Raw genomic sequence first — 72,089 nt, 5'->3', positions numbered from 1 at the left:
TGCTCAAAGTAAAAGCAAACCAGAGATTTAGAGTGGTTCGGTCAGTCTTGACCTACTCCACTTTTGGCTTCCTCCTCCGACGAGGTCACCGACGTCAACTAGCTGCCTTACTTCAATGGGCGAAGGCTAACTGCCCTTTTACAGTTTCTCTCCTTTTGACAGGCTCAGGAGACAACCTTTACAGATCCTTTCTCTCCTCTCTTTACAACTCAAGACTTGAAGAACAGAAGGAGGAGAACTTTAGGACTTTACACAAATTTGAGCTCTTAGAATCACTGAAAAGATCAAGAATTCGGTGTGGATCTGTATCTTTTCAGTGCTGAATGGGTGGAGTATTTATAGGCCCCAACCCAGTTCAAATTTGGAGCTCAAAACGATCAAATCGATCAAATCCCAGAATTCTGGGATCAGGCGGTTGCACCTCTTGACTGGAGAGGTGGCACCGCCTGGCAGAGCTCGACGACTGAGCTCAGGCGATTGCACCTCTCTGCCAGAGCTCGAAGACTGAGCTTGATGGTTGCACCGCCTGGCAGAGCTCGAAGACTGAGCTTAGTGGTTGTACCGCCTGGCAGAGCTCGAAGTCTGAGCTCGGTGGTTGCATCACCTGGCAGAGCTCGAAACTGAGCTCAGGCTGATGCACCTCTCTGCCAGAGCTCGAAGACTGAGCTCGGTGGTTGCATCACCTGGCAGAGCTCGAAACTGAGCTCAGGCTGATGCACCTCTCTGCCAGAGCTCGAAGACTGAGCTCGGTGGTTGCACCGCCTGGCAGAGCTCGAAACTTGAGCTCTGGCGGTGCTACCTCTTGACAGAGGAGGTTGCACCGCCCAGTCTAGCTCGAAGACTGAGCTCTGGGCGGTTGCACCTCCTGGCTGGGGCGGTTGCACCGCCCAGTCTAGCTGGGAGACGCAGCCCTGGCGGTTGCACCTCCTGGCCTGGGCGGTTGCACCACCTGGTGCAATCAGGGTCCGAATGGTTCGCTCCATTCGGCCCAATTTGTATCTTTTCAGGGGCCCAATTGCCCCAAGATTAAGCTAATGGGATCACCTCCCATTTTCAAGCTTAATCATCGTGCTAACTACGATTAACTCTAAGACAACTTCTGCAGCTTTGCTCCGATGCGTCAATCGCTTCTTCCGGCGAGTTTCCGGTGAACTTCCGTCGATCATCCGATAAACCCTCGGTGATCCTTCTGCGGACATCCGGCATACTCCTAGACTTTGCGACGATCCACTTGGCGAGTTCCGACGAGCTTCGCTTGGCAAGCTTCTGGACTTCTCGGATCTGTTCTCGCTGAACCTCCGACGACCGTCCGAACTTCCGTCGAACTCTCGAACTCCCAACGTGATCATGATCTTGACTCCGGTGCAACACCTGCTGCTTGTCTTACTCTCATCGTAGTTAATCCTGCACACTTATCTCAACACATAGATTAGATAACAAATGACAATTGACTTCATCATCAAAATCCGAGATTCAACAATCTCCCCCTTTTTGATGATGACAATCAATTGATAATGGAGTTATCCTTAACTCCCCCTATCTATATGCCATAGTTGAGATAAGTCAACCTTGAATTCAAGACCTAAGAATTCAAGTGATGTATTGATAAGTTAGATCAGTTAAACTTATCAATGCTCCCATCATGATACCCATCATGATGTATCTCTTCAAGAATGATGTCAAGGCATGACATACATCATCAATTTTGTATGATAGTGTTTGTAACTATTCATCATGTAATCATATAAAGCTACGAAGGACTTTTACATGATGCACACATTTGAGATTTTCTAGCAAGTTTGCATTTACTTCACAAGATAGAATGATGCAAACTATAGCACATGTTCACATATCTCTTGGTGATGCAAGGATGGCATAACTATAACATTGTTTATAGCATCACTCAAGTATTTGCAACTATGATATAGACATGATTATGGCAGTTCAGCTATGACATAGTGTTTATCAATTCATATGTTTCTCCCCCTTTGTCATCAACAAAAAGCACGATAGCATTATCAAGCACATAAAGGAAGTCATGACACATATAATACTTTGAATATCTCTTTATTGTTTGTTGCTTGAAGGAGGAAAGTCATTTTTCAAAAAGTTTTCATAGCATTCAAACCGAAAAATGAACTTCTTACATGCATTTGGTTAAAAATATTTGTCACATAATTTGTAACATGTTATTTGATCAAGCGATGTCAAGGCATGTAATAGTAATACCATCCAAAAAATAATTTTAACTATTCATCATGTATTCGGACACATCAACATTCCTAATTCTCTTCTTATGTAATCAAATTGTTCTTCACATAGGGGTTTTGTAAAGATATCAGCTAGTTGATGTTTGGTATCAATAAACTCTATGGTTACATCATGATTAGTGACATGATCTCGTATAAAGTGATGTCTAATATCAATGTGTTTTGTTCTTGAGTGTTGTATAGGATTTTTAGTTAAGCATATTGCACTCGTGTTATCACATTTAATGGGAATATCTTTAAGATTCACTTTGTAATCTTCTAAAGTGTTTTTCATCCATACAACTTGTGCACAGCATGCACTTGCTGCAATGTATTCAGCTTCGGTTGTTGATAGAGCAACCGAGTTTTGTTTCTTAGATGACCAGGATACAAGGGCATGTCCTAAAAAATGACATGATCTTGATGTGCTTTTTCTATCTAGTCTACAGCCAGCGAAGTCCGCATCAGCATACGCTGTTAATTCAAAATTTTCTGATTTTGGGTACCATAATCCTAGATTGGTAGTTCCATTAAGATATCTGAGTATTCTTTTGACTGCTTTGAGATGAGATATCTTAGGGTCTGATTGAAATCTAGCACAAAGTCCTACACTGAACATGATGTCTGGTCTGGTGGCAGTGAGGTAAAGTAAACTTCCTATCATACCCCTATAGGATTTTTGATCGAAGCTTTCTCCATTCTCATCAATTTCTAACTTAGTGGAGGTGCTCATAGGAGTGTCAATGGCTTTTGAATTATTCATTTTGAACTTCTTTAGCAAACTCACAGCATATTTGGTTTGACTAATAAAGATGTCATTGCTTAGTTGTTTGATTTGTAGGCCTAAGAAGAATGTTAACTCTCCCATTAGACTCATTTCGAATTCACGACTCATAGTTTTCGCAAAGGATTCACAAAGAGATTCATTTGTAGAACCAAAGATAATATCATCAACATAAATTTGAACAATGAGAAAATTGTTTTCAAGGTTCTTGATGAATAATGTAGTATCAACCTTGCCTTTTATGAAATTATTTTCAATAAGAAAAGAACTAAGTCTCTCATACCAAGCCCTAGGAGCTTGTTTTAAACCATAGAGAGCTTTAGTTAATCTAAACACATGATTAGGGAGACTATTATTTTCAAATCCAAGAGGTTGTTCAACATAAACTTCTTCGGAAATAAAGCCATTAAGAAAGGCGCTTTTAACATCCATTTGAAACAACTTAAAATTTTTACTGCTAGCGTAGGCAAGGAGCATCCTTATGGCTTCCAATCGTGCCACAGGAGCGAAGGTTTCTTCGTAATCGATACCTTCTTCTTGGTTGAAACCTTTGGCCACTAATCTAGCCTTGTTTCTAACCACGATACCATTTTCATTTTGCTTGTTTCTGAAGACCCATTTAGTACCAATAACTAGATGGTCATTTGGCCTAGGAACAAGCTTCCACACTTCATTTCTCTCAAATTGATTTAATTCATCTTGCATTGCGATAATCCATGAATCATCTTTCATGGCTTCATCAACGCATTTGGGTTCAATTTGGGAGAGAAAGGCGGTATTTACACAAAAGGTTTTAAGAGAAGATCGTGTTTGAACTCCCTTTGATGTGTCTCCTAAGATTAGCTCCTTAGGATGAGCATCTACATACTTCCAATCCTTGGGTAAGGAAATCTGAGAAGTGGATGCATCCAAGTTGCTAGTTGGAGACGGGGTCTCGTTTAAATTTAAAGAATCAAAATTAACATCATCGTCAAGATCATTTTTCGTGATTTCAGAAGTCTCATTGAAAACAACATGAATGGATTCTTCAATAATTAGAGTTCTTTTATTAAAGATACGAAAGACTTTAGAAATTGTAGAATAACCAAGAAAGATTCCTTCATCGGATTTAGCATCAAACTTTCCTAAGTTGTCTTTTTCATTCAAGATAAAGCATTTACACCCGAAGACTTTGAAATATGAAACGTTGGGTTTTTTATTGTTCCATAACTCATAGGGAGTTTTGGTTAGTAGAGGTCTCACTAGAACTCTATTTAAGATATAGCATGCAGTATTTACGGCTTCGGCCCAAAAATATTTGGGTAGGTTATGTTCATTCAACATGGTTCTTGCCATTTCTTGTAAATTTCGATTTTTTCTTTCTACAACTCCATTTTGTTGAGGGTTTCTAGGAGTAGAGAAATTATGGTTGTATCCATTGAGTTCACAAAATTCTTGGAAATCATGGTTTTGAAATTCACCACCATGATCACTCCTAATTGACGAAATCATAGAACCTTTCTCATTCTGAACGAGTTTGCAAAACTTGGTAAAAGATCTAAGGCATTCACTTTTCTGTTTTAAAAAGTAAGTCCATGTGTATCTACTATAGTCATCTATGATGACGAAAGCGTATTTGCTACCTCCTAGGCTTGATGTGGAGATGGGTCCGAACAAGTCCATATGGATCAATTGTAAGGGCCTAGAGGTGCTTACTTGATTTTTAGATTTGAAGCTACTCTTAATTTGTTTACCTAATTGGCAGGCATCACATACATTATCTTTGATGAACTTGATATGAGGAATTCCTCTTACAAGTTCTTTGGATGATATTTGAGTGATTAGCTTCATGCTAGCATGACCTAATCTTCTGTGCCATATGGGAGCATCATATCTTTCTTAGATAATTCTAACATGTTTTGTTGGATCAGATAGCCAAGACAAATGTCATGTCCTTTCATGATTAGGTACATAATTCCTAATTCTAATTGACTCACTTCATCATGATGGTATTGTTTAGGAAGAATTATACTAGTCATGATATGATGAAGTATCTTAGTGTTAAAAGGCAGTAGATGTTCACAACTTTTAGGAACAAATTCTATGTTAGGATCGGCAAGGATTGTTCCTAAGGCTTCAACGTAGGATGTTTCAATGGTTTTTTCATCCCATAATCCTCTAAAGTAAAGTCCTATGCTTTTCGTGGGAATACCTATCATATCACAAATGAATCTATCAGTGATTGAGATGTGTTGTCCTAAGAGATAGGTTGACATCTTTTCTTCATCATCTATTTGCATGTTGTTGTAAAACAATCTAACTAGTCTAGGATAAATGGGTTCGTTGATCTGCAAAATTGGAAGTAGATTTAGGTTTGCAAACCATTGGATAGTCTCTACATCTCTTAGTTCATTCAGATCTACGTATTTTCCCTTATTGATGCTTCTTAGTTCGAAGGAGAGAAATTTTTCAGCATGGTTTTTGGAATCAAAAAGAGTGAGATCAAACTCTTCTACTAATCTCCTCTTTCCCTTATCCCTTGAGGATCTTCTAGAACCCATAGCTACTGCTGTTTAAAGAGATAAAGATGAACAAGAGTGAACAAAACAGAATTTTAGAGGTTCTTAGAGAATACCTTAGTGAAGTCTTCAAAATAGGGAGAGATTCTTGATGTTTTGCTCCTAAATGGGAGGTATTTGGGAGGCTAAATGGAGTGAAATGAGGATGGAGGAGGCTTGGAGGAGTGGAGAATGAAGGGGAAGTGAGTTGGGGTCGGTTTCACCGCCGGCCCTAGTGAGGGTTTAAAGGGGCAGAGTTGCGGGCGGTTGCACCTCTGGCTGGAGCGGTGCAACCGCTGGCAACTCGTGATGGCTGGAGGTGCCACCGCTGGCTGGAGAGGTGCCACCGCTTGTAGGTAGTGAAAATTGTAATTTGATCAGGTAGGTTTTGTTTTGAGGAGAGTTTTGATCCATAGCAATTAACGTTGCTTACATGATTACGTGTGTGTTTTGTTTCAAGGCACAATCGCTTGTACGATCAAGATAGAACTTTTTACGTGCATACTCCTAATGTCGTACATGTGTTTGTGATTTGAAAAGTCACATTAGGTTGTATCCAATTTGCTTTTGTGATTTCATAATTACCACTTGTTGTTGTATCCAAATTTCGTTTGGGTCGTGACTGTTGAGAATCAAGGAGCAGAACATTAATTCTTGCTCCAGCCTAAGGTTTTAACTTTTTTTATAGGAAGGGATGGTTTTTAGGTACCCATTTGCTTTTGGGTTCCTCACAAATAGATCTACATTTTTTATCATGTTGCATAGAATTTGTCATGGTTCCTTTAGGAACCCATATCAATTTGTTTGGACTTAATTTCCTGAATGGACAATAATGTGTCCTGTGTCCAAACTTGCAACAAAAGTTGCATTTGCTCCTAACATGTAAGATGGGGCCTTTTACAAAGGTAGTTGGATTTTGGTGAGGACTCTTCACAAATCCAATCCCACTTCTTTTGGGAGCATGACCCTTGTTTGTAAGGATCATGTTTAATGACTTGCTACCAACCTCGAATTTCTTCAAGGTGTCCTTGAGTAGCAAGTTTTCTTTTTGACAGATTTCTAGATCATGACATTTTATACATGAATTTAAACTATCATGATATTCGATTTTTAACTTATTAAAATCACAAGTAAGACTATCATGCACCTTTTTTAGCAATTTGTATTTTCTATTTATAACTTTGCATTCATCAAATAAATCATGGAAGGCATTTAATAATTCATCGAAAGATAAATCAGCATCTAATAAATCCGTTACCTCCTCTTCGATGGCCATTAAGGCGTAATGAGCAACTTGCTCGGTGTTGGACTCTTCTTCTTCAGATGCGCTCGCATCATCCCATGTTGCTTGAAGAGCCTTCTTCTTTGATGTTCTTCTTTTGACTTGGGGACAATCATTCTTGTAGTGTCCCGGCTTTTTACATTCGTAGCAGATCACTTGGTCCTTCTTGGGTTCAAGTTTATTTTTCACATCGTTTTTAAACTTGTTTCTTTTAAAGAATTTCTTAAACCTTTTTGTCAAAAGTGCTAAGTCATCATCACAATCCTCATCACTTGAGTTTTCTCTCAAGTGGCATTCAGAAGTTTTAAGTGCCATATCCTTCCTGTTCTTTGGAAGGATGTCTTCTTGCTCTTCATGAGCTTTGCAAGTCATTTCGTAGGTCATTAATGACCCGATTAGTTCTTCAAGAGAGAAGTTGCGCAGATCTTTTGCCTCTTGAATAGCAGTGACTTTAGGATCCCAACTTTTAGGAAGGGATCTTAGTATTTTATTTACGAGTTCAAAATCCGAAAAACTTTTTCCGAGTCCTTTTAGACCGTTGACGACATCCGTGAAACGGGTAAACATGTCGCCAATGGTTTCACTCGGTTTCATTCGGAAAAGTTCAAAAGAATGCAGCAGCAGATTGATTTTTGACTCTTTCACTCTACTTGTGCCCTCGTGGGTCACTTCAAGTGTGTGCCAAATATCAAATGCAGTTTCGCAAGTTGAAACACGATTAAACTCGTTTTTATCAAGTGCGCAAAATAAAGCATTCATAGCCTTTGCATTAAGAGCGAAAGCCTTCTTTTCCAACTCATTCCAATCGACCATTGGAAGAGAAGACTTTGAAAATCCGTTTTCAACAAGGTTCCACAGTTCAAAATCCATAGAAATAAGAAAGATCCTCATTCGGGTCTTCCAGTAGGTGTAGTCCGTTCCACTGAACATGGGTGGACGTGTAATAGAATGCCCCTCTTGGTTTCCGACGTATGCCACCTCTCTTGGGTTTTAATCCTTTAGAGAGTTAACCTTGCTCTGATACCAATTGTTAGGATCGAGAGCACTAAGAGGGGGGGGGTGAATTAGTGCAGCGGAAATCTTACAGCAATTTAAAAACGAAAGCTGCGTTCATCCGATAAAAAACGATTTCGATATAAAAGCAGAATCACAGTGCAGTTTGCGTCTAAGCGCAGTTTGCGTCTAAGCGCAGTTTGCGTCTAAACACAGTTTGCGTCTAAGCGCAGTTTGCGTCTAAGCGCAGTTTGCGTCTAAGCACAGTTTGCATCTAAGCGCAGTTTGCGTCTAAGCGCAGTTTTACGTTCAAACGCAGTTTTACGTCTAAACACAGTTTTACGTCTAAACGTAGTTTTGCGTCTAAACATAGTTTTACGTCTAAACGCAGTTTTACGTCTAAACGCAGGTTTGCGTCTAAACGTAGTTTTACGTCTAAACGCAGTTTTATGTCTAAACGTAGTTTTACGTCTAAACGCAGTTTTGCGTCTAAACGCAGTTTTACGTCTAAACGTAATTTTACGTCTAAATGTAGTTTTGCGTCTAAAAGCAGTTTTGAACCTTCAAAAGCATTTTACGTAGAAAGTAATTTGCAGTTATAAATGGAATCCGAATGTAAGCGTAAACTGCAGTGTGAAGATCGTACGAAAATACGATTTACGTTTGAATGCAGATTCTGAAAGATCAGAGCTTAGAAACTTGTTCGTAAAGGCGCAGAGGGCAGTAGCAATGTAGGAGGTTTGCAGTAATGATAAAGTGCTCAAAGTAAAAGCAAACCAGAGATTTAGAGTGGTTCGGTCAGTCTTGACCTACTCCACTTTTGGCTTCCTCCTCCGACGAGGTCACCGACGTCAACTAGCTGCCTTCCTTCAATGGGCGAAGGCTAACTGCCCTTTTACAATTTCTCTCCTTTTGACAGGCTCAGGAGACAACCTTTACAGATCCTTTCTCTCCTCTCTTTACAACTCAAGACTTGAAGAACAGAAGGAGGAGAACTTTAGGACTTTACACAAATTTGAGTTCTTAGAATCACTGAAAAGATCAAGAATTCAGTGTGGATCTGTATCTTTTCAGTGCTGAATGGGTGGAGTATTTATAGGCCCCAACCCAGTTCAAATTTGGAGCTCAAAACGATCAAATCGATCAAATCCCAGAATTCTGGGATCAGGCGGTTGCACCTCTTGACTGGAGAGGTGGCACCGCCTGGCAGAGCTCGACGACTGAGCTCAGGCGATTGCACCTCTCTACCAGAGCTCGAAGACTGAGCTTGATGGTTGCACCTCCTGGCAGAGCTCGAAGACTGAGCTCAGTGGTTGCACCGCCTGGCAGAGCTCGAAGTCTGAGCTCGGTGGTTGCATCACCTGGCAGAGCTCGAAACTGAGCTCAGGCTGATGCACCTCTCTGCCAGAGCTCGAAGACTGAGCTCGGTGGTTGCATCACCTGGCAGAGCTCGAAACTGAGCTCAGGCTGATGCACCTCTCTGCCAGAGCTCGAATACTGAGCTCGGTGGTTGCACCGCCTAGCAGAGCTCGAAACTTGAGCTCTGGCGGTGCTACCTCTTGACAGAGGAGGTTGCACCGCCCAGTCTAGCTCGAAGACTGAGCTCTGGGCGGTTGCACCTCCTGGCTGGGGCGGTTGCACCGCCCAGTCTAGCTGGGAGACGCAGCCCTGGCGGTTGCACCTCCTGGCCTGGGCGGTTGCACCGCCTGGTGCAATCAGGGTCCGAATGGTTCGCTCCATTCGGCCCAATTTGAATCTTTTCAGGGGCCCAATTGCCCCAAGATTAAGCTAATGGGATCACCTCCCATTTTCAAGCTTAATCATCGTGCTAACTACGATTAACTCTAAGACAACTTCTGCAGCTTTGCTCCGATGCGTCAATCGCTTCTTCCGGTGAGTTTCCGGCGAACTTCCGTCGATCATCCGATAAACCCTCGGTGATCCTTCTGCGGACATCCGGCATACTCCTGGACTTTGCGACGATCCACTTGGCGAGTTCCGACGAGCTTCGCTTGGCAAGCTTCTGAACTTCTCGGATCTGTTCTCGCTGAACCTCCGACGACCGTCCGAACTTCCGTCGAACTCTCGAACTCCCAACGTGATCATGATCTTGACTCCAGCGCAACACCTGCTGCTTGTCTTACTCTCATCGTAGTTAATCCTGCACACTTATCTCAACACATAGATTAGATAACAAATGACAATTGACTTCATCATCAAAATCCGAGATTCAACAACTAGTCCACATGAATTTGTCACCTTTGAAGCTGTGATTAGAGTAACAATAGAGCTAAAACCCTTGATGAATCTTTTGCAAAAGGAATAAGTCATGAAACTCCTCACATCATGCAATAAAGTAGGTGTTGGCCAATTAAGAATAACATCTACCTTACTTTGATCCATCATGATTCCATCTTTTAAAATAATATATCCCAAAAACACCACACTAGGAGTAAAGTAAATCACAATTAGCATAAAGCTTTTGTTGCCTCAAAATAAGAAATATTTCCTTAAGATGATTCATATGCTCCTCCTCACTCTTACTGTACACTAATATGTCATCAAAGTAAACCACTACAAAAGTCCAAATGCATTAAGTATGTGATTCATAAATCTCATGAAAGTGCTAGGAGCATTACATAGCCCAAATAGCATAACCAACTATTCATATAAGCCTTCTCTAATTTTAAATATTATTTTTCACTCATCTCTAGACCTCATTCTTATTTAGTGATATTCTCCAAGAACTATCCTTCTTAGGCACCAACAAAGCTAGAATCGTACAAGGACTCATACTCTCCCGAATCAACCCCTTTTCCACCAAACTCATCCACTTGCCTTCGAAGTTCTTTATGCTCCTTGGGACTCATTCTGTATGCTGCCCTATTAGGTAGGATAGCCTTCGGAATAAGATTAACATGATATTAAATGTCTTTAAAAGATGAAAAGTCATGTGGAATCTCTTACGATATAACATATTATATTGAAACTCCTCTAGAATTGGTTTCATGATTATTGGTGTCTCCTTTTGTTGTTCATTCTCCTCTACTACTACTAGAGCCAAAATATGACCACCCTTTTCTAATTCAACTTTGCATTCACTATAGGACATAAAAGCACTAACTTCCTTTTTTAGTATACTAATTTCAGAATATTGTAATGGAGCTAAAATAATTTTCTTTTCATTCATCTTAAAAAAATAAGCATGTTTGTAGCTATCATACAACACCCTCATATCATAATGTCAAGGTCTACCCAGTAATAAATGACAAGCATCCATATGAGCAACATCACACCATACCTTATCTTTATAATACTTGCCAATAGAAAACGGAACTAAACATCCTTTAGTTGCCTTGTTGTCATTTCCTTTTTGTATCCAGCATAATTGGTAAGGATGTGAATGAGGGATTGTGTCCAACTCTAGCTTCTACACTATCTCCAAAGATACCATATTCTCAAAGCTGCCACTATCAATAATCGTCAAGCATATCTTGCCATGAGAAGCACATTTGATGTGAAACACGTTCTTTCTCACCCAACTTTCATCCTTAGTCATATAGGACACTTGTAAGCTACATTGTAACATAATAGACAAACCATGATCAGCATAAGTAACATCTTCCTCATCATCATCATATTTTAGTTCGTCAATGGCTTCATCTTCTTCTCAATCACTATGATCTTCAACTAAAGTAACAATCCTCTTATTTTGACAATCTAAAGCAATATGCCCAAAACCATGATATTTGAAGTATTTTTGGCCACTTGGGGTAGAAAAATTATGTGTTTATTTGTTGCCAGCAAATCTTTCACCCTTGTCTTGCACCTTCGATACCACCTTGCTTTGGAAAGTAGGCTTGGAATTTTCTCCTTTCATATAGCCTTCTTTAGACCTATATCGAGAACTCTTTTCAAACTTATGTTGCTTCTCAACTTCTAAAGCCAACTTGCTTACATCATTCAAAGACCAATATAGTTAGAGTTGAACCACTTTAGCAATCTCATATTTCAAACCTCCTAAGAATCTTGCAATGATTTTCTCTAGTTCCACAAGCTCTCCTTTTAACATGAGATTATTGAACTCTACTGTATACTCCTCCATACTAAGATCTTTTTACTTGAAATCATGGATTTTAAGAAAGATCTCTTGCCTATAGTTGTTAGGTAAGTATTTCCACTTTAACTCCCTTTTCATTGTCTTCCAAGTCATGATCTTACTCTTCGCCTCATGTTCTCTTTGCTTCTTTAGGTTTTCCCACCAAAAAGATGCATTCTATCTGAGTTTAAGTGTTATAAACTTTACCTTCTTTTATTTTGGTGGTTCATGAAAATTAAATATTTTTTTCACTGTATTAAGCCAATTAATAAAGTCATTAATATTGATTTTACCTTTAAACTCCGGAAAATCTAATCTTGGGTTGTATTTGTTCTACCACTCGTCCTGGACTCTATGTCTTGCCTGAAATCTTTCCAACTCCCTTGAGTGAGGAGAAATATCATCATTAGAAATATACTTTTGGGCATCATCTTCATGTTGATTGTTTCTACTTTGAAGTTCTTCAATGATTTCATTTTTTTCTTATAGACTATGTAGCAATCTCCATAGCTAGTGGCCATCACCAACTATATCTTTATCATTCTGCTTTGTAATGATCTCTAAACGTTAGCTATCATACCAAACTGATATTGGGGTAATGCAGAATAGATTTTGAAAGAAAGCCAATAGTACAATTATAATTGCTGGAATAAGTTCTTCGAATTGAAAAGTGATATCGGGGTAATGCAAAATATATTTTGAAAGAAAGCCGATAGTACAGTTGTAATTGCTGGAGTTAGCTCTTTGGATTGAAAAGGAACGAACTCATGATAAAACTTTAATAAAATCGACAAATAGATCATCGCCAAGTTTAAAATCATAAAGGGATATAGAAAGTTCACCACCCCAAGAATAATAAACAAGGATACAGAACTGAAAATAAAAGAATCACTACTCAAGAAAGCATCCAAGAGATACAGAGTTTAAGAGAGAACTCCAAGAGAGGTTTTGCTAATATTATCAGTTTCTAAACTTCTTTCTAACCCTTAAATACCAAAATAAGTACTAGTGCATGAAATAACCCTTCATGCATAGAGAATTATGATATTAAGTGTTTTACAACTGATAACTAACCCCTTTAATGCATTCCTTGGTCATGAAGAAAAACATCTTAAAATAGCTTTAACTTTGTCTAAGGAATATGCTCATGCATTGTCATATTTGAGTGGGCTGGGTTAAAGGCTCTGAGATAATATTATAGGCCGTAGAGAATATCATAAGATTAGCAAAATCTACATGAGCTGATTGTAGCAAATTAGGCACTCCCATGTCACTCATTGAACCCACAACCATCACTCAAGCCCAAAAATCTCCGCACTAACATAAAGTCATATATGAATAATATGATGCCCTACTTCATATTTCTACATGGATCCTTATACCCTTTCATCACATACAAAATATCATTGTGTGTAAGTGGGTCTTTCGAATTATATGGAACTCAGATGGATACGTTGCTAGATATAAAGCACATCTAGTGGGCAAAGGGTTTCACTAATGATCTGATATTGACTTCACAAAGACATTCAATCATATTGTTAAGCTGATAATAATCCGACTTATCCTGAGTTTGGTCATCTCAAAAGACTAGTATTTATAACAACTGAAAGTTAATAATGCTTTTTTACAAATGACTTTAATTGAAGATGTCTTTATGTAGCAATCTCCTGGCTTCATCCATTCTCAGTATCCAAGACATATTTGTAAACTACAAAAAGCTATTTATGGACTTTGTCAAGCTCCAAGAGCCTAATACACTGAACTTGGCTCATTTTTTACATCAACTAGCTTCATTAACTCTAAGTCTAATACTACGTTATTTCTATGATAACAAAATGGAGGTATAATATATCTACTAGTGTATGTAAATGAATTATCATCACATGCAATAACCCTATGGAGATTAAGAAATTCCTCAAGAAATTAGCAAATCAATTCTCCATCAAAGATCTAGGAACATTGAGCTAATTTTTGGGAGTGGAAGCAATATTCACATTTTCAAGACCCTTTTTATCTTAAAGAAAGTACATTCAAGATCTATTATCAAAGATGAATATGCAGAATGTCAAAGAGGTTGTCATTCCACTCTCTACTATTGAATCACTCAAATTATATGATGGTAACTCTACTACGGATCCTATACAATGCCAATAAATACTTGGCTCCTTACAGTACTTATCTTTCACACATCCAAATGTCTCGTTTGCAATCAATGAATTATTACAATTCATACAATAGCCATCCACTATGTATTAGTCTATAGTAAAATGAGTCCTGTAATATCTCAAAGGAACCCTTAATCATGGACTCTTTCTCCGTAAACACTCACTACTTCATCTCCATGTCTTTGCTGATGCTGATTGGGTAGAGAATTTTGATGATAGAGCATCTATGTTGTTGGGGTATATTGTCTTCCTTAGAGCTAATATAATCAGTAGGTATTCAAAGAAGCAGAAGACAATTATAAGGTCTACAATTGAAGCTGAATACCTAGCCATCACCACCGCTGCTACAGAACTCAATTGGTCACGAATCTACTAAAGGAACTTGACATCAACTCCACCCTAACTCCTATAATATATTGTGATAATGTTGGAACCACCTACTTATGCGCCAATCGAGTGTTCCACTCACACATGAAATATATTGTCATCTATTTTCACTTTGTCTAAAATTAAGTTGTCAAACATCAACTGCGTGTTTCTCACATATATACGATTGATCAACTAGTAGACTCTCTCACAAAGCCTCTCGCTCGCAAAATATTTTCATTGTATTGATCCAAGATCGACATCCATAACAAGAGCTCAATCTTGTGGGGGCATAATAGAAGATAAGATTTTCACAATTGCTTGAGGAAATCTCTCATAATTAACTAATCTTGATAGAGGAAATCCTTCCCTCTAACCTCTATAAATAAAGTTTATGTTAATGAAACTTTTTCAGTTTTTCTCATCACATCTTAATCTATTACTCTATTCTCCCCCAACTGTCGTTCCCCGCCTTTACTAGTGTTCTAGCTACCGCCGTTAGTAGTTCTACTATTCGAGTTTTGGTTCTCCGTCTCTCTCACTACCCCTTGCTCGACAACGAGTGCATCCTCTTCTCAAAGGTGAAGTGTTGAGAGGAAGGGAGCATGGCACTAGGAGGCAGAGCATACGGGGTAGGTGAGGCTAGCGTGGCTCCTAACGTGGGCAGTAATACAAGGAAAGTGGAAGGCATGGGAGCACTCCACCATAAAGAGTGGCATCTTCTAGCTTGCCTTCACAGAGTTGATTAGGCAATCGATCCACGTTTTCAAATCTACATATTATCCTTTTTTAACTTAAATTATACATGTCATTATATTAATGGTTTATTATGAATCAACATGCAACCTAAGCAGACTCTAATATCTATTAACTCAGACTTGATATGAGGGGCTTATATACTACGTTTTTTTAAATGTATGGGTTATTTTACACATGAGTTAATCATAAGGACTTAAGAGGTTCATGGCCAAAACCAAATGAGCTAAAATAGACCTTAACCTTTTTTAAAAAACTTAAATTACATGTGTCATTATATTAATAATTTATTGTAAGTCGACATGCCACGTAAGCATACTCTAACATTTGTTAACTTAGACTTGATAAGAGGGACTTACATGCTACATTTTTAAAATATATGAATCATTTTATATACGAATAAAATATAAGGAGTTAAGAGATCCATAATCAAAATCATATGAATTAAAATAAACCTTAATTCTATTTTTTAATATGTTCTATGAATAAATGTAACCTACATATAATTCAAATATAATAACTTTTCTAGATAATTTAAGATTTTTTTTATATAAAATTAATATATTTTTAATTTATGATAAATTTAGAATAATTTTATATAAAAATTAATATATTTTTAATATATTCTATGAATGAATATGGTTCGAGTGCAATGATAATGAATATAGCTCGAGTGCAAATAAGTTTTCTAAGTAAATTGTAAAGAGGAGGTAAAAGAGGAGAGAGGGAGAGAGCAATGGCTAAAAACATAGAAGCAAGGGAGAAAGAGGATAGAAATTTGACCTCCATCAATCGAAGTCACGCATCAGGATCAGCCACTTCCATCAATCGAAGTCACACGTCGCAGACATCTTTTGACAGAGGTCAGCATATCGGACGTAACTTTTGATTCTAAAGGTTACCGGATTTCAATTACGCACACATTATATACAGAGCAAGAAATCAACTATATCTGATTGGTGACACATCAGAACAATAATTCCATTAGATACTGACAAGCTACATGCTCTTTCTTACATTCACAGAAGTTTTTGAGCCAACAGGGACCATCACTAGCATAATTCCGCTGGTCATAGTGTACCAGACTCATATCTTAAGTTGGCCTGAGATTGTATCTCATCTTAACCACTTTCATTTGCAGATATATATATATATATATATATATATATATATATATATATATATATATATATATATATATATATATATATATATATATACACCGCTATCACAAGCAAAGACAAGAACTGATCCAACAATCATATATATATATATATATATATCACACCGCTATCACAAGCAAAGACGAACTGATCCAACAATCCACTTGGGTTGTCCAAACCTTCTAAATCTGACACACTGCTCCTGCTGCTGCTGCTGCAAGGCGACAGGTTCTCAATATCTTTAGTTTTCTCATGCAGCAAGAGCAAACATCTACAACAAAGAAAAGGCAAAAGAAAGTACGGTGTTAGGAAAGTTTCAGATTATCATATACAAATAAGAGCAACATCAGAGAGGAACTAAACAAATTACCACCAGGGAGCATACAGTGAACCTGACATGATGCATGAAAAGTTTGCTGACTAATTGTGGTAAAGTTGCTGCTCTAGTAATTCATTTTCCTTCCTGATAGAATCAAGATCTGCTTGGAGTTTCCGAATGTCAAAATTACGGGAGGAAATGGCTGCAAGCTTCTTCTCTTGCTCAGCACCTTCCTTTCTAGCTTTGTCAGTTGAACGAATCTTCTCCACGATTTGTTCAAAGATATCGTGGATGCTAGTTAGAAGCCTATATGCCTGTCGCCCGACTGGATCATTTTTTGCATCCCTATGTAATGAAAAAAATGCTTAGTACATATGTGCCTGCAGCAAACAGACCAGGCCATTTTAAGAAAAACAACCGAACATAGCCTGGCCTACACATACATTTCCATTGATAAGAAGGAAAAGAAACAAACGGAAATCGGACCTCCAAGCTAAATGTGAAGCTAAAGACTCCACTATTTCATCAAGGATATGGAATGAACTTATATAGGAAAACAAAGAAAGAGAACTAGGTGTAAACATGGACATGTATGGCATCTAAAAAGCACAGACATGACAACACGGATACGGCGACACATCGTTTTTAAAAAAATTAGGACACGAACATGGCATGGACACACACACACACACACATATAACATGAATTTTATAATATTTATATATTTAAATTTTACACTCAATAAACAATAATAGGTTAATAATATGTTAACAATTTAATCAGTAGCAAAAAACACAGATCAAAAAAAAATATATATATATATATATTAATAATATGTTAATAATCAAAATAAATGTTTATAGCTTAAAAATTCTAAATAAAATTAATTTGCCTTCGTTGGATGCCAGACTGTAACGGACAAACTTCTAAACAAGATGTTGGATATAATGCTTATGTCTGTCCGTTGTCTTTTAGCATGTTCATGCCTTGTACAACAGGTAGAGGGGCGGCCGAAGGCTTGTAAGTCCCATTTTAGTTGGGTTGGTGGCCTCTTTAGGCTTGTAAATAAAGGTTGTGTCATGTGGACACGTGCGAGAGCTTTTCGGTCTGTAATGGACCATTTTACCCTTTGTTGTGCAACTATTCAGAGTTTGTAAAGTCTGTTTGTAATTTGCATTGTCTATGAAGTGTTTTTCCGGACATGTTTGCTTGTGGATCCCGATTGAGGCGTTCTCTTTAACCCGTTCTCTCTTTTGTTGGTCCTAAGGGACAATGGGAGGCTTCGGGGAGGCTGACCTTTGCGGACGGACGCGCGAGGGTGCCGCACGCCTTAGGCAAAACCAGCTAAGGTCGTGACAAGACGCCGCTAAGTAAGATGCTCATTGGATGTCGGTGAAGTCATCGGACGCTGTTGAGGAAGATTTTCGATGGCCGCCAAGTCAAAGGTGGGTCGCTTGGGGCAAAGGGTCCGATAACATGACGACAAAGCAATCACAGCAAAGGGGGGGGGCTTAGGGTGGAGATCTTGAGAGTGCGGCAGCACATTATGGCAAAGAGGGAGGTTCGGGACATATGGCTTGAAGCAGGTGCAGGCTTCACTGGACGGGATGCATGCGGTAGGTGCGGCAAAGATTGCCTCCTCCACAAGTGGGGCTGGGCAAAGGCTTCGATGGTGAGGAAGAACAAAAGCCAATAAGGAAGAAGGGTTTAATCAGGTCCTGAGGTATTTAACGCCAACGATAAGAAACCCTTAATCCGTGAGAAAGGATTCCAGGCTTTCGCAGTCCGCTCACGATGAGGAATCCCAATTTCACAACACCTCTGCTGTTATGAGGAATCTCGACTCCAACACACTAGGTCGTATCCAATGCAATAAAAAAAATTTAAAAAAAAAGACACGACTGAACACAGGTACGCCACTTAATCCGTGGCAAATAACGAATCCATGTCTGACATGCCAATCGATGATGAATTCATGTCCGACGCATGTCAAACACGGCTATGCCACTTAATCTGGCATGTCCGTGCTTCATAGTGCGGCATAAAGGTTAAAATAAATAGAGAAAAGAGAGATTGATGTAGGACGAGAAGCAACATATTTCTTTTAATGATAGAGAGGTGGAGAGAGAATAAAAAAAGATAATAATAGGAAGATAATAGAAAAAGAAAGGATAACCACCAGACTTGCTCTGGCTCAAGGAGCGAACTCCCTATCTGAAAGCCTCACACCTCGGCATGTCTTGCACGTGAACGATGGAATCAAACCATCAGAAACATAACTGTGGCCTTGCATCCCTCACACATAAGGTGGGAAAAGAACACAATTCATTGATTCATCTCTAATTTATGCATTACAATATTCTAGCCCCTTTTTATAAGCCAAGTACAAGAATATATATATATATATATATAAGTGAAAATTTTACAATTACATTAAATCATATGATTTGATTTTCCCTTTGAAGGAGATAATATTCTTGATTGATATGCTTTCATCCTCACAGAGATTGATCTTTATAAAACCTTTCATTATGATTTAGAATCTTCAATGACAATCATAATTTGATTTTTTCTCAAATTCTTTCCATATTTTCTTCTTCCTTGAGTAAATTAGGAAACTAGATCAGAATTATTTAGTATGTTGCCATATGACAACTTATCCTATGCGAAATAAACCCTAAACTAATCAAATTTATTTAAATAAAAGATAGATAAGATTGGTTCCACATCATATGCTTTCACTATGTAGGAACTTGCCCCGAGTTCATATTTGGCTAAACCAAAGGCTCTGATACCAAATATGATGTAAGACGAGAAGCAGCAGATTCTTTTGATGATAAAAGGGTAGAGAGAGAATAGAAAAGAGATAATAAAAGGAAGATAATAGAAAAACAAGATAAGGTTAGGGTTTACGATCTTTGTGCATGCTCATATAGCTATAGTTGTGCTATTCATAATAGTCATTGCAGTAGTTATTATTTACTGTTTTTACACTTTATTTGTTGCTGTTTATTGTTGGTATCAAAGCAATCAATAATTAGGATTAAAATTTTCAATATAGATCGCTTATCTTATTTGGATTTAGAAATTAAAAAGCAAACAAAAATAAAAAGTAATTTAGAAAGAGGGTAGAAATTAAACTATCAAATACCTGAAGAACATAAAGTACATAGTCTTCAAGGTTCACCTATAAAAAATCTGATAAAAGATTGTATTATAAATCTCTCAGAAAGTCTCCGAGAACAAGAGAAGACTAATAAAGAAATTTCAGAACTTATTGATCTAGCTAGAGAGTCAAGTCATAATAATCAAACCTTACTAGGAAATATAGACCATATAAGTGAACAAATCAGAGAAGCAGTGGAAGTTATCAAATAAAGTCCAAAAAAAGAGAATTGAATAAGGCAGTAGAAACAAAGTCGAAATAAAAGTGAATTGAAAAAGGCACTAGAAGCAATAAATATCTCAGATCCTAAAGTAATAGAACAAGAAACTAAAGAACTAGTGATAAAATTACAAACTGAAGTAGAAAATATCAAATAAATAATTAAAAATCTACAAATACAAATAAAAAAGATAAATAAAATTATGCATGAGTAAGGAAGATAGAACTTTAACAAAAGTCATACAAAAACCATAAAAAAAAAATACCTGCAACTGATTTTGATATAGCCTGATATGAGAAAAATAGTAATCAAAATTAAGAAGCTATCCTGAATACAATACTAGAATATTTAATCCAAACCAAAATAGAACTTATAGGAAAAATACAAAAGTTAGAACAATTGCAATTAGAAAAACTAAAAATCCCTTCAGGAACGTCAAGACTAACTAAACATAAGAAACTAGACTTTTCACATATAGAATTTAAAGCATCCAGTGGATCAAAAGATGGAAACCCAATTTAAAGAAATCAATACTCAAAAGACAATGGAAAAACTGTTAAGGGGAGGTTCTAAGAAAGGAAAGGAATCAGCATTAGATAACCTAGGAGACACCCAAGCATACGTTGAAAATAATCTTAAAAGACAGATAAAGAAAGAAGTTTCACCATATAAGACAAGATCTTTTGAAGGAAAAATAATAATAAGACAAGTAAAGAAATAAGATATAGCATGCGTAGACAAAGCAGTCATAACAGACTTCAATACAGATGAACTACAAAAATCATTAGCAGAATACTCAAAGTTCCATATAAGACTAATAGTTACAAGGTATAAAATTTCGAATAATACAGCCCAGTCACGGACTTAGCTAGTTTTGCCTAAGTCGTACGGCACCCTTGCGTGTCCGTCCGCAAAGGTCAGCCTCTCCGAAGCCTCCCATGGTCCCTTAGGACCTACAAAAGAGGAAACGGGTTATAGAGAAAACGCCTCACTCGGGATCCACAAACAAACATTTCCGAAAACACTTCATAGACAATGCAAATTACAAACAGACTTTACAAGCTCTGAACGGTTGCACAATAAAGGGTCAAAATGATCCACTACATACCGAATATCTCTCACAAGTATCCACATGACACAACCTTTATTACAAGTCTAAGAAGGCAACCAAACCCAACTAAAATGGGGCTTTTAAACCTTCGACCGTCCCTCTACATGCTGTGCAAAACATGAACAAACCAAAAGACACGGACATAAATAAATATTACATCAAACATCCTATTTAGAACTTTGTCTGTGACATTCTCCCCGACTTATTCCTTCGACGTCCTCGTCGAAGCCTTTTGCCGACACTACAACTCCTCGTCTTTGCTGAGTCTTCAATCTTCTGCTCCAGCTGCTCTCCGCTGCTGTTATTGAGTAGTCGAACTTTTGATTCGCTATGATGTTTCAACTCGCCAATGACTTTGACTCTAGTGTGGGGTTGGCTAAGTTGTGTTGATCCTTGTTGATTCCTGCGGATCCTCCAGATGAAGGAAAAGACCATCCTTACTATGCGCCAGTCTCTCAAATGTCTCATGCTGCTTGAACTGGGTGGATGCTTGTTGGATCTTTAACGAGCATCGCCTTGCAAACTTTCAAAGTTTTGGGTCCTTCCTCGACAAAATGTCAATCGACTCTTCTTTCATTTAGTTGTCACTTCCAAGTAGATTCGCATCACTTCCGCTTTCGATTGGCATTCTATTGGGAAATGAAGCGGATAATCTACTCTCAGTAGCACTGATCACCATTGATAAGGATTTAACAACTATTGTCTTACATTATCTTCGAAGGGTCTTTAAACTTGTGCAGCGCTCCTCTGCTGAATAGATAAGAGAATTGGGGTACTCGGTTTCGCCCATTCTCTTAAGAGTTGAGAAGACAATGGTTACTTGACTTCGCTCGCCTCCTCAATTATTGTACTCTAAGCATCGAGCTGGTTACTGAACTTCGCTTGCTCTTTGCTCACACTTCTAAAGCACTCGAAGTGTTTGCACTCCTTGCATTGAGTTAACTACTGTGATTCACCTTCTCAATGCCATCGAACTTTCAGAATGCAGGAAGTTTTCACCCCAACTTGGAGTAATTCTCTAATAGATTTGGTCGCCTCTGGGATTGTACCATCTTCTCCATCAACCTTGCCGCCTACTTCATTGAGTAGCAAAGGTACAACATCGCGTACTGCTTGCTTCGTTCCTTGGTCGTGCACTCTTGCATGACCCGAAGTACTTCACTTTCGACTATCTTGATAAGAAGCTCGTTGACATCGATCTTACAAAGTTCCTTGGCCTCTACCCTTCAGCCTTGTCTCGATACTTGGAGTTTGCCTCTGCATGCTCTACCTCCTCGGCCCCTTTCACGACCAAGCGCTCTCCCTCAATGAGAGCAAGGGATCAATGACTTTCACGGAAGTCCCGCCTCTGTGGTACCATGGTGCTGCCATGCCCATGGCCCTACTATCTGTCGCTTTGCATCTGCATCCCTTTTCTTCACGATCAGTAGATATGTCTCTGTGACACTCCTCCGAGTCCACCTCTATTCTGACTGATGCTTGATTTTGGGTAGCTAAGTCCCTCTGGACTCGTCGTCGCTTCCTCGCCCCTTTCGACCCCCTGCTTCAACACCTCTATGTTCTCCAAGCAGCTCCCTTTGGTCAATGGAAAGACAGACTGCAACTCCCATGCATGGCCTCTACCGTCACGTTGTAGGGTTTGCACCGATTCTATTCTCCTTAGCTTCCTTGGTAGCAACGTTTGTTTACTCGACCTTGTCCTCTGACTTGCCGGGCTCCCTTAAACGAATATGGTCTCTAGAGCAGTCCAACTCTCCAACTGCTTCGATCATATACCTCTGCATTATCGAGTCCCTCCCATGGGACTCGCTGGTACTTGCATTTGAACTTTTCCCTTTGTGGAACACAGCCCCCATATGCTAATGACCAAGGCTTTCAACCGATGCAAAATTCGATGCACGCACGGAAGACCCGCCTCTGCGGTACCATGGCCTTCACTCAAATCCATAGCCCATCTTGTCGTTGTGTTGTTCACCGAAGTGGAGCTTCCAGTAGCTCCCGATCATACCTCCGTATGATACAGTCCCTCACGGGACTATGTCGTGTGTATCGCGTTGCCACGAACTGTTCCACCACGATCCGTTGCACCATGTCGCCTCCTGGTGACATCTCTATTGCATTCTGATCCTTGTGGGATGAACTCGAATTGTGATCCCTCCATCTGTGGCCTCTGCCAATACATCGCAAGGTCTCTTCCACCTTCGATTTTGTTCGCTCCTTTGGCAATCGACCTTCATCCACCCGTTCTTAGGTCACACCTAGATGAAGCACCACTCTAGGACAGTCCGTCGCCTAGTAGCTCCCGAAGTCCACCGACTACGCTGAAAATGGTGCACCATTGTCTGGATCCTGGGCCTCTACCCCTACCAGCAAAATCTCCGCTGCGCACCGCTTCATTCATGGCAACTTGAATGGCATCACTGTGGCATATTCTTCAAGAGTACCCACCTCCGCGTCCTCTTGCCCTATGCCAAGGCCTTCTGAACCTAACTTTGCCTCCGCAAGTTGAGTCGCCTTAGTTCCTCCACAAATGTTTCTCCGAGATAAGGTGCATGTGCCCAAACGCTCCCTTCATCTTTGGAACTATGCAAGATGAGTTCACTATCAGAATGAAGGACCCATGGAACAACATGATCCTGCTCTTGCCTCTGCAAGAGTTCATGTCCTTGACCTCTGTCCAAGGAAAGCTTTGTGCCTCCGCTCCATGTTCCATCTTCTATGCCGGCTCACTTTATGAGGCTTGGGTACTTCGCCAAGTTATACCCAAGTTGCTCCGCTCCTCGTTTTGCATTGATTGATGGTGGCCCTCGCGCCCACCATTCCATGGGTCAGCCATCACTTGAGTCTGATCTCCATATCGACTCCAAGTGTGCTTTCATTTGTGTTGCTTTGGGTCGCTCCCCACTTGATCTCGCAATGCATCCACCAATGCATTCTCTCAAGCGAGATCACGCGACGACTCCTCGCTGCTCGCTCGGTCCATTGAGCTTTGTGGAGTTGTTGTTTTTGAGGTACTCCTCAACATGTATGGTCTGTTGCACATGATTCTCCCTCTGGAGAACCGGGATCTATCCCTCCTGGATAACTATCCCGCTAGAGCAACATCTCTCTTCGTTTCGGAGACCACCATCCCCTTGGACTACTCTGATTTGCTCAACAAACTATGCATTGTTCTACCACCTGCAAACGCACTTGCTAGATTACGACTCCACATAAATACAGCCCCCGCTGCACCACTGAAGGCCTAGCAACATATTGAACTCACTGCACACTTTAGCCTCCTACGGACATATCCTTCTCATGCCGAAGAAAAAGTTCCAATGCTCCATGGCGCCGAGTTCCGGTCGCCTTGGGATGGCCGCGAATATTCCATCATCCGCATACAAGCCCTTGCATGATTACTGAATTCTTCGAGTTAGCAATTCCCCTCACCTCTGTGAGCTTTGCAAAACTCTTTCGGTCGCTGAGCAACTCATTCCACCTTGCATGGTCTCACCCTTTACCAAGCGTCTCGCTTGCCTAGAGCACCATCAAGTGTAGTTGTCAACATCGAGCCGTAGCTCGAACTCAGCCATCCCAACCTTTGTGCGCTACACATTCTTCCAAGCTTCCTTGTTCTCGTGGTGCCTCTTGCGCAAAGGGTTGGCTATTCCTCTGAATGCCAATCTCAGATGCCCGCTCCTCCAAGCGACTCCTTTTCCCTACATCTCCATGCCTGTTTTCCCTCAAATGGTCGCGCGTGTACTGACTGCCCTCAACGCAGCCCCGTTGGGTCCCCAACATTTGCATGCCAAGTGTTTCTATGAGTACTTGTCCCGCTCTGATACCATCTGTCACGGACTTAGCTGGTTTTGCCTAAGTCGTACGAACCCTTGCGTGTCCGTCCGCAAAAGTCAGCCTCCCCGAAGCCTCCCATTGTCCCTTAGGACCTACAAAAGAGAAAATGGGTTATAGAGAAAATGTCTCACTCGGGATCCACAAGCAAACATTTCTGAAAATACTTCATAGACAATGCAAATTACAAACAGACTTTACAAGTTCTGAACGGTTGCACAATAAAGGGTCAAAATGGTCCACTACAGATCGAATATCTCTCATAAGTGTCCACATGACACAACCTTTATTTACAAGCCTAAAAAAGCCACCAAACCCAACTAAAATGGGGCTTTTAAGTCTTCGATCGTCCCTCTATATACTGTGTAAAGCATGAACAAACAAAAAGACATGAACATACATAAGTATTACATCAAACATCCTGTTTAGAACTTTGTCCGTGACAGCCCGGTACGGGCAGTACGTACTGGTCCGTCAGCTGACCGGTACACGGACCGCCCCTTATCGGACGAAACGAAATATATATATATATATATATATATATATATATATATATATATATATATATATATATATATATATATATATATATATATATTTTTTATATATATAAATATTTTTATAAAAGGCGACGTTGCATCGCCTTTTTCAACAACGTCGCCTTTTATAAGAATATATATATATATATATATATATATATGAGGCGACGTCGCCCCGCGTGGGAGAAGGAAAAGGCGACGTCGCCTTTTATAAAAATATATATATATAAATATATATAATCTTTTATATATATATTTATTAATTTATATATATATATAAACGAGACGATGTTACCGAATTATATATATATATATATATATACCGAACGGTATACCGCTCGGAATACAATATCATACCGTACCGAACGAACGTCGAAACTCCGGTACGGTACGATATTGCATACCTTGAATAGTTATAAGAATTGTAAACTTAGTCAGAAAGAGAGTAGGAGGAACATTTATGACATTTTTTGTGACCAATTTAATAATCATGACCAAGCTCAAATAGCTATGCACTAGTGTAATATGAATGACAACTATGTTGTAATAGGATGTATACCAAATTTTTCCATGAACCTAGTAGAATTCTTAAGATATATTAAGATAATGTTTAAAAGCAATAATTATGACATGATTCTTGAAGCAATAATATTGCAGTCACCATAGGCTTAATAGGAACACTACATAATAAGTGTAGGATTTTTATTACAAATAGAAAAACTAGTGGAAAGTTTTGCAATTAGAGGTATAAATATGATCCTCGCAAAAATGATTGACACTTTAAAATTTGAAGACTGGGATCTAGGAAGTATAAGTAAAAGGCAAGACATCGAACTAGAAGCAACCTCAAGACATGTATACACTAATGTCCAAGGATTTGCAGTAGCAAGATTTTCAAATTACATAGAAAAAATAACCTAGCTAGAAGATGAAAATATTATTAAAATAAATATGTTAAGTGAAATAAAGCCTAAAAATGATAATGAAATAAACTTTCATTAACTTTAGCTACTTTACCAAACAAGTAAATGAAGACATAAGAAATAACCCCATCGACTACGAGATTTATATAGAAGAAAGAAAAGACCAATGAAATATAAAGGAAATAGTCTAGAATTTATGACATTAGAAGAAATTATCTTCAAAACAGAGAGAGGAGAAGAAGAAACAAATAATATAATAGAACAAATCAAAGGAGAAGATGTAGATAAAGCCAATAAAAATGTTATAGAAAACATCAAAATCTACAAGATGGACAATGAAACAAGTAATCATACAAGAATATATCATGAACCACAAAGAATAACAAGGATTATTGAAGATGAAAAAGATGAATTTGAGATCAATGTAATAACAGAGAGAGAGAGAGAGATTTCCACGACCTATTAGAAGAATCCTTGCAACCAGAAATATGATTACATATAATAGATGAAGGAAACATAAAAGAGGAATTTGAAAATAGAGGAGCCTGAGAAAGAAGATAATGAAATATATCAACTTGAATTCGGAAGCAAAGAAGAAGAATGTTTTGATGAAGTAATGATAAACAATGAAGAAGTAATGATGAATGATGGAGAAGCTAGTTCTAGTAGGGCAACCCAAGAAAAACAAGGAGAAGAAATGGAATACAGATACATATGTAGAGAAAAACTTACTCCAAGCATAAATTTAGACACTATACTCATACAATACTAGGAAGAAGAACTAGAAGATTGGGGACAAAGACTAACATTTTCATTTTTACAATCAGAAGTAGACGACTCACTAGATTTTATAAATAGCTCCTTAAGAGGATCACTGAAAGATATATTTCATGCATATTATGCAAATAAACATACATCCTACTTAGAAGTCATCGAAAGGAAATATATACAATTATGGATACAGTTTGAAAAAGCCATAGCAAAATACTTAAGAATACCTATGACACAATTGGTAAATGTGTCATAGGAGATACCAAAAAACAAAAGCAAAATACTTAGGATACCTAAAAAAGATAAGGTGCTGTAACCTAAGTTCATTAGAAGACTCCTCAAAAGCCCTTGTAAAATATTAAGCAAATCAGGACAGGCATCTAATCCATATTACATAGGAAAATATATAACTGGAATTAAAGAAAATTTAGGAGGAAGACTGCAGAAAGAATTGCTGGAATATATAAAAATCTCAAGCAGAATTTTCAGCAAACAATAGGCCATAAGATTTGCCAAAAATTTTTATGCCCAGATATGTGACAAAGTACGATTGCTAAAAGGAAGAAATCTCTTTAGAAATGATAAAAGAGGATTCGGACCAGGAGGATGCAAAAAAAATTGCATATCATGAACCTGATGAATTCGGGTGCCAAAGACCATCACCAAGACGAAGAAAATCATATAAAGAATATAAAAATTATAGATTAAAACCAGTAGGAAAAAGAATATTTAAGAAAAAGTATTATAGAAGATCAGATACAAAAAATTATAGAAAACCCAAAAGACACCAATATAGGAGAAAATGCGAAAAGAAATGCAAATGCTACTTGTGTGGAGCTGAAAGCCATATAAAACCCAATTGCCCAAAATTAGAAAAACCTCTAAAATATATAGAATTACATCAATTACATCTAGAAGAAGATGCAGATTCAGATAACTCTAGTATATATGAAATAGAGGAGATACGAGGTTTAGAAGAAGTAAACCTTTTGGAATTAATAGACCCTAGAGACTATATAGAAATTGGTAATCTAAAACCAGTAAATAATGTAAGCACAAAAAGCATATATGTGACTTCAATTATAAAATTCAAAATGACAAATGTAGTTACTAAAGCTCTTATAGACAGAAGCCAGATCATGTGTAATACAGAAACATATAATCCCAATAGAATATCTTAAAAAGTTAGATAATCCAGGAAAAATTATAATGTTTGATAATATCCAATATGAGTTTGAATATTTCATATCAAATGTAACAATAGAAATACAAATACCATATTTTATCTACCAAGAACTCTAGTTGTCAAAATACCAGGTGTTGTACCAATCAAGGTTCGCAATACCGTACCATACCGATATTTCGACCTGGGCTCGGTACCGGTACGGTACGGTATACCGAGCGGTACACCCAGGTGTACCGAGTACTGTATCACTACTACAGTGCTACAGTGCACTCGGACCGGTAACAGGCGGTCCGCGTACCGACAACCTGTCGGACCGATATGTACCGCCCGGTACGGGGCAGTACAGTTCGGTACGGCAGACCCTGGTACCAATAATATTAGGAATAAATTTCATACGTTCAAAAGGAGTCTTATATATAAGCAACAGGACAGTAACTTTGTTCCCTAGAGCAACCAACATGGTAGCCAAAATAGAACAAAGTGAAGACTCCACAGCAGACATTATAGAAGAAGCCAGAAGAGATTGGACAATTGGGATAAACCCAACAATTAATTGGGAAAGGAATAATATAAAAGCAAAAATAGATTTAATAAATCCAGATATTACAATAATCACTTCAACTATAAAACCTTACCCCTTGGATATGGAGGAATTTAATACACAAATTAAAGAATTACTATAATTAGAAGTTATTAGAGAAAGTAGGAGTAAGCATAGATCTGCAGCTTTTATGGTTAGAAACCATTCCGAGATAAAAAGAGAAAAAGCAAGAATGGTAATAAACTACAAAAGATTAAATGATAATATTAGAGATGATACATATTTAATACCAAACAAAGACGCGATCCAAAGAATAGGAGAAGAAAAAACATTTAGGGTGCATTTGGGAATATTTTGGAGTATTATGAAAGGCATATGTTAATTCTCTGTATGACAGTATGATCATAGCAGAATATTTTGGAGTAACAAAGTTAAAAATCAAATATTCAGAAAGGCATGCATCAATATGGGACAAAATAAAAAAATGTAAAAGTTTGTCCTGCATTCTAGAAAGAGGATTAATTGAAGAAATTGATTTTTATTGTTCTCATCTCAACAATCTAGAAATAGAAGACATTCCCTATAGACTTAAAGTAGTCCTTCTTTATATACCAGGAAAGCATAATTTTATTCATTTGAAAATTGAATCCTACCTAGCAAAATGGACAAAGAATGGGCAGAAGATTCTAGGATATTCACAACTTTGATCTTATCGTCACACTATTACACATTTTTTCATTCTATCAGATCAATAGAAAAACCTACAAAGAAGTCCGTGCATCTACACAACTAAATATATTATGGAGGATAAATGGCAAACTAGAAGAAGGCTTATTGCTTAAGGAGCTTGGTTCCTATACAGCTTTTATACACAGCTCATTCCTAGAAGCAAAGAGTTTCATCAATACCTCATGTATGAAATTAAGCAAAAGATGGACAGATAGGGATAGAATCTTTTGAACGAATCATGGAATGCTATGGATTAACCTATTGGAGAATATGGCCATATGGAAAATCTATGTAGAATCTGATAAGGAAAAAAGAAATCTTCAATAGTTAAAAAATGTAAAAGAAAAGAATGCTGACGACCCTTTGGGAATGAATGAAACAGATGAAAGTATAGACCATATTATAAATAAACTTGATCAAGTTCACAGTAAATTGTAATCTCTGGCCCAGAAGATACTTGATCAGCAAATGACCGATGAAAGTCATACATAAGCTTCAGTATCCATGGGTAGGTGTCTGGTCCACCGCCTCCAGATCCGGTTTACCGCCTCAAGATAAGAGCGTCACTTAGATAAAAACAACAATGTAGTGAAGATAAATTGAAGACGTCAACAATGACATCTGCACAACACTGTTCAAATCGTCTCAACACGCCTACAAATATATCTAAAGTTTGTGTATGTGTGCTCTCAGGGTCCCTTAGCCTTCCAACCCTATAATGTTCATTATGAGTCGCCTAAGAAATCAGACACAGTTATTGTAAGTTTTCTGTTTTAGTTGTATCTTTCTAAAATATTCTTCATGCTGAATATTTGAATAATAGAGTTTCTTTGTAAATCGTTGTATTCTGAATAATATAATTTACTCGCTTTTAGAAGCTTTTTCTGCAATCTGTTCTATACCTATTTGCACTACATAAGTCTGTTGGCTCTTAGATAAGTAGAAATTGGGCAAATCAGGCAATAATTTGGGTAAAGAACTAGAGCGAAGAGATATTTCCTAGTTAGCTAGATTCTTAACAATCATAATAATAGTTCTTAATAGTATAAAAAGGATAGAGACAGAAAGAATTATTTGTAGATCCAATGAAAAAGGTTAGAAGCATAATTTAGAAAAGGGCAAAAATACCAAAAATATTCACAAAGACAAACTTCGGATAGATTTTACATAAATAGGGAGTGTATTTATGGGCATGTCGAGGGGGTTTGAACAGTGTTGTGCGAATGTCATTGCTGACATCTTAAATTTATCTTCACTAAATTGTTGTTTCTATCCAGGCGACATTCTTATCCTACGGCGAACCGGATCTTAAGGCAGCGGACCGGACACCTAGCCATGGATTCTGTAGCTTATGTATGACTTCCATCGGTCATTTCCTGATCAAAAATCTTTTGAACCAGAGACTGTAGTTCATCGTGAACTTGATCAAGTTCATTTATTATATGGTCTATACTTTCATCTGTTTTATTTGTTTCCAATGGATCGTCGATATTCTTTTCTTCTACATTTTCCAACTATTGAAGATTTTCTTCTTCTCATCAAATTATACAAGTTCAATATGGTCATATTCTTCAACAAGTTAATCCATATCATTTCATGGTTCATTCCAAAGATTTTGTTCTTGTTTATCCATCTTTTGCTTAGTTTCATACATAAATTGTTGATTAAACTCTTTGCTTCTAGGAATGAGCTATATAAAAGCTATATAGGAATCAAAATATATTTCATACCAAGGTCCTTGGGCTATAAGCCTTCTTCTAGTCTATCATCTATTGTTCATAATATATTTAATTTTGTGTAGATGTACAAACTCCTCTACAGGTTTTTCTATGGATCCGATAGGATGAAAAGATGTGTAAAAGTTTGACGATGAGGTCAAAAATTATGAAAATTCTAAAATCATATGCTCATTCTTCGTTTGTTCTACCAAGCAGAATTTTCAATCTTCAGGTGGATAAAATTATTCTTTCCCAATATATATAAAGGAGAGTTGCTTTAAGTCTATAGAGAATGCCTTCTCTTTTTAGACTATTGAAATGAGAACAACAAAAATCAATTTCTTCAATTAATCCTCTTTCTAGAAAGCAGTACAAGCTTCTACCTTTTCTGATTTTGTCCCATATTATTGTATGTCATTCCGAATATTATATTTTCAATTTTTTTACTCCAAAATATTCTACTATGATCATACTATCATATAGAGGACTGACACAATGCCTTTCATAATATCACTTATGATCTTGATGAGTCATAGTCATCCATGATACTGGAATTCCTTGTGGTGACATATTAGGAACATTTTATACTAGAAAGAAGATATCACAAAGCTTTTTTGGATTTCTAAGAGTTCCTTCCTATCTTTTGTCCTCATTATTTCTTAAATATAATCTTGAACTTTTGTTGGCAGTTTTTTCATAAAAAACTTTTTCAGCTATTGCCTAACAATGTAGTTGATGATCTGTATTTCTTTTCTTTCATACATTTTCCTGTGCCATAGAGCTTCTTCTGCTAATTCATGTTGTTCTTCCAAGCAGGATTTACGGTTCTTATTTTCCTCTTCTAATTCAGCTATTCTACTTGTTATATACTGATTTTAGCTAATATCTTGGTCCATATATTGCAGAACCTCTAACAGACATCCATTTATTGTATTTTGTGCTGATATCAAACTATTATTGTAACTGTCTATCCTTTCTGCCATTCTATGTAGACCTCTTATTACCAATTTATACTGCTTATAATAAGAAAAGTTGAAAATATCACTTAGAAGAATTTGATCTTCAGTAGGGAGAGTGCATTTGGTTTGAAATAGCCGAAAGCCTTTTGGACCTGGGAATTCTTTCGAGCTCATGTTCCTGAAGAAAACCAAACTTTATTCTGAAATTTGCATCTCGCCTTTATGTAACGATAGTTTATTTTTCATCTTATTCCTATTTCTTTTCCTCCTATCAGCGGATAGTATTGATTCATAAATTTTCTTTTGAAATATAAAAATTCAAGTCCAATATGTGCTTCTTTTATTTCAATTGCCTCTTTGCTACATGCATAAGGCATGTTGCTATATTGCATTGTATTCTATTATCGAATCTTTGCCATATTTAGAAGTAGTTACCTTTCGTACCTCTGGATTTCTATACAACTCGAAGTAGGTGAACATATTTTCATTTGGATCATAAAATATAGTTTCTTTTTCATGTCTAATCTGAAACAAAAGAATTTTATTGTATTACCTCTTTCAAAATGTATTCCAAATTCTATTGATTTCTCATAATCCAGTGAACCATGCCTGACAAGAGAAACTTTCTCTTTCAGCTAATACTTATTTGTCTTTGTCTAGAAATGTAAATAATTTATTTTGTTTGGTTCTGTTGCTTTGAAGGTGAAGATATTATATCCAAAGTTTTTCATTATGAATTGTTGTATTACTTCTAGAATGATATTATTTCTCATTGGTTTTATTAGTTCTCTACATAAATAATCTGCAATCTTATTATCCTTTCCTTTGATATGTTGGGATTGTTGCTTATAACCATTTCCAGTGATGTAGTCTACTAATCTATACCATCTTCATTGTACTAATCTACTTTTATGTGTTTTATTATAATAAGCTACAATATTATGACAGCCAACTTTAATGAATTCTTTGTCTAAGTATATTCAATAGGCATTAATTGCATTAATTATTACTTCTATTTCAGCATCTGTTGATGTTAATATAATATTTTTGTATTATATTTTCCATTTCTATACCTATAAATTTCTTCTTTGACCTCGATTTTTTGTTATAGGATCGTTCCCCGTCTATTTTATGATGCATCTGTTTCTATAATTTTTGTGGCTTCTTGTCTAGGGATTCCTAATTGCAATAGATGCTTTATTTTTTCTTTTATTTTGTATACTAACTTTTTATCTTCTAGATTAAAATGTTTTTTTTCCAGTTTTCTTTAGTTTATTATATAAAGGTTGTGTTAACTAACTCACTCGCTGTGGCTTAAGAGACGAACTCTCAGGATGAAAGCCTCGCACCACTCACACACAAGGTAGGAAAAGCATACGATTCATTGATTCATCTCTAAATAATGCATTACACTGTTCTAGCCCCTTTTTATTATCTAAGTACAAAAAAAAATGTAAAAGTGAAAATTTTACAATTGCTCCAAATCAAATATATGATTTGATTTCCTTTCGAAGAAATAATTTTCAATTAGGATTTGGAATCATCCATTAGGATTTGGAATTTTCAATCACAATCATAATTTGATTTTTCTTAAATTCTTTCCACATTTTCTTCTTCCTTGAGTAATCTAAGAAACTAGGTCAAAATTATTCAGTATGTTGTCATGTGACAACTTATGATATGCAAAATAACCCCTAAACTAATCAAATTTATTTAAATAAGAGATAGATAAGATTGATTCCACGTCTAAGATGATGGAAGTGTAGGAAGTCTCTCATGATATAGTAATATAGTACAGACTGCCAAGGAGCACAAAACGAAATAGCAAATGAAGACTTACATGAGGCCAAGGAAACAAGGATGTCATCCAAGAAAATACTTGAATTCCTTCTAAAATTTCAGCATGCAATAAAAAAAAAATTAACTCATTCTAGTTATCCTAGGCATATACTGAAACTACCAAGTCAAGACCTCCTGAATAGTAGACAACACCAACTGAATGCTGAGGCAAACAACAAAAATAATCCTAAAAACTTAAGGAAAAGGACATTTAATTTGATTACATGACCAGTGAACATCTGTTGCACGGAACCATAGCAATAGCTATGTCTCATGAAACAAGGTCCAAAATAAGATCACATAAAAGAAGCATGCCAGAGTTCATCATTGAGCTGAATAGCATAATTTTCTGAAATTGCTCTATATGAACAAACATAAGCAAAATTTTCCTAAAGTTTAATAAAACCTTAACAACAAAAACAAGAGCAAGATGCAAAATCTTATACCTGAAAACTGTTTCTTCAACCACAGCATATGTCCTGTGAAGCCTTTCCTGTATGGAATTACTCTCTAGCTGAACTTCTCGAATCTCCTTTAAAATTCGATGAAGGTCAGTGTCTTGTTTCCAGCTGTTCTTTGTTATTTCAGTCACACGATCAATGTAATATTTTCTAGAAGGAACTTTTGGCAATTTATCAAGCTCGGCAATTAGTTCAGCATGTTCAACCTCCCTGAGAACAACAAAAAGTAAGCCAGGAGAAACAAATTTGACAATCGTAATGGAGATAAAACAAAATGAGCCTAAAAATTATTGATGTAGCACATGCCTTTTTCCTACAACTGATTTGTAACAATTTACCTATTATTTCATTTCTGGAAAATTAGATCAAAGTTCTAGTTCACAAGTAAACTACAGCATTGGTACCCACACTATGATCTACATATAACCAAAGTCTTCAATTTCGAATAATACCACTCGTACCGGGCGGTACAAACCGGTCCATCAACAAACCGGTACATGGACCGCCTGCTACTGAACGGTATATATATATATATATATATAAAGGCGACGTCTCCTCGATTTTCTGCTACGTCGCCCTGCTTGGGGAGAAGAGAGGCGACGTCGTAGATTTTTTTTTTTTACTTATATATATAGGCGATGTCGCCTTGTTTTTCTGTGACGTCGCCTCGACAACATAGCCCCACATGGGGAGAAGAGAGGCGACGTTGCAGATTTTTTTTTTTTACTTTTATATATAAATATATATATAAATAAAAGATCTTTTTACTTATATATATATATATATATATATATATATATAGAGAGAGAGAGAGAGAGAGGCGATGTTGCCTCATTTTTCTGTGACGTCGCATCGCATGGGGAGAAGAGATTTTTTTTTACTTAATATATATATATGTATATGTATATGTATATATACATATATATATGTATATGTATATATATATATATATATGTATATATACATATATATATATATATACACACACTAAGCAGTATATCGAAACATACCGCTTTGTCACGGACTAAACTGGTTTTGCCTAAGTCGTGTGGCACCCTTACGTGTCCGTCCGCAGAGGTCAGCCTCCCATGGCCCCTTAGGACCCACAAAAGAGAAAACGGGTTAGAGAAAACGCCTCACTCGAGATCCACAAGCAAACATTTCCGAAAACACTTCATAGACAATGCAAATTACAAACAGACTTTACAAGCTCTGAACAGTTGCACAACAAATGGTCAAAATGGTCCATTACAAACCGAAAATCTCTCATAAGTGTCCACATGACACAACCTTTATTTACAAGCCTAAAACGGCCACCAACCCAACTAAAATGGGACTATTAAGCCTTTGGTCGTCCCTCTACATGTTGTGTAAAGCATGAACATACCAAAAGACACGGACATACATAAGCATTACATCAAACATCCTATTTAAAAGTTTGTCCGTGACATTCTCCCCCACTTATTCCTTCGATGTCCTTGTCGAAGCCTCTGCCGACACTGCAACTCCTTGCCTTTGCTGAGTCTTCAATCTTCTGCTCCAGCTGCAATGCGCCTCCTGGCTCCTAATTGCTCTCCGCTGCTGTTTTTGAGTAGTCGAACCTTTGATCCGCCATGCTGCTTCAACTCGCCAATGACTCTGACTCTAGTGTGGGGTTGGCTGAGTTGTGTTGATCCCTGTTGGTTCCTGCGGATCCTCCAGATGAAGGAAAAGACCATCCTTACTATGCGCCAATCTTTCAAATGCCTCATGCTGCATGAACTGGGTGGATGCTTGTTGGAGCTTTAACGAGCATCGCCTCGCAAGCTTCTGAAGTTTTGGGTCCTTCCTCCACAAAATTTGCCCATTGACTCTTCTTTCACTTAGTTGTCACTTCCAAGTAGATTCGCATCACTTCCGCTTTCGAATGGCATTTCGTTGGAAAATGAAGCGGACAATATACTCTCAGTAGCACTGATCACCGTTGGTGAGGATTTGACAACTATTGTCTTTTATTATCTTCGAAGGGTCTTTGAACTGTGCAGAGCTCCTATGCTAGATAGATAAGAGAATTGGGGCACTCGGTTTCGCCCATTCTCTTAAGAGTTGAGAGGCAAAGGTTACTTGACTTCGCCCATTATCTTCGAAGGGTCTTTGAACTGTGCAGAGCTCCTTGCTTCGATCATACCTCTGCATGATCAAGTCCCTCCCATGGGACTCATTGGTACTTGCATTCAAACTTTTTCCTTGATGGAACACTGCCCCCATATACCGATGACAAAGGCTTTCATCCAATGCAAAATTCGATGCACGCACGGAAGACCCACATCTGCGGTACCATGGCCTTCACTCCTTAAATCCATAGCCCTTCTTGTCGTCGTGTTATTCACCGAAGTGAAGCTTCCAGTAGCTCCCGATCATACCTCTGTATGATCTAGTCCCTCACGGGACAATGTCGTGTGTATCGCATTGCCACGAACTGTTCCACCACGATCCGCTGCACCATATCGCCTCCTGGTGACATCTCTATTGCATTCTGATCCTTGTGGGATGAACTCGAATTGTGATTCCTCCATGTGTGGCCTCTGCCAATACATCGCAGGGTCTCTTCCACCTTCAATTTTGTTTGCTCCTTTGGCAATCGACCTTCATCCACCCACTCTTGGGTCACACCTAGATGAAGCACCGCTCTAGGACAGTCCATCGCCTAGCAGCTCCTGAAGTCCACCGACTTCGTTGAAAATGGTGCACCATTGTCTGGATCCTGGGCCTCTGCCCCTACCAGCACAATCTCCGCTGCGCACCGCTTCCTGCCTAGCAACTTGACTGGCAACACTGTGGCATATTCTTCAAGAGTACCCGCCTCTACGTCCTCTTGCCCCGTGCCAAGGCCTTCTGAACCTAATTTCGCCTCCGCAAGTTGAGTTAGCTTAGTTCCTCCATCAAATGCTCTTCTCCGAGATAAGGTGCATGTGCCCAGAAGCTCCCTTCGTCTTTGGCACCATGCAAGATGAGTCCACTCCGTCAGAATGAAGGACCCATGGAACAACATAATCTTGCTCTTGCCTTTGCAAGAGTTCATGTCCTTGGCCTCTGTCCAAGGAAAGCATTGTGCCTTCGCTCCATGTTCCATCTTCTATGCTGGCTCCTTTCATGCGGCTTGGGTACTTCACCAAGTTACACCCAAGTTGCTTCGCTCCTCGTTTTTGCATTGAGTTAATGGTGGCCCTCGTGCCCACCATTCCACGGGTCAGCCCTCCCTTGAGTCCGATCTCCATATCGACTCCAAGTGTGCTTTCATTTGTGTTGCTTTGGGTCGCTCCCCCACTTGATCTCGCAATGCATCCACCAATGCATTCTCTCAAGCGAGATCATGCGACGACTCCTCACCGCTTGCTCGGTCCATTGAGCTTCGTGGAGTTGTTATTTGTTGAGGTACTCCTCAACATGTGTAGTCCGTCCCACATGATTCTCCCTCTAGAGAGTCGTGACTTATCCCTCCTGGATAACTGTCCTGTTACAGCAACATCTCTCTTCGTTTCGGAGACCATCATCCCCTTGGACTACTCCGATTTGCTGAATAAACTGTGCATTGTTCTGCCTCCTGTAAACGCACTTGCTAGATTGCGACTCCACGTCAATACAGCCCCCACTGCACCACTCAAGGCCTAGCAAAATGCTGAACTCGTTACACACTTCAGCCTCCTACGGGTGTATCCTTCACATGCCGAAGAGAAAGTTTCAATGCTTCATGGCGCCGAGTTTCGGTTGCCTTGGGATGGCCACGAACATTCCATCGTCCGCATACAAGCCCATGCATGAGTACCGAATTCTTCGAGTTAGCAATTCCCCTCACCTCTGTGAGCTTTGCACAACTCTTTCGGTCGCTAAGCAACTCATTCCACCTTGCATGATCTCATCCTTTACCAAGCGCCTCGCTTGCCTTAAGCACCATCAAGTATAGTTGTCAACGTTGGGTTGTAGCTCAAACTCAACCATCCCAACCTTTATGCGCTCCGCATTCTTCCAAGCTTGACTGTTCTCGTGGTGTCTCTTGCGCGAAGGGTTGGCCATTCCTCTGAATGTCAATCTCAGATGCCCGCTTCTCCGAGCGACTCCTTTTCCCTACATCTTTATGCCCGTTTTCCCCTAAACGGTCGCGCGTGTGCTAACTGCCCTCAACGCAGCCCCGCTAGGTCCCCCACGTTTGCATGCTAAGTGTTTCTATGAGTGCTTGTCCCGCTCTGATACCATCTGTCATGGACTTAGCTAGTTTTGCCTAAGTCGTGCGACACCCTTGCGTGTCAGTCCGCAAAGGTCAGCCTCCCCAAAGCCTCCCATAATCCCTTAGGACCCACAAAAGAAAAAACGGGTTAGAGAAAATGCCTCACTCGGGATCCACAAGCAAACATTTCCGAAAACACTTCTAGACAATGCAAATTACAAACAGACTTTACAAGCTATATACAGTTGCACAACAATGGGTCAAAATGATCCATTACAGACCGAAAATCTCTCACAAGTGTCCACATAACACAACCTTTATTTACAAGCCTAAAGCGGCCACCAACCCAACTAAAATGGGACTAGTAAGCCTTCGGTCGTCCCTCTACATGCTGTGCAAAGCATGAACATACCAAAAGACACGGATATACATAAGCATTACATCAAACATCCTATTTAGAAGTTTGTCTGTGACAGCTTGGTATACAGTACCGTATCATACCGAGTGTATCTCGAAACTTCAGTATGGTACGATATTTCAATTCTTGCATATAACAATTATTCATTAACTAACAGTTGGCATTCTTATCAATAAGTTTTACCTTCTGTGAATTTCTGACATTGTGGCCTCTGTCACTTGTTTAATTTCTTTTAATTTCAAAAGCTTTTCTTGCAGTTCAGGTTTTTGAGCATGTATCGACTGCTCAAGCAATAGTGGTCTCACTTCTGCTGTTCCTTTTAGTGCATTCCTGCAATCAAATAGATAAAGCAGTGTGAAAGTTGTAGAGGAAAGTTGCAGTTGATTTGAGCCTCCATAACTTTCATCCTCTGGTACATTCACTGTCCAAAAGTACAGTAGCTTTAATAATGCTTTCAAGCAATCAGCATTTACTTGCCATGTTTAGCTAGATTGTGGTAAGATATACAATCAAGAATTAGCTACCATTATCTCATATGAATGAGCTGCAGACAGAGGAGAATTGGAGCTTGATTATTGTAAAGAAACATGATATGTACTGCAGGGAAGATTGTGTCTCAGAAAAGGCATATAAGAGTAAACAAAACATAAAGAAGCACAGAACTTGCAAGTCAATATGATGATCGAGAATGGATAACATGTTTAGCAGTTGCACCTAAAGAATGACATTGAAATCATTAAAGATCTTTACCAACATGGACATCCATCAATGTGGTGTGACATGATGTATCAATAAAACCTTACTAATATTTCAAAGAATAATGAACACAATGTAGTGCAAATGCCAAGTTCCTATGAAATGCATTGTTCAAGAAAAGAGGAGCTTGCAAGGTTTATAGTCTCTCTTTTTTTTCAGCTTTCATGATTCCACACGTGCAGCATAGTTTTTTTTGACAGCAAATCAAGTTCCTTTTTGTCTTTTTAATACCAGTGCAATGCGAGTTCCACTACCTGTTATGCTTTGGAGTCCAAAAAGGCTTGCACAACATTGAAGAAAACTTAACAGCAATAAATAATTCATTAATACGATGGATTGAGCACTCATAGTATCATCAATAATTGTGCCAAGGAATATGCTTTCCTTCGTGCTGAAGTTAGAGAAATATCTGATGAAAGGATAAGAATGCGATGGGGCCCAATGAGCACCCGGTTCTATCCTCTTCCTCTATATATTCTCTGGCTTAGTCTCTTGCAAGACATCGGTCTAAAAACCAGAGTCTTACTTGAGCAGAAATCTATCCTCTGTAAGCATTTCAAGCTTTGTTTATATCCAATCTATTGTAAGCATTTTAAGCTTTCTATAGTTCTTTGTGCTTATCATTTCTTATAATATTTTGGATCTCGCTTCCGTCACCTTTCGCGTCACCTTTCTGGTATCAGAGCTTATTGTATTCTGTTTTGATATAGTCTCTAACCGAATTGGTATGATATTTATGCTAAGTTTGCTTTGTAAAACATCACTTACGGTTTAAAACTTGTGAGGAGCCCGAGGAAGGCAACCAGGTCAGGGAACCACAGTAAGACCTTTGACGCAAGCCCTCGAAGTTAAGAACGTAAGTAGATCTAAAACAATGCATATTTAGCATATGTCTAAGCTTTGGGAAGAAGCTATTCAAAAATGGTATACAGACTCCCATACCTCCCATCTGGACTACCTAAATCTAGCGGAGACTTCAAAACCCACTAAGAAAGAACTAGCTCAGAACATCTCTGTCATTTACGACCGAACTTGTCTATCAAGTAGAGTAAATCTGAGAAACTTCAAACTTTTGCTTGAAGAAAACCGCAACCTTGAGCATAGGGTTAAGAACCTTGAATCCTCAATAACAATGCTATCTTCCTTACTCATCGAGAACAAGCCTCTTACTCAAGCTGATGTTCAAAAATTGGTGCTAGAAATAACTAAGCAACCCAAACTCATTGAGGAAGAAGCCTTACGACTTTCACAGAGCCTGGACCAAAAACTCCAAAGGATTGAAATTTTATTATCCAAAATAGAAAAACAAATCTTTGGATGAGCCATATATCCTCTAGTAGTACCGAATCTTACAAGGAAGCTCTTAAAGCCACTGAATCTATTGAACCCCCATCACTTGGGTTTCTCAAAACAAGTGATTTTCCGGGAACTCTCAGCCATCAGGTAGCCGTAATCAAGCAGCATAACGTACAAATTCAACTTCTGGTACAAATTGCTGAAGACATAAAAGGAATACGAACGGAGCTACAGACAATACGGGAACTGCAACAATCAAAGGCAACGCAATCCCAAGTAGTACCAGACGAACTCATCACCAAATTAGCAAACCTCAACCTAGGCCCCTCTGAAAGGCCTAAAGAAACAAAAGGAAGAATATTAGTCTTTAAAGACCCTATAAAGATCTTCCAAGAAGATAGAAGATGACTTCCAGAACACAGACCCAAGAGGTATCTACGTCAACTCCTCTCGTAGAAGACCAAATCAGGAACTACAGAAGAAACCAGAGGAGAATATTCAACGCTAGAAGACGACTTGGGCAACTTATCTTCAGAAATACAGACTCAAACGCGCAGGTTCTGGAACAACAAATAGACCCTCAGGCGCAGCTGCAATTATCCACGAGGGAAAGAGCTCTCGACAGCAGCAGCAATAGAGGAACTAGACCTGGAAGAGGATGACTATATTCAAATCCAGGAGTCAGTATTTTACTCTGCAGAAGCTCAGCAAAGCAATGAAAGAATAAGAGCCAAGTTCGGAAGCCTACTAGACCAGCTAAAGGCCCAAGGTTATATTGGGGAGAACCCTCTCAAGCATTGGAGAAAGAATGAAATAACATGCAAGTTGGAAATCAAAAATCAAGATTTTGTGGTAGAAGACAAGCCTCTCAGACATTTGACACCACAAGCAAAGGAAGCTTTTTCCAAGCATATAAGAGCACTACTGGAAATAGGGGTTATCAGACCAAGCAAAAGCAAGCACCGTACCACTGCTATAATTGTTAATTCAGGAACCACGGTGGACCCCATAACAGGAGCGGAAAGAAAAGGGAAGGAAAGGATGGTTTTTAACTACAAAAGGCTCAATGACATCACGGAGAAGGATCAATATAGCCTCCCTGGTATTAACACCATCCTCAAAAAGGTCAGCAATAGTAAAATTTACTCAAAGTTTGATTTAAAATTTGGCTTTCATCAAGTCGCTATGCACCCTGATTCCATCGAATGGACTGCATTCTGGGTACCTGAAGGATTGTATGAATGGCTTGCAATGCCATTTGGTCTCAAAAATGCCCCTGATGTATTCCAAAGGAAAATGGATAATTGCTTCAAAGGTACGGAACAATTCATTGCAGTCTACATTGATGATATCCTTGTTTTCTCAGAAAACGAAAAGGAGCATGAGCAACACCTCACCAAGATGTTAAAAATATGCCAAGAGAATGGCTTTGTTTTAAGCCCGACAAAGATGAAAATTGCAGTAAAGGAAATTGAATTTCTTGGAGCAGTCCTAGGGAATTCCAAGATCAAACTGCAACCCCATATCATTAAAAAAATTACTGATTATCGGGAGGAAGACCTTACTACCAAGAAAGGCCTCAGATCATGGCTAGGGATCCTAAACTATGCAAGAAGCTACATACCCAACCTGGGCAGACTCTTAGGCCCGTTATATTCAAAAACAAGCCCAACAGGTGAGAAAAGGATGAACAATCAAGATTGGGAACTGATCAAGAAAATCAAGAGCTTAGTACAAAATCTTCCTGACCTGGAAGTACCTCCTGAAGACTGTTTCATAATACTAGAAACAGACGGATGCATGGAAGGATGGGGAGGAATTTGTAAATGGAAAAAACAAAAATATGACCCCAAAAATACTGAAAAGGTATGTGCCTACGCCAGTGGAAAGTACAATCCCATCAAGTCTACTATAGACGCTGAAATGCATGCAGTTATGAAAACCCTGGAGACATTGAAGATTTATTTTCTTGACAAAAGAGAAATCATTATTAGAACAGATTGCCAAGCAATAATAAGCTTCTTCAACAAGTCAGCTCAGAACAAACCATCTAGAGTAAGATGGATGGCCTTCGTAGACTATATCACTGGGAGCGGCGTGGAAGTAAAATTTGAGCACATCGAAGGAGAAAGTAACATTCTAGCTGACTCTTTATCCAGACTAATAAATATTTTGGTTGCAGGATGGCCAAGCGAATCATTACTCCTAATCCTGGAAGCCACCCAGGAAGTTCAAGCCAAACCAAACCTCAAGGCTGCTACACACCTGAATCAACTAATAAACCAGGTGACCTCCTCCTGCAATACCAACAGGAAATGGACAAGCTCAGAACCAGGACACGTGACGGACTCTCATTTAATGAAGTGGGATTATCTGAAAGAAGACTTGGATCAATTCAAAAGGAAGCCTCCCGACAAGCACTTGAAGCATTGCAACAATTCTTCGACGTCCACTTAATCAAGACTAAAGAGTATCAGAGAAGGAGCGGTGGAAAAGACAACTGGTACAGGGACTGGTTACCAGTCGTTCTTCAACAGCATGACGAAACATTCAGCGATGAAGAGGAAATCCGAAGCCACACAATAGCTGTCAACATTCAATTAAACGACAGCGAGGACGAGGCTGAGGAGCTACGGGAAAACCTTAATTCCTACTTCCGAGACACCCACATCACAGGAGAGGAAGTAGAGATGTCGTACCCCCGGAAGCATCAGAAGGAATTAATCGCAGTAGGACTAGAGGAGGAACTGATAATGGAATACCCACAGTTAGCAAGGCTATCTCAACAGGTATATTCATCATCTGCCATATCAAATTACAGGCCACCGACGGACTCAACCATGGGACCTGTAAACTATCCCCCGGCTGTAAACATAGAGTCCACAAGTCAGAGACCAGAATATGAAGGACACTCAAGACAGCCAAGGTTCAAGGCAAAGAACTTCTCGGAAGCCTGGAACCTCCCTTCGGCTTTCCAACAGCAAGGAGCGATGTTCACAATCCCATCCCAATTGGGAATGTTCGATGAAGTGTTTATGAGGTGGGAATCAATAACAAAGAATTTAGTATCTTTACAAGGATTCACAGATCCTCTAGCAAAAATGGAATTTATTGAAAATCTGCTCGGAGAAGCGGAGAAACTAGCGTGGATCCAATGGCGGATGGCCTACCCAGAAGAATACCAACTACTTCTAGCCAATGCAGATGGAATGGGAGGAACACAAAATATCCTCTCACAACTGAGGACGATTTTTATACTAGAAGACCCATTTCAAGGATCTACGACAACACAAGAAGAAGCTTACAGAGATCTCGAAAGGTTATCTTGCACTAACCTCAAATATATTATTCAATTCTTAAATGATTATATGAGGTTGGCATCCAAAACAGGAAGGATGTTCTTAGGACCAGAATTATCCAAAAAGTTATGGTCCAAAATGCCAGGGGAGCTAGGAAAAAGGATCAAAGAGGCATTTGAAGCAAAATATAGGGGAAACACCATAGGGGTAATCCCAAGGATTCTCTTCTCCTACAAATATTTAGAAGCAGAGTGCAAGGATGCTGCATTCAGAAGAGCATTAAAAGACCTATCCTTTTGCAGTGAGATTCCTATCCCAGGATATTACAACAAACCCGAAAGAAAATATGGGGTAAGAAGATCAACTACCTACAAGGGCAAACCCCACTCATCTCATGCAAGAATTGAAAAGAGAAAGCATTTGATAAGAAATAAGAAATGCAAGTGCTACCTTTGTGGAGAGGAAGGGCATTTTGCAAGAGAACGCCCTAACGACCGAAAAAAATATCAAAAGAGTAGCAATATTCGAACAATTAGACATTCCGGAAGAATACGAAATACTATCAGTACAAGAAGGAGAGAACCAAAGACCCAGAAATCCATGCCATTCAATATTAATACCAAAAGTGCTACATTCCATGATTGAAAGCATAAAATTATGACAAATATTATTAGTAATCATTATGAATAGAATCAGAAATTCTTACAATACTGTGACTTCTAGTAGCAATATGTCAAAGTTCCAAGCATCAACTTATATTGAGATTTTGTTGTGATTGAAGATATACCACAATATCCTACCATTGCATTTCCAGTTTCACAAGATTGCCCCTTCTTGCTTCTGCTTGCTCATTGAGCTCTTTCAAACAGAGCTCAATAGAATGTTGATCATCAAATGCCATTTTCACAGCTGCTTTTAGGAGCTCATACTCAGCTTCTAGACCCTGAATTTCGAAGACTTTAGACTGTGTTTTCTCCTTCAATGACTTCTCTTGATCTTTCAAACACTCAGTCTCATTTCTTAGCTGAAGCAGATATTTGAGGCAAGTAACATCACATAAAGATAATAATCATATTCAAAAATAGATATGAAAAAGGGTACCATCTATGTAAAACTCCAAAGAAAACCTTTTAGTAATAGCACATGGGTTAAAGGAAGACAAATTTATAGAAAGATAAAAATAACTCCAAAGTGAGAGGTCTGAATAATCTAGTACAGTTAATTCGAAGTCAAGCATTTGAAATGATTAATAATATCCATTTTCCTCTGAAAAAATGTTTGATCGCAGACAATTTCAACGACACAAATCAAATGTTAGAAATTGTTTATTTAAACAAGAAGCAGATCATCTATAGCTTTGTGTTCATAGAGATATGTACTTAATGTCTAAGGTTCACTGTATACCCCACACTCATATAAAAAGTTTTTGATGAAAGGTATGTCCGCAGAATTTCCTCAAAAAAATATATGTTTGTACAAATACATGCTTTTATCAAAAGGAATAAACAACAAGAAGCCTAGAAAGCATACAAAATAGACTCTAGTAAGAAAGATTGTGATTTCACAACTTACCTTCAATTTTTCCAACCGGAGAGAAGCCAGTGTCTGTTCAAGTTCAACAATACATTCACTATCTTCCTGCACAGTATCCTCTTTATTGGCACATACCTCTGTGGAATTCCTTGGTTGTTCTGAAACATATCCAACATTTCCCTCCTTGCAATGAATCTCTATATCACATTTCCGATGCCCGTATAACGATCCTGCATCATCTGACTCTTCCAGTGGCCCTGGAACTGCACTAGCACCAAGCAACCCATGTGTGTTTACTTCCGTAACATCTATATCAGATATCCCCCATAATTCTTTGTATGATCTTCCGGAAGTACATGGAAAATCATGTAAATCTTGACTCTCATACATTTTATTAGGCCACTCTGTAAGCAATTTTGATGTATCGTTAGAACTATCACCACTAGCTAAGGTGCTGTCAGAAGCATGACTGGTTGTTGTATCAGCTGATGCACCTGTATTCAAAATTGATTCGGATAGCCTCTCCACTAAAAACCTCAGCAACTTGTACGATTCCTCATTTGTTGGATATAGAAACTGGCAAAACCAATAGATTATTCTGCTTCTGAGAATATTTGTTAAACAATGATTAAATCATCAACAGAATCAGAAGAAGAAGAAGACACCAAATATTAACACAAGGAAAGAGGATAATCTGAATTTAACTTTTGAAGCTTGGATATACAACCAAACAAGTTCTTCAGGAACATCAAGGATCAAACTAGTTTTAGAGCTCAAATGGTAATGATTAAGCATGAAGTTCAAAACCATAAAACAGGAACCCAATCATTAGTCTGGAAGACTGAAAGTTTTTCTCATTTTGTTTCCCTTACCTGATCTCATTTTCACACCATTTATAGTTATAGTTACAAGGAAAAAAGAGCAGATATTAACATCGACAATTAGGGACTTAAGTGAATTTATACGATTAGGGTTGATAAAAGATTCCACTTGATCCTATTCTAAATTATTGTTTGCAGTAACAGAAAATTCAGGGAAAGTTATTGTTTGCAGTAACAGAACAAACTCTTAATTCTAAATTCTTCCTCTCCTTATTCATAGTAGACTCTTAGATATGGATTCTTCGAATATAAAATAAAGGTCTTCTCACCCGAATCATCATTGTCGACAAGCGAACAGATTGGTCGCTTACGAACAAAAGAAAAAGGGGGAGCAACTACCTGGTGGAAGCTGAGATCGTCTTTATATCCGATCGACTTGATGACCGCGGCAACATCCGCGCAAACCTTGAACCGCTCCGCGGCGGCATCCGGGATCGAGGTCGGGAGGGACGCCGAGGCGGCGCCACGGATTAGGCGAAGAGATTGAGCGCAGACGGAGACGAGGGCGTCGGGGGAGAGACCTTTGATCGAACAGGAGGAGGCGGAGAGGCCCGAAGGAAGCGAAACGCCAGAACTGCGCAGCGAACTCAGAAGGATCTCCTCCGCCTCGTCCATGGCGGCGTCTTCTCCCCGATAACAACCCCCCTACCCTTGAGACTGTTAGCTATGTTATAAGTTATTTGCTTAGCCTCTCCGTGGGAATCTCTATAGAGAAGGCCTATGACTTCATTCTTTTAAACTGCGAATTCTCAAAAAGATTTGAAATTTTTAGGAAAACTTTGAATATGACACTTATGGATATATGTCACTCGTTTTTTATTTTTAAAATTTTTTTGATATTTTTATAAATTTTTAAGCGTCTAAACAATATGTCATTTTTCTATTTTTGTTCTTATTTTTTATATTTCTAAAAAAATTATAAAGCATCCATACAATATTTTTTCACATTTGAGCTTCTAAATAAGTCAGCAATATATGTAGAAATTTTGGTGGAGCAAAACTTTTTCCTAATAGATGATGTATATTATTAAGAAAAAATATAAAAAATTTTCTAAAAATAATCTCAAATTTTGAGGAAAGCTATAAATATGACACTTATTAAAATATGTCATTGTTTTTTGTATTTTTATGAATTTTTTAGCATCTAAAATGTGTGTTTTTTTATTTTTTATTTCTAACAAATTATAATGCATCCATATAATATTTTTTTCACATTTAAGTTTCTAAATAGGTCCTCAATATATACAGAAAATTTGATCTAGAAAAAAAATAATTCTAATAGGTGATGTGGGGGACTCTCTGGTGATCGCCGGACGGTTGCGTTGCCTGAGGCAAAGACATGGTGGAGGAGGAAGACCGGAGACTGCAGCTGAGCTACGAAGAAGAATTAATGCATGCTTCCGTCCTTGTTCAGATCTGACAGGAGACTTGTAGTCGTTGGCATTGCTACAACCACAACCAGCAGTGTTTTTTTGCTTGTCCTGTTCAATTCGAACGATATTTTATTCGATGTTTCCTTACCTTCTACTATCCGTTTGCTTTCTTCATGTCTATGCCTTGCAAGCCGATATGAATTGGGTCTCACATGGATGCCTACAATATAGGTTCTCAGTGTGTACAGTGGGACGCACCTTCCCGTTGAATTTTATTCTCCATCTTCACTGCTTCTTTGATTGAAATAGCGTGTAATAGTAATTACATATTAATAGGAACATCTCCTCTATGGTAATGCACTACCAGGATGATATACCATTGCTTGATAAAGTAAATTACTATGTTGTTTTTTATATATGGAATAATCATTTAGCGTAATTCAAACTTAAAGCTGTCCAAATCTTAAAACAGAAGACAGAAGCATGCAACTCTAAGGTCCCTAAAGATCAACAAATAAATGAACATAAGCTTAATCTAGACAAACTGAGATATAGCGAAAGCAGATCCAAGAGCTGCCATGAACACGGTGTTCTTGAAGGAAGTAGCAAAACCCACGGCTGCGCTGGAGATGGAGCTGCCACTGTGGCGTGGCTGAGGAGATGGAGCATCTCCTGAGATGACCACTTCCCAGTGCACCATCACGCGAATGATCAACCTCTCCCCTGCCTTGCAGTTGCCTGGTTCGCCACTGATGAAGTAGAAGTAGCCGTGGCGGTCGAACGTGAACGTCGTGTTGCCGCCTACGAACTTGAAGAGTGGCGCCTTCGTGTCGCATTCTTTGTACGCGTTCTTGTCCACCACTAGCACCGAGTCGTTCTCATACTTGAAATCTGACAGCTCATCAAGAAATGAACTATCGAATGTTATTCGTGCCAGCAAAACGATCTTAATACTATATAATGAGAGTGAAAGCTTACACAAGGAATCTCCAATATGGAAGCGGTTCTTCGTCGCCCAGTGGTTGTAGTTCTCCAACTCATCTCCCGTGGGTTTCGTCCAACCTCTCGGTCCTCCAACACGGAACTCGTAAGCCGATAAGGTGGAGGAGAGAAGAAGCGAAACTGAAAGGAAGAAGAAGAGGTGAGAAGCAGCAGCCATTGATGAGACTGGAAGGCCACAAAACCTCGACCTGCTCGTGTTGGACTCGTGGACGCTCTTCAGGTGAAAGTGCTGTAGCAACAAAGAAGACCTTTAAAAGGAGGCAAGTATAGAGAGAGAAAGTAATGGGTAGTTAATGTTCGTTGGATTGGATCGAGAATGCAGTCTCGAGGGGGAGTGGGGTGTATGACGTGAGTGATTCAAACAGGTGAGTTCATGTACGTGTTAAGATTCGATGTTTGAGTGTGTGTGTGTGTGAGAGAGAGAGAGAGAGAGCGAGAGAGAATGCCGGAGTTTTGTTTGTGACTACGTGTCGTTGAACGAGTCAAATCATGGCCGAACACGTCGCGTGTGGAGGACGTGGTGGCATTGACCAAGTCTAACAATCATGAACGGGACCCATCTATACTAAAAGTTCTTTTACTGGTTATTAAGGCAGGTACTTTAGGTAAGTAGTGGCTTAAGCTGCCATATGTACGTAAATTAGTATTATCACATAACAGTACATGTTATATCTTAAGCAGATAAGCCCCGTGCTAGGTGTGGATCACAAGTCTAAATTCTTTGTCCTGGTCAAGTCCACACGTCGCGTGACAAACCTATTCAGGATGGTGCACCTCAAGTGATATAACATTAACAAATAACAAATAGTTACTAATCCATATGTGAAAAATTATGTCAAATAGGTAACTACTCGGTTCTGTGAGGCCAAGTTGGTTGTCTGATCTACATGCAGTGTAAAGTGCAACTTATACGAGGATATATATTGTTGGACTCGTCAATTATTATTGTGCGCGAAGCCAAATAGTATTACTCATTCACTCTTATGTATAGTTAAAAGACATGCAAATGGAACGTATGTTCAAGTGCAATGAGAGTACTAAGTCTTGCTCATGTGCCTAAACCTGCAGGCCTAAGCTTGTCTTGGCTTGCATTTGAACTTAAGCCTGTACATAAATGTTGGGTCACGTGACACCTGACTGTAGTGGTATTATCATTATTAAGTATAGGACAAACAGCTCTAATGCACAAAGCAACATGCGGTGGCATGAACTCAACTAATTTCAAGGTGCTTAGGTCGTTAATGCTGCTACTGTGACTTACGGCAACATGGTGGTTGTAGTTATAAGGGAAGCCAGGAGATTACCTAGTCATTTATAACCCTTAAACACGTTCTATACTTAGTCATGCATTATAATCTTATATATGATAGTTTCTCTCCAGCAAGATTCAATCATGAAATCATGAAAGAGGTTTACTAATGCATACTCTAATTATTGGATCACATAGAAAAGTGGGACCAAGCTTTAGGTCCCGAACCATGTAAATACTATTTCTATGGGAATCATACGTTGCAGAGAAAGAGGGTTGGCATGGCAGCAGCCTAATAAACTTGCACATCAAGCCGGGTGAGGGACGCCCGACTTGTAGCAGGTTGCATGCTAGCAGCAACCATGCGTTCTAACAGTCCACGTGCGCTGTCATGTTTGCAAGGGATTATGTGTTCTGGTGCGTTCTGGATTGTGTCATGCACTGTTACTGTGCTTATAAAGGATGGGCATGGTGTTACATAATTCCATACAAAGAGATCAATTGTCTAATCTAAGGTGATGCTATGCAGTAAACACAATCTGCAGTGTGCAACAACACCCTTGGAACCAATCGTGCTGCCGCCTGCAGGGTATGCACCGAATTGCATTGTGTGGCTGTACGATGTAACTATGGTTTGTAGCTGCAATCATAGTGTGGACGTTACTATGGTGACCGAAACCATAGTATCACTGTAAGACATAAGTTATAGCAACTACGGCTCGTGGCAGCCGACAGTTGCTGCACCCGGAGAGCCCGCCAACCCGTGGTGGTCATAGGGTTGGCTGCAGCAATCTCACAATATCTAATACGTAGCCCTGGAGTGGGCTGGTTTCCTATGATCTACGGCATGTCGGTGAGTACGTCAATATTAGTCCTTGATGAGTTGATCCACAACAGGAACCTCAACCATCTTTAATTCTCTTTTTATATCATAAGAAAGGATCACATACATCTCGATCCAATTACAAGTTTATGGATCATGAAAGATGAATAAATCAATTGAACAGTCAATTTAATTGATGTAAAGATAAGTTATTAATCAAAGAAATATAAGTGTAAACAAACGAACATCCCTATCAACGAAGGTGATATCCATGCCCTTTTTTCTCTCTCCCTCGGCAGCATCATCTCCATCGTCGACCTCACTCCTTTGACAACTTGGGAGAAAAAGGATCATGATATATTTATACGATGGATATCTATCTCTCCAAAGAACCCTAACCCAAATCTATTAGGAGCCCTAATTTAATTAACATGGCTTGATTTGCAATCCTAATCTAATTAGGTTTTCTATTAAATCTCGACATTCACTTTTAATCAAAATATATATTCTTAACATAATTAGGAGGAGTATCTATTTATCAAAATATCTTTTATTAATTTTAACATAGATTTAGTTATAAAATTATCAAAATAACGTAAAAATTTGGGTATAACATTTAAATGTTACGATCCAATGGGATAATTGATTTATTAACTATGTTTGATCCAAACCACTAATTAAAGTACTTAGATTGAAATCAATAGTAGTTTACTTATCAAACACTTATAAGTCTACTTAGTGGAGGTATTAGAGTTATTCTTCTAAAATAGATAAGAAAATGTTACCTAAGACAAATAAGTAAGAATGTGAAATAAATCATTAACTAGGTTTTCAAAGAGGCACTATCCTTTTCTCCAAAATTTGTATCACTTAGTTCAACGTCGAATTCCACCATAATTTAATCAACTCCTCTCTCTTTAGTAAGCATCTAACCCCTTCTTAATAGTGGTAGTCAGTTCATTGTAAAGACTTCTTCTTCCTTTAATAAATCTATCCTTGAAGGAGACAAGATCCGGTACGAGAAAACCAAGACCCTTCTCATTTATTTGCTAAAAAGAAGTATACATTTACATTCAATTTTGTTCATGCATCATCCAGGCAAATCCACTTTACCACCACAAAAGACTTGTTTCCCCTAATCCCCTTAGATTGAAATAATGATAAGTTAGAAAAGGACAAGACCCTATAGAAGAACATCATTTATGTTATCTTATTACCTTTAAAAATATCATTATTTGGGACCTTCTACACTACCAAGATTAAGCTATAAGTGCTGTAAGGCTAGAGAATTACAATCATTCTCTTCTTTTGAGTCATTCCCTAAGTCAAGGATATATAAAATTAAATTAAAAACCTAATTTATTTTTACTAATCAGAAACCTATCTCATTTAGATATGAAATTGTGAACATGATATTTTTTGATATACTAATTTTTCTGTCTTGTCTTACTTATGAGTCTTTGCACCTAATTCTGATTTGGACAAAGCTTGCTTCATCTAAAATTAGACTAGTAGATCCATTACAAATATCATCAATGTTAATAATGTATATATTATTTTATTTTAGGATAATCATAGATATATTTTTGTGTAGTTTTTCTATAATACAAGCATTAGATTCAAATCTAACAATATATCTTTTATCACATAATTGATTAATGCTCAAAAGGTTGTGCTTTAAGCCATCAACCAACAAAATATCTTCAATAAAAAGGTTAGATTTGTTATCTATGGTTTCTTTGCCAATGATTTTACCCTTGTTGTTGTCTCCGAATGTAATATATACTTCGTCTAGCTAATGAGCTTAGAGAATTGAGATGGATCTCTAGTCATATGCCTTGAGCACCTACTATCAAGGTACCATCTTTTGCTCCTAGCTTGTGATGGTAAATATTTCTACAAAAAAGGATGATTTTTAGGTACCTATTTAATCTTGGGTGCCTCAAAAATATAACCCTTGTTAGCAATGATCATGTTCAAGGACTTGTTACCAACCTCAAATTTTTCTAAGGTTTCTTTCGGTAGCAAGCTTTCCTTTTGAAGTATTTCTAGTTCATCACATTTCGTACATACAACTAAACTATCATTGTGCTCAACCTTTAATTTATCAAAATTACTAACAAGAGAAGCATGCTCTTTTTTCAACAATTTATATTTTTTACTAATTAATTTATATTCATCAAATAAATCATGAAAAGTATTTAGTAGTTCATCAAAGGATAAATTTGCATCAAAGGAACTACTCACCTCATCTCTAATAGCTATTAGCGCATAGTGAGCAACTTGCTCGGTGTTGGTTGGTTCCTCATCTTCGGATGCACTTGAGTCATCCCAAGTTGCTTTAAGAGCCTTCTTCTTCTTCGGTTGCTTCCTCTTTGCTTGGGGACATTCACTCTTGAAGCGTCCCGACTTCTTGCATTCATAGCATATCACTTGTTCTATCTTAGGTTTAAATTTATTTTTTGTATCATTTCTAAATTTATTCCTTTTTATGAATTTTTTAAACTTTCTTGTAAAGAGTGCCAAGTCATCATTAAGGTCCTCATCACTTGAATTTTCTTTCAAGTGGTCTTCTTGAGTTCTTAGTGACATATCCTTTTTGTTCTTTGGAAGGTTGTTCTCAAACTCTTCATGAGCATTATAAGTAATCTCATAGGTCATTAGTGATCCGATTAGTTCTTAGAGAGGAAAGTTATTTAAATCTTTGGCCTCTTGAATAACCGTGACTTTAGGATCCCAACTCTTTGGAAGGGATCTTAAAATTTTATTAACAAGTTCAAAATTCGAGAAACCTTTACCAAGTCCTTTTAGACCATTGACGACATCCGTAAATCGAGTGTACATGTCTCCAATGGTCTCACTCGGTTTCATTAGAAACAACTCATAAATATGCACTAAAAGATTAATTTTTTACTCATTCACTCTACTAGTGTCTTTATGAGTCACTTCGAGAGTGTGCAAAATACAAAAGTGGTTTCACAAATAGACACACGATTGAACTCGTTTTTATCTAAAATACAAAACAAAGTATTCATAGCCTTAGCGTTTAAAGCGAAAGTCTTCTTCTTTAACTCATTCCAATTGTTCATTGGAAGAGAAGACTTTTAAAACCCATTTTCAATAATATTCTATAATTTAAAATCCATTGAAATTAGGAAGATCCTCATTCTAGTCTTCTAATATGTGTAATACGTCCTATTGAACATGGACGAATGTGTAATTGAATGAACCTCTTGGTTGCTAGTAAATGCCATATCTCTTGGGTTTTAAACCAAATGAGAGTAAACCTTACTTTGATACCAATTGTTAGGATTAAGAGCGGCACTAAGACGCGGGGGGGGGGGGAGGTGGGGGTGAATTAGTACAGTGAAAAATTCTTCGATTTCGTATAAAGTTTGTATCGATTCAAATCGTTTCAAAAAGATGTTGAACTTAAAACTTTTGTAAGATTGGAGAAGCTCAAGGAGATTTACAGTAAAGTAAATTGTACAAAAGAAAAAACAAACCAGAATTTAGAGTGGTTCGGTCAATGAGACCTACGTCCACTTTGGATTCCTCCTTCGTCGAGATCACCGGCGTCTATAAAAGGCCTTCCTTCAATAGGCAAAGACCAACTACCTTTTACAATGCTTTCTCCTTTTGCCGGGTTTAGGAGACAATCCTTACAAGTCTCACTCCTCTTTCTTGGATGGTTATAAGGCTAAGAGAGAGAGGAGGAGGACTCTTCTCACTTTTACAACACTTTTCACACCCCCAAACACTTAGAATTTTTCACACATATAATAACACTTTGTTACCCTTTCATACAAAAAAGGGTGGGGGATTTATAGGCCCCAATAACTTCAAAAGTTGGAGCCAAAAAATTTAAATCCTTGGATTTCAGGATGCTGGTGGTACCACCACCATTAATGGGCAGTACCACCACTTGATAGAGCTTGGAGACCGAGCTCTGGAGGTACCACTACTGGCAGCATTGACTACCGACGGTACCACCGTCCAGACCACTTGGGAGATTGGGTCTCCCAAGCGGTGCCACCACCAGCCATGTTTCTTGGGGCTGAATGAGTTATTCAATCCGGCCCAATTCAGCCCTATTAAGGGCCCAGTTGGCCTCTATCTGAGTTAGTGGAATTACCTCTCAATCCTAACTCAACTAATGTATTAACTATGATTAAGGCAAGCGATTAGTCTGGTATGTCGATTTCTATCAGCGATCCTCTGGCGAACTTCTTGGCGAGTCTTCCAGCGAACTCCCGATGATGTCTAGGTGATCTTCCGACAAGCTTTCGATAATCTTCCAATGAGCTTCCAGTGACGAACTCTCGGTGATCTTCCGACGAACTCTCGGCGATCTTCAGACGAGCTCTCGGCAAGCTCCCAGTATATTATCTGAATCTTCAATTTCGACTCATCATCTGCTTTAAGCCTTACTGCTATCATAGTTAATCATATATACTTATCTCAACACATAGATTAGGTCAAACAATTTACCAATTGATTTCATCATCAAAATCTGAGATTCAATAGTACTGCCCAAACACAGTCTCTGAGAGACTGTCAGGCGGTGTCAAGCAGTGGTACTGCCCAATGTTAGAGCTACAGGTAGTGGTACCACCCAACACAGGTGGTGGTACCGCCAGGACCCCGAAAACCAGGGATGAGACATTTTTAGGCTCCAAGTTTGAATCAACTTGAGTCCTATAAATACCCCTCTCATCCCTAGTTAAACCACACATAATTGAGAGCAAAAAAAGGAAAGAAAACTCAGTTTTAATTGTATGTGAACTCCTCTCAAAGCTTTAAGTGTTAGTGTAGTTTGAGAGAGGAGTAAAGGGGGTTGTAAAGGTTCTCTTCTGAACATATCAAAAGGAGAATCGAGTTGTAAGGGTGGTTGATCTTCGCCCATTGAAGAAAAATCGATAGTGGATGCCAGTGGCCTCGACAGAAGAGGAATCGATAGAGTGGATGTAGATCAAGACAACCGAACCATTATAAAAATCCAGTTTGCATTTCTTTTGAGCAATTTATTTTAACTACAAACTGCCTTACTTGTTTTACATCCACTACATGCTCCCTTACGATTCTAAGTTAATATCTTTATGAAACAGTTTTCGTCAAAACTGGTTAATCGCAACGAGATTTTGAACTAACGTAATTTTATCGCACTAATTTACCACCGGCACCCCCCCCCCCCCCCTCCCCCCCTCCCCCTCCTTATTGCCAACTCATTCCTAACAATACAATCATGGGGTTCTGATGTGGAATCAATTTAAGAACCCACTATTGAATCGTTTCGGACCTACGAAGTATAAAAATATCGATGGCCAATTCACAAAGATGTTAAATCTCGGATTTTGATGATGAAACCAATTGATAAGTATTTATGACTTAATCTACGTTTTGAGTGACGCAGGATGCTTTGATCAAGGAGAGATAATTAATACAGGAAGAATCATGTTGGGCCAAAGGAAAACGTGTCAGAAGATTGGACGTCGGGCCGGAGGATTAGTTGATGTATCGACAGAAGGCTTCGAGCTATGGATTCGGGCATCGGGCTAAGAAGAGCGGATATTGCACCAAGGATATTGGAGTTGTAGAGGTTAACTGACCGAATGGGCAATAGACCGCAAGATTGGACTAAGCGTTGAAGAATCAGATGAAGTGTTGATTGACTAATGACATGTCGGACAACATGATTCATGCATAGAAATAATTATCTAGATCGAAGTGTGTTTTTGTGTGTAGGATTAACTATGATAGTAAGACATAAGGCAAAATGAAGTCCTAGAGTCAATAACGTGATTTCGTTAGGAGTTCGAGAGTTCGTCGGAAGTCCGGACGTTCGTCAGAAGTTCTACCGGAACCAACTGAGAAGTCTAGGAGCTTATCAAAGAAGCTCGTCGGAACTCACCAAGAAGATCATCATGAAGTCCAGGAGCTTGCCGAGAGTCCACCGGAACATTGCCAAGAGTTCGTCGGAAGTTCGTTAGAAGATCGTCGAAAGCTCGCTAGAAGAAATCAGACTTATCTTACTTAGAATATATCTTAGGAATCGTAGTTAGCACATAATTAGAGTTGGGATTGGGAGGTAATCTCATCAACTCTATTAGGGGCCAACTGGGCCTGAACTTGGGCTGGTTTGGGCCAGATTCAAGGCCCAACCAGGGTGCTGAAACCCCGATCGGCGATGGTACCACCCCTGTTCGGCAATGGTATCGCCCCTGTTCGGTGGTAGTACTGCCCAATGGCAGATCCTGTGGTGGTAGTACCGCCCAGGAACGGTAGTGGTAGCGCTAGAACCTAGGAAACCTGGGATGAGACCTTTTTAGGTTCTAAGTTTGAATCAGCATGAAGCCTATAAATACCCCTCTCATCCCTAGTTAACTTACATAAATATAGAGAGTTTAAAAGTATGTAAAGGTTATCTCCTAAACCTATGAAAAGGAGAAGAAGGGTGTAAGAAGGAGGTTGATCTTCGCCTATTAAAGGATGATCGATAGTGGATGTCGATGGCCTCGAAGGAAGAGGAATCGGTGGAGTAGATATAGGTCACGACGATCGAACCACTATAAAAATCTGGTTTGCCTTTTCTTTTGTGTAATTTATCTTACTGTAAACCTCCTTTCTTACTACTTTCAATACGTTTATGAATACGCTTTCAAGTTGAGTAAGTTTTCGAAATCGGTTTTATCGTACGAAACGAAAGAAATTTTCAGAACTGACGTGATTTTACCGCTACACTAATTCACTCCCCCTCCCCCCTCCCCCCTCCCCCCCCCCCTAGTGCCGACTCTATTAGGATCAAGAGCGGCACTAAAAGGTGGGGTGAATTAGTGCAGCGGAAAACTTTCACTATTTTAAAAAACTTATTTCGATTGAAACCGATTCCAATGAGAATGGTTTCAATTTAATCCATTTCGGAAGGAATTTAAACTTGAAACATTTCATGAAAGTGCAAGAGAAGACTAAGGTGATTTGTAGCAATATAAATTACACAAATGAAAAGCGTCGGTTTCATAAAGTCTGTTGAATCTCGTATTTTGATGATGAAACTACTTGATACATGTTTATGATTTAATCTGCGTTTTGAGTGACGCAGGATGCTTCGATCAGGATGAGACAATTAAAGCAGAAAAATCATGTTGTGCCGAAGGAACATGTCAGAAGATTGGACGTCGGGCCGGTGGATCGGTCGGCGTATCGACAGAAGGCTTCGGGCCGTGGACTCGGGCATTCGCCCAAGAAGAGCAGGTATTGTGCCAAGGATATCGGAGTTGCGGAGTCAACTGGCCGATTGGGCAATAGGCTGCAGGAGAGGACGATGCGCCGAAGAATCGGACGAAGCGTCGAGAGACCAATGACATGTCGGACAACTTGGTAAATTGCTTAGGATTAATTGTCTCGATCGAAGTTTTGTTTTTGTTGTGCAGGATTAACTACGATGAGAGTAAGACAAGCAGCAGGAGTTGCGCCGGAGTCAAGATCATGATCACGTTGGGAGTTCGAGAGTTCGACGGAAGTTCGGACGGTCGTCGGAGGTTCAGAGAGAACAGATCCGAGAAGTCCAGAAGCTTGCCAAGCGAAGCTCGTCGGAACTCGCCAAGTGGATCGTCGCAAAGTCCAGGAGTATGCCGGATGTCCGCAGAAGGATCACCGAAGGTTATCGGTTGATCGACGGAAGTTGGCCGGAAACTCGCCGGAAGAAGCGATTGACGCATCGGAGCAAAGCTGCAGAAGTTGTCTTAGAGATATTCGTAGTTAGCACGATGATTAAGCATGAAAATGGGAGGTGATCCCATTAGCTTAATCTTGGGGCAATTGGGCCCCTGAAAAGATTCAAAGTGGGTCGAATGGAGTGAACCATTCGGACCCTGATTGCACCAGGAGGTGCAACCGCCCCAGCCAGGAGGTGCAACCGCCTGGGCTGTGGGGTTGAGAGGTGCAACCGCCCCAGCCAGGAGGTGCAACCGCCAGGGTTGCAAGGCTGGGAGGTGCAACCGCCCCAGCCAGGAGGTGCAACCGCCAGGGTTGCAAGGCTGGGAGGTGCAACCGCTCCAGCCAAGAGGTTGCACCGCCAGAGCTCAAGTTCCGAGCTCTGCCAGGCGATGCAACCACCGAGCTCAGTCTTCGAGCTCTGGCAGAGTGGTGCATCTGCCTGAGCTCAGTCTCGAGCTTTGCCAGGTGATGCATTCACCAAGCTCAGTCTTCGAGCTCTGGCAGAATGGTGCATCAGCTTGAGCTCAGTTTGGAGCTCTGCCAAGTGATGCAACCACCAAGCTCAGATTTCGAGCTCTGCCAGGTGATGCAACCACCAAGCTCAGTCTTCGAGCTCTGCCAGGTGATGCAACCATCGAGCTCAGTCTTCGAGCTCTGGCAGAGAGAAGCAATCGGCAGAGCTCAGTCTTCGAGCTCTGCCAGGCGGTGCCACCTCTCCAGTCGAGAGGTGCAACCGCCTGATCCCAGAATTCTGAGATTTGATCGATTTGATCGTTTTGAGCTCGAATTTTGAATTGGGTTGGGGCCTATAAATACCCCACCCATTCAGCACTGAAAAGATACAGACCAATACCGAAATCTTGATCTTTTCTGTGATTCTAAGAGCTCAAAAGTGTTGTAAAGCCTTTAAGTCTCCTCCTTTTGTTCTTCAAGTTTTCAATTGTAAAGTGAGGAGAGAAAGGTCTGTAAAGGTTGTCTCCTAAGCCTGTCAAAAGGAGAAGAAATTGTAAGAGGGAAGTTTGGCCTTCGCCCATTGAAGGAAGGCACCTAGTTGACGTCGGCAACCTCATCGGTGGAGGAAGCCAAAAGTGGAGTAGGTCAAGGCTGACCGAACCACTCTAAATCTCTGGTTTGCGTTTATTTTCGAGCACTTTATCATTACTGCAAACCTCCCTCATCACTACTGCTCTCTGCGCTTTCACGAACAAATTCTAAGTGCTGTTCTTCCAAATTTGCATTCAGACGTAAACTCGTATTTTCATACAGTACAGTTTACGTTTACGTTTGATTCTGCAGAACTGTTTTTCGTGCTTTTACGAACGAGCCGTTTTTGCAGTTTACGCTTACATTTTAATCCTATTAATAACTGCAATCTGTCCTCTGTGATTTTACGAACGAGTTTCAACATTTAGACGCAAAACTGCATTCAGACGTAAATCGGCTTTCCTCGCTCAATCGTCAGATTTCAGTTCACGTTTACATCTTGATTTCAACTGCATACTGCCTTCTGCGAGTATACAAACGAGTTTCAAAGTTTAGACGTAAATCTGTGTTTAGACGTAAATCTGCGTTTAGACGTAAAACTACGTTTAGACGTAAATCTGCGTTTAGACGTAAAACTGCGTTTAGACGTAAAACTGCGTTTAGACGTAAAACTGCGTTTAGACGTAAATCTACGTTTAGACGTAAATCTGCGTTTAGACGTAAATCTGCATTTAGACGTAAATCTGAGTTTAGACGCAAAACTGCGCTTAGACGCAAAACTGCGCTTAGACGCAAAACTGCGCTTAAACGCAATCTGCGCTTAGACACAAACTGCACTTAGATACAAACTGAGAATTTGCTTTTGCATCATAATAGTTTTTGAACGAACGCAGCTTTTGGTTTTTAAATTAATATAAGATTTCCGCTGCACTAATTCACCCCCCCCCTCTTAGTGCTCTCGATCCTAACAAAGTCTTCATACGATTAAAGCCAAACTTGGAAGATGTTTACGTGAAAGCATATGTAGACGTAGTTAAAGCACAGTAAGGAGGAGAGGCAGTTTGCTATAAAAGAAAGTTGCTCAAAGTAAATGCAAACCGAGTTTTAGAGTGGTTCGGTCAAGTTGACCTACATCCACTTTCGGCTTCCTCCTCCAACGAGGTCACCGGCGTCCACTAGAGGCCTTCCTTCAATAGGTGAAGGCCAACCACCTTTTACAGCTTTTCTTCTTTTGCTGGGCTTAAGAGACAACCCTTATAAGTTTCACTCATCTCTTGAATGATCTCAACACTTAGAAAGGAAGGAGGAGAACTCTAGCACTTTACAACTCTTTAACACTTTAAAGACTCAAGAATATATCAAGATATCGTTGGCCCTTTAATGTAGAAAAGGGTGGGGTATTTATAGACCCCAATGGCTCTAAAAAATGGAGCCAAGAAGTGTCTTATCCCAAATTTCTGGGGTACTAACGGTACCACCGCCATTATTATGCAGTACTACCACCTAACACCTAACATTGGGCAGTACTACCGTTTAGTCTGGATGGTACCACTGCTTGACAGAGCTCGGAGACCGAGCTCTGGCAGTGCCACCGCCTGACAGGGGCGGTACCACGACCCATAATTCTTGGGAGATCGAGTCTCCCAAGTAGTGCCACCGTTGGCCAGGAATTCAGGGTCCTAGTTGGGCCTTGAATCCGGCCCAAGCCAGCCCAACTTAGGGCCTAGTTGGCCCCTCATTAAGTTAGTGGGGTTACCTTCCAATCCTAACTTAATTTATGCTCTAACTACGATAATTAAGACATAATTACTGCACTTCATGTTCCGGTGCGTCAATTGCTCTTATGGCGAGCTTCCGGTGTACTTCCGGCGAACATCCGATGAACTCTCGACAATGCTTAGGTAGACTCCCAGCAAGCTCTTGGACTTTGCAATGATCTTCTTGGCGAGTTCCAATGAGATTCTATGGCAAGCTCTTGGACTTCTCGGTCGGTTCCCGTAGAACTTTCGACGAACGTCCGAACTTCCGTCGAACTCTTGAACTCTCAACGTGATCTCGATCTTGACTCCGGAACAACACCTACTTTATGTCTTACTGCCATCGTAGTTAATCCTACACACTTTTCTCAACATATAGATTAGATCAAACAAATTATAATTAACTTCATTATCAAAATCCGAGATTCAACAATCTCCCCCTTTTTTATGATGACAATCAATTGATGACGGAGTTAACCTTAACTCCCTCTATCTATATGTCATACTTGAGAAAAGACATTCTTGAATTCATGGCCTTTGAATTCAAGAGAAATATTGATAAGTTATGTTCATTTAAACTTATCAATACACACATCATGATTCCTATCATGATCCAACATTTTCAAAACGATGTCAAGGCATGACATCCATTTTCAAGTCTAATATTTCAAATATGAATGATGACAAATATAACAATTCATCATTCTATGGCAAGATATCAGTTTATAAAATTACAAGTTAAGCTCTAAATATCTTATCATAATGAAGAAAATTTATCAAGCAAACATTTCAAGTATATATCATAAAATACATTGCATATATTTGTCATCAATTTACCACATTTTGGTATTATTTCTCCCCCTTTATCATCAACAAAAAGGAGAACAATTCAATAATGCAAGTGTGGTAAAAATTTATATCACATTTCAATTTATTCCATCAAAAATTATTTCTCCTTCTTTGTCATAAAAACTTTTCATGTAGAGGGGAAGTCCATTAAGAACCAAATTTGAATGAAGTTAAAAATGATAAAAAAAATTTCATTAAATCATGCTTCAATTTTCACAAGGATCAAAATATTCATGTAAAATCAAATCCTCATTTTTGCAAGTGTCCATCTCATAAAAAAAATCATAAAAATTCTTCCTTCATTAAGAAAGAATTCATGTGAAAGAGTCATCATACGAAGGATAAAAGAAATTCTGAGAATTAATCTTCGTAATGAGCATCACATCAAATTTATTTCTCAATAAAAATTCACAAGAGAGAAATCCGAGAGATGCATTTGTTAATGAAATCCATAAATCAAACATCAAGATATGTATAAATACTTCATGCATTTATAAAATATTTTTTCATAGCTTTTCATCACTACTTGCATGAGGTAATATCATTAGTGTTTTGTAGTACTCAAAGATTAAGAATCCGATGTATGATTAAAACTTCTCAATATTCAATAGAAATCATAATCATCAAAGTAAACTTCATGCTATTCCATCATTGTATGATAACATACTCATAATTATAGAAACTTTTAGCATCAAGGTACAAAATTTCCAACTTCAAGGTAAACATGTTATTGAGGCACACAACCTTATCATCATATAAAATTCACATCATAAAATTATCAACACAGAATTTAAATGAGTGATCAAAGAATCAAGAAAGTCCAAAAACAAAATTTAACAGATTCATGCATTCTGACACATTAACATTCCTAACTCTCTTCTAATAAAATCAAATTATTCTTCGCTTAAAGGCTTTGTAAAAATATCAGCTAATTGATGTTTTGTATCAATAAACTCTAGGATTACATCATGATTAGTGACATGATCCCATATAAAGTGATGCCTAATGTCAATATGTTTTTTCTAGATTGTTGAATGAGATTCTTTGTTAAACATATTACACTTGTGTTATCACATTTTATGGAGATATTTTTAAGATGAATCTTATAATCTTCTAAAGTATTTTTCATCCATATAACTTGTGCACAGCATGCACTAGCTGCAATATACTCGGCTTCAATTGTAGATAGTGCAACCAAATTTTGTTTCTTGGAAGTCCAAGAAACAAGTGCATGTCCTGAAAATTGACATGTTACTAAAGTGCTTTTTCTATCTAGTCTGCATCCAACAAAATCCACATTAGCATAAGCAATTAGCTCAAAGTTTCTTAGATTTTGGATACCATAATCCTAGATTTATGGTTTTTTTAAGATATCTAATTATTCACTTAACTGCTTTAAGATGAGATATCTTAGGATTAGATTGAAACATAGCACAAAGTCCTATACTAAACATGATATCCGGTATAGTTGTGGTGAGATAAAGTAAGCTTCCTATCATACCCCTATAAGTTTTTTCATCAAAGCTTTCTCCACTTTCATCAATTTATAACTTAGTGGAGGTGCTCATAGGAGTGTTAATAGCCTTTGAGCTATTCATATTAAACATCTTTAGCAAATCTAAGGTATATTTTGTTTGACTAAGAAATATATCATTACTTAGTTGTTTGATTTGTAAGCCCAAAAAGAAAGTTAATTATCCCATCAAACTCATTTCAAATTCAAGACTCATACTTTTATCAAATGATTCACAAAGAGATTCATTCGTAGAACCGAAAATGATATCATCAACATAAATTTGAACAATAAGAAATTTATTTTCAAATTTTTTGATAAATAATGTAGTATCGACCTTACCTTTAGAGAAATTATTTCCAATAAGAAATGAACTAAGTCTCTCATACCAAGCCCTTAGGGCTTGTTTTAAACTATGGAAAGCTTTAGTTAATTTAAACACATGATTAGGGAGACTATCATTCTCAAATCCGGGAGGTTGTTCAACATAAACTTCTTCGGAAATAAAGCTATTAAGAAAAGTACTTTTAATATATATTTGAAACAACTTAAAATTATTACTACTAGTATAGGCAAGGAGCATCCTTATGGCTTCTAATCGAGCCGCACGAGTGAAGGTTTCTTCATAATCGATACCTTCTTCTTGGTTAAAACCTTTGGTCACTAATCTAGTCTTGTTTCTAACCACGATACCGGATTCATCTTGCTTGTTTCTAAAGACCCATTTAGTACAAATAATTAAATGGTCATTTGGCCTAGGAACAAGCTTCCACACATCATTTCTCTCAAATTGATTTAACTTATCTTGCATTGCAATGACCCATGAATCATCTTTCAAGACCTCGTCAATGTATTTTGGTTCAATTTGGGAGAGAAAAGCCGCGTTGACACAAAAATTATTAAGAGAAGAACGAGTTTGAACCCCTTTAGATGTCTCCTATGATTAGCTCCTTTGGATGAGCATCTATATACTTCCAATCCTTAGATAAGAATGTTTCGGAAGTAGATGCATCCAAGTTGTTAGATGGAGAAAGGGTTTCATTTAAATTCAAAGCATCAAAATTAATATCATTATCAAAATTATTTTTCTTAATTTCGAAAGCCTCATTAAAAACAACATGAATGGATTCTTCTATAATCAAAGTTCTTTTATTAAAGATATAAAATGCTTTAGAAATAAAAGAATAGCCAAGAAAAATTCCTTCATCGGATTTAGCATCAAATTTTTCTAAAGCATCTTTTTCATTCAAGATAAAACACTTACACCCAAAAATTTTAAAATATGAAACATTGGGTTTTTTGTTGTTCCATAACTCATAAGTAGTTTTGGTGAGGACGGGTCTTACTATAACTCTATTAATGACATAGCATGCCATGTCTACGGTTTCGGCCCAAAAATATTTGGATAGACTATGTTTATTTAACATGGTTCTTGTAAGTTTTTATTCTTTCTTTCTATTACTCTATTTTGTTGAGGATTTCTTAGAGTAGAGAAGTTGTGCTTGTATCCATTAGATTCATAAAATTCTTCGAAATCATGGTTTTGAAATTCACCACCGTGATCACTTCGAATTGACGAAATCATAAAATCTTTTTCATTTTGAACAAGTTTATAAAACTTGAAAAAATATCTAACGTATTCACTTTTGTGTGTCAAAAAATAAGTCCATGTGTATCTACTATAATCATCCATGATGACAAATGTGTATTTGCTACCTCCTAGGCTTGTTGTAGAAATTGGTCCGAACAAATCCATATGGATTAATTGCAAAGGTCTAGAGGTGCTTATTTGGTTCTTAGGTTTGAAGCTACCTTTTATTTATTTTCCTAGTTAACAAGCATCACACATATTATCTTTGACGAACTTGATATGAGGGATTTCTCTTACAAGTACTTTAGATAAAATTTGGGTGTTAGTTTTATATTAGCATGACCTAATCTCCTATGTCAAAGTTAAGCATTGCCATTTAAAATCAAAAAATATATTTCATTGCAAAGATCATTAATGTCAATGGTGCATACGTTATTTTGTTTTAGTGCAATCATAGATGTGTTTTTGTGTGGTTTTTCAATAATACAAGCATTAGATTCAAATTTAATAATATATCCTTTATTACACAATTGACTAATGCTCAATAGGTTATGCTTTAAGCCATCAACTAACAATACATCTTCAATAAAGAAGTTAGATTTGTTACCTATGGTTCTTTTGCCAATGATTTTACCCATGTTGTTGTCTCCGAAGGTGACATATCCTTCGTCTATGCTAGTGAGCTTAGAGAATTAAGATGGATCTCTGGTCATATGCCTTGAGCATCCACTATCAAGGTACCATCTCTTACTCTTAGCTTGTGATGGTAAACGTTTCTACAAAAAAGGATAATTTTTAGGTACCCATTTGACCTTCGGTGCCTAAAAAATCATTCGGCTTAGCTTATCATTTTGCATGGAATTCTTTATGGTTCCTTTAGAAACCCAAATCAATTTGTGTGGGCTGCATTTCTTAAATGGATAATGATAAGCTACATATCCACGTTTGCAACAAAAGTTACAATTGTTTTGGGGTGAAATATGCAAGATAGGGCCTTTAACAAAATTGGTTGGATTTTGATGAGAGCTACTCACAAATCTGATTCCACTTCTTTTATGAATGTGACCCTTATTAGCAAAGATCATGTTTAAGGACTTGCTACCAACCTCAAATTTTTCTAAGGTATCTTTGAGTAGCAAGTTTTCCTTTCCAAGTGTTTCTACTTCATGGCATTTTGTACATAGAGCTAAACTATCATTATGCTCAATTTTCAATTTATCGAAATCACTAATAAGAGATTCATGCTCCTTTTTAAATAATTTATATTTTTTTACTAATTATTTTATATTCATCAAATAAATCATGAAAATCATTTAATAGTTTATCAAATGATAAATTTGCGTCTAATAAACTTGTTACCTCATCTCCAATGGCCATTAGCGCATAGTAAGCAACTTGCTCGGTGTTGGTTGGCTCCTCTTCTTTAGATGTGCTTGAGTCGTCCCATGTTGCTTTGAGAGCCTTTTTCTTTGGTGTCATCTTCTTGGTTTGGAGACATTCACTCTTGTAGTGTCTCGGCTTCTTGCATTCGTAGCATATTACTTGATCTTTCTTGGGTTTAAATTTATTTTTAGTGTCATTTTTAAATTTGTTCCTTTTAATAAATTTTTTAAATTTTCTTATTAAAAGTGTCAAGTCATCATCAAAGTCCTCATCACTTAAGTTTTGTTTCAAGTAGTCTTCTTGAATTCTCAGTGCTATATCCTTCCTGTTCTTTGAAAGGGTGTCCTCAAGCTCCTCATGAGCTTTGCATATCATTTCATAGGTCATTAGTGACCCAATTAGTTCTTTAAGAGGAAAATTATTTAAATCTTTGGCCTCTTGAATAGCCGTGACTTTATGGTCCCAACTCTTTAGAAGGGATTTTAAAACTTTATTAACGAGTTCAAAATCCGAGAAACCTTTACCAAGTCCTTTTAGACCATTGACGACATCCGTAAATCGGGTGTATATGTCTTCAATAGTCTCACTCAGTTTCATTCGAAATAAGTCATAAGAATGAACTAAAAGATTGATTTTTGACTCCTTCACTCTACTAGTGCCTTCATGAGTCACTTCAAGTGTGTGCTAAATATCAAAAGTCATTTCACAAATTGACACTCGATTAAACTCGTTTTTATTTAATACACAAAACAAGACATTCATAGCCTTAGAATTTAAAGTGAAAGTCTTCTTCTCCAACTCATTCCAGTTGTTCATTGGAAGAGAATACTTTTGAAAACCGCTTTCGAAAACGTTCCAAAGCTCAAAATCTATTAAAATTAGGAAGATCCTCATTCTAGTCTTCCAATATGTGTAATCCGTCTCATTGAATATGAGTGAATGTATAATTCAAAGACCCTCTTAGTTATCGGCAAATGCTATCTCTCTTGGGTTTAAAACCAACTAAGAGTGAACCTTGCTCTGATACCAATTATTAGGATCAAGAGCGGCAATAAGAGAGGGGGTGAATTAATGCAGCAAAAAACTTTCACTATTTTAAAAAACTTATTTCGATTGAAACCGATTCCAATGAGAATGGTTTTAATTCAATCCGTTTCGGAAGGAATTTAAACTCGAAACCTTTCGTGAAAGTGCAAGAGAAGACTAAGGTGATTTGCAGCAATATAAATTACACAAATAAAAAGCATTGATTTCATAAAGTCTTCGTACAATTAAAGCCGAACTCGGAAGATGTTTATGTGAAAGCGTATGTAGACGTAGTTAAAGCACAATAAGAAGGAGAGGTAGTTTGCTATAAAATAAAGTTTCTCAAAGTAAATGTAAACCGAGTTTTAGAGTGGTTCGGTCAACTTGACCTACATCCACTTCCGGCTTCCTAGTCCGACGAGGTCACCGACGTCCACTAGAGGCCTTCCTTCAATAGGCAAAGGCCAACCACCTTTTACAGCTTTTCTCCTTTTGCCGGGTTTAGGAGACAACCCTTACAAGTTTCACTCCTCTCTTGAATGTGTTAGGATCGAGAGCACTAAGAGGGAGGGGGGTGAATTAGTGCAGCGGAAATCTTACAGCGATTTAAAAACCGAAAGCTGCGTTCGTCCGATAAAAATCGATTTCGATATAAAAGCAGAATCACAGTGCAGTTTGCGTCTAAGCGCAGTTTTGCGTCTAAGCGCAGTTTGCGTCTAAACACAGTTTGCGTCTAAGCGCAGTTTGCGTCTAAGCACAGTTTGCGTCTAAGCGCAATTTGCGTATAAACTCAGTTTTACGTTCAAACGCAGTTTTATGTCCAAACGCAGTTTTACGTCTAAACGCAGTTTTGCGTCTAAACGCAGTTTTACGTCTAAACGCAGTTTTGCGTCTAAACGCAGTTTTACGTCTAAACGTAATTTTACGTCTAAATGTAGTTTTGCGTCTAAAAGCAGTTTTGAACCTTGAAAAACGTTTTACGTAGAAAGCAATTTGCAGTTATAAATGGAATCCGAATGTAAGCGAAAACTGCAGTGTGAAGATCGTACGAAAACACGATTTACGTTTGAATGCAGATTCTGAAAGATCAGAGCTTAGAAACTTGTTCATGAAGGCGCAGAGGGCAGTAGCAATGTAGGAGGTTTGCAGTAATGATAAAGTGCTCAAGGTAAAAGCAAACCAGAGATTTAGAGTGGTTCGGTCAGTCTTGACCTACTCCACTTTTAGCTTCCTCCTCCGACGAGGTCACCGACGTCAACTAGCTGCCTTCCTTCAATGGGCGAAGGCTAACTGCCCTTTTACAGTTTCTCTCCTTTTGACAGGCTCAGGAGACAACCTTTACAGATCCTTTCTCTCCTCTCTTTACAACTCAAAACTTGAAGAACAGAAGGAGGAGAACTTTAGGACTTTACACAAATTTGAGCTCTTAGAATCACTGAAAAGATCAAGAATTCGGTGTGGATCTGTATCTTTTCAGTGCTGAATGGGTGGGGTATTTATAGGCCCCAACCCAGTTCAAATTTGGAGCTCAAAACGATCAAATCGATCAAATCCCAGAATTCTGGGATCAGGCGGTTGCACCTCTTGACTGGAGAGGTGGCACCGCCTGGCAGAGCTCGACGACTGAGCTCAGGTGATTGCATCTCTCTGCCAGAGCTCGAAGACTGAGCTCGATGGTTGCATCACCTGGCAGAGCTCGAAGACTGAGCTCGGTGGTTGCACCGCCTGGCAGAGCTCGAAGTCTGAGCTCGGTGGTTGCATCACCTGGCAGAGCTCGAAACTGAGCTCAGGCTGATGCACCTCTCTGCCAGAGCTCGAAGACTGAGCTCGGTGGTTGCATCACCTGGCAGAGCTCGAGACTAAGCTCAGGCTGATGCACCTCTCTGCCAGAGCTCGAAGACTGAGCTCGGTGGTTGCACCGCCTGGCAGAGCTCGAAACTTGAGCTCTGGCGGTGCTACCTCTTGACAGAGGAGGTTGCACCGCCCAGTCTAGCTCGAAGACTGAGCTCTGGGCGGTTGCACCTCTTGGCTGGGGCGGTTGCACCTCCCAGCCTCGCAGCCCTGGCGGTTGCACCTCCTGGCTGGGGCGGTTGCACCTCCCAGCCTCGCAGCCCTGGCGGTTGCACCTCCTGCCTGGGGCGGTTGCACCTCCTGGTGCAATCAGGGTCCGAATGGTTCGCTCCATTCGGCCCAATTTGAATCTTTTCAGGGGCCCAATTGCCCCAAGATTAAGCTAATGGGATCACCTCCCATTTTCAAGCTTAATCATCATGCTAACTACGATTAACTCTAAGACAACTTCTGCAGCTTTGCTCCGATGCGTCAATCGCTTCTTCCGGCGAGTTTCCGGCCAACTTCCGTCGATCATCCGATAAACCCTCGGTGATCCTTCTGCGGACATCCGGCATACTCCTGGACTTTGCGACGATCCACTTGGCGAGTTCCGACGAGCTTCGCTTGGCAAGCTTCTGAACTTCTCGGATCTGTTCTCGCTGAACCTCCGACGACCGTCCGAACTTCCGTCGAACTCTTGAACTCCCAACGTGATCATGATCTTGACTCCGGCGCAACACTTGCTGCTTGTCTTACTCTCATCGTAGTTAATCCTGCACAACAAAACAAAACTTCGATCGAGACAATTAATCCTAAGCAATTAACCAAGTTGTCCGACATGTCATTGGTCCCTCGACGCTTCGTCCGATTCTTCGGCGCATCGTCCTCTTCTGCAGCCTATTGCCCAATCGGCCAGTTGACTCCGCAACTCTGATATCCTTGGCACAATACCCTCTCTTCTTGGCCCGATGCCCGAGTCCACGGCCCGAAGCCTTCTATCGATACGTCGACCGATCCACCGGCCCGACGTCCAATCTTCTGACATGTTCCTTCGGCACAACATGATTTTCCTGCTTTAATTGTCTCATCCTGATCGAAGCATCCTGCGTCACTCAAAACGCAGATTAAATCATAAACATATATCAAGTAGTTTCTGTTAGGATCGAGAGCACTAAGAGGGGGGGGGGTGAATTAGTGCAGCGGAAATCTTATATTAATTTAAAAACCAAAAGCTGCGTTCGTTCAAAAAACTATTATGATGCAAAAGCAAATTCTCAGTTTGTATCTAGGTGCAGTTTGCGTCTAAGCGCAGATTGCGTTTAAGCGCAGTTTTGCGTCTAAGCGCAGTTTTGCGTCTAAACTCAGATTTACGTCTAAATGCAGATTTACGTCTAAACGCAGATTTACGTCTAAACGCAGATTTACGTCTAAACGCAGTTTTACGTCTAAACGCAGTTTTACGTCTAAACGCAGTTTTACGTCTAAACGCAGATTTACGTCTAAACGTAGTTTTACGTCTAAACGCAGATTTACGTCTAAACGCAGATTTATGTCTAAACTTTGAAACTCGTTTGTATACTCGCAGAAGGCAGTATGCAGTTGAAATCAAGACGTAAACGTGAACTGAAATCTGACGATTGAGCGAGGAAAGCCGATTTACGTCTGAATGCAGTTTTGCGTCTAAATGTTGAAACTCGTTCGTAAAATCATAGAGGACAGATTGCAGTTATTAATAGGATTAAAATGTAAGCGTAAACTGCAAAGAAGCTCGTTCGTAAAAGCACGGAAAACAGTTCTGCAGAATCAAACGTAAACGTAAACTGTAATGTATGAAAATACGAATTTACGTCTGAATGCAGATTTGGAAGAACAGCACTTAGAATTTGTTCGTGA

General features: G+C 38.7%; 2 protein-coding genes across 8 annotated transcripts; both read right to left on the bottom strand.

Moving 5' to 3' along the window:
• Window positions 1-16,191: 16,191 nt before the first annotated feature.
• On the bottom strand, window positions 16,192-47,790 carry LOC135624299 (uncharacterized). 7 transcript variants are annotated; one of them, XM_065127768.1, is made up of 8 exons: window positions 47,437-47,790; window positions 46,711-46,792; window positions 46,256-46,620; window positions 45,484-45,707; window positions 39,516-39,662; window positions 34,696-34,920; window positions 16,765-17,058; window positions 16,192-16,665 (listed from the first exon to the last, which is right to left on the bottom strand). In XM_065127768.1, the coding sequence occupies exons 1-7, from the start codon at window positions 47,710-47,712 to the stop codon at window positions 16,815-16,817; spliced, it is 1,563 nt and encodes a 520-aa protein (XP_064983840.1). In that variant the 5' UTR covers window positions 47,713-47,790; the 3' UTR covers window positions 16,192-16,665; window positions 16,765-16,814. The 7 variants fall into 7 exon arrangements, with proteins under 7 accessions (XP_064983840.1, XP_064983835.1, XP_064983836.1 ...); XM_065127763.1 differs by having other exon boundaries at window positions 46,256-46,792; XM_065127764.1 differs by having other exon boundaries at window positions 16,768-17,058; window positions 46,256-46,792.
• Window positions 47,791-49,005: 1,215 nt separating this feature from the next.
• LOC103999833 (early nodulin-like protein 5) lies at window positions 49,006-49,629 on the bottom strand. The gene has a single exon (XM_018819128.2). It carries the CDS (start codon window positions 49,627-49,629, stop codon window positions 49,006-49,008), a length of 624 nt encoding a protein of 207 aa, XP_018674673.2.
• Window positions 49,630-72,089: the final 22,460 nt, after the last annotated feature.

This window comes from Musa acuminata, chromosome BXJ2-10, assembly GCF_036884655.1.
Source record: "Musa acuminata AAA Group cultivar baxijiao chromosome BXJ2-10, Cavendish_Baxijiao_AAA, whole genome shotgun sequence".
NCBI classification, from domain to species: Eukaryota; Viridiplantae; Streptophyta; class Magnoliopsida; order Zingiberales; family Musaceae; genus Musa; species Musa acuminata.
The sequence above is the reverse complement of the archived record's forward strand: the minus strand, read 5'-3'. Positions and strand labels throughout refer to the sequence as shown.

Coding starts and splice junctions, on each gene's coding strand:
- LOC135624299 (XM_065127763.1), bottom strand. CDS start 47,712: ATGGACGAGGCGGAGGAGATCCTTCTGAGTTCGCTGCGCAGTTCTGGC. Junction 45,708..46,255: donor TCCGGTTGGAAAAATTGAAG/GTAAGTTGTGAA, acceptor TATCTGCTTCAG/CTAAGAAATGAGACTGAGTG. Junction 39,663..45,483: donor GTGAAACTGGAAATGCAATG/GTAGGATATTGT, acceptor ATTTGATTGCAG/GAATGCACTAAAAGGAACAG.
- LOC103999833 (XM_018819128.2), bottom strand. CDS start 49,629: ATGGCTGCTGCTTCTCACCTCTTCTTCTTCCTTTCAGTTTCGCTTCTT.